The sequence below is a fragment of the Haemorhous mexicanus genome, chromosome 1 (genome assembly GCF_027477595.1).
Source record: "Haemorhous mexicanus isolate bHaeMex1 chromosome 1, bHaeMex1.pri, whole genome shotgun sequence".
Classification (NCBI taxonomy): domain Eukaryota; kingdom Metazoa; phylum Chordata; class Aves; order Passeriformes; family Fringillidae; genus Haemorhous; species Haemorhous mexicanus.
In genome coordinates this window covers 127,634,279-127,706,367 of record NC_082341.1, presented here as the reverse complement: position 1 = coordinate 127,706,367, position 72,089 = coordinate 127,634,279, and positions in this window count along the sequence as shown.

The following is a 72,089-nucleotide window of genomic DNA, read 5'->3' as shown; positions in this document are numbered from 1 at the left end:
TGACCAAAATAACAATAATAATAATAAAAAAAAACCAACAAAACCCCAACCACACAACCAAAAAAAAAAAAGAAAATAAAAAAGAAAACCTACCCAAAACCTATGTCTCCAGCACATGACCATTTGTTGCTACACTAGAGTGCTATTTTGAGTGAAGACTCTGGGGTTTGTCAAGTTATGGCAGCTGTAAGAACTTGAATATACCGATAAATCAACTCTTGGAAGATACACCAAGTTAAGAGAAATCAGCTGCAGCATTTTAAATTGCATGGGGAACAGTATCCAAGCCAGAACAAGTGATCATATTCAGTTAAAAATTTTCCCATAGGCTTCCTTATTTGGAAACGGTACAGGCCTGGAATGAGCATGTGGGGAGGCATGTACTTCCTGGGCTATCCATATTTCTTCTAGGTTTTCTTTCTTCTGGATACTACATTACATCTGAACCTTTTCTACTAGTTTGAGGAGTAGAGATCATAAGTCTTGAGGAAAAAGACAGTGAAGAACATTTAAATCCAGGGGTACTGCATTTTTCTTTGATACATTTGCTGATCACAAATTGAATACTTTTTAAGAGTATCAATAGCATGGGGATTTCCTTGTGGTTGATATTATGTGTTGTAAAGTGCTCCCATCTTATAGGAGCACTTCTGGTACTTAAAAGGGGTCTACAAAAAGGCATGGAAAGGAAGTTTTTACAATGGCATGTTATGAGAGGACAAAGGCCATGGTCATAAACTGAAGGAGAGTAGGTTTAGATTAGACATTAGGAAGAAATTATTTTCTGTGAGGGTGGAGAGACCCTGGAACAGGTTGCCCAGAGAAGTTGTGGATGCCCCATCCCTAGAAGTGCTCAGGAACAGGTTGGACAGGGCTCTGAGCAACCTGGTCTAGGAAAAGTATCTCTGCCCCCACTGAGTAGTTAGAACTAGATGATTTTTAAGGTCCCTTCCAAAACAACCAATTTTATGGTTTTTATGATTGAACATTGACAGCATTGATTTCCAGGGAAAATCTATCAGTAAAAGGTAAGGGACCATTCAAAGAGGCTGGCATAGAATTGATTAATCCACATGTAAGAAAAATATTGTAGGAATAGTTGTACTGTGGTTAACCATTCTTCTCCTCCAACTACAGCTATGGTAAACTTCACAGATGATCAACTCCTTGTACAAATGAATCAAAACTAAATATAGTTTTTGATTTACCTGTTTGAATAGGGCAGAAAATTGATGACAAGAACTGGATATATCAGCATAATTTTTGCTCTGCAGGAGATGGAAGCAAAAAGAGTGAGAATAATTATTATTATGCAAATAAGATAACTTTTCTGAAAGAGGAATTCAGACCAATTTTCTGCATGAGCAATGTTCCCCAAGATCCAGGCCATCTTGAATTTTGCATCAACTGGTTTATCCAAGGGCTTATTTCAGTGTCTCCTATGTTTTTACACTGTCCAAATTGTGAGGGTGAAAATCTTTCTAAATAAGATTTAGTTCTTGGTCTGTCTATGAGAAAATTCTACCTTTTATTTTTAGGACTCTTTAATCCTAAACATGTGGTCTTAGAATTCCCAAAATTATTTGGTTTAAGGACAAGTTTAATTAACAGATTAGGGCGAAAAATGGTTTGGAATAAATGAGAAGTGATGAAAAGTGACTTCAAGCATTTCTTGAAGAAAACACAAGGTTCTTTAGATAAAACTGACAAGTAAACTACCCATTTTCCACTTGGGAAAAAGAGAATAGATCACAGAAATTAGGCTTTTTGCTTCAAGTAAAATAAAACCAAGTGGTGTTAAATTGTATTCTTTTTCTGATCTTCCTGAAGAAAAAATTTGTAAATCTTTACACCAGAAGCAGCATTCTTAGTAAAAATTGCAAGTATTTAAGGTAAAAAAATGAGTCCTCTTTTTGCTTTATTACAAGCTTCTAGGACGCACAAAACCTCAGTGAACAAATCCTTATGGAAATATTACTGCACTTCTTAGCTAATGAAACAGTAGGTTCTACGGCCCTCTAGCAGCTGTAGAATGATCTTGGCTGGAAAAGACCCCTAAGAAAACTGAGTCTGACAGTTGCCCTGACACTGCCAAGTCTAGCACCAAACTGTGCCCCAAGTGCCTCGTCTACATGTCTTTTAAATATCTCCAGGGTTGGAGACTCACACCTCTTATGACTGGATACCAGCTGGATGTAACTCCATTCACCACCACTCTCTGGCCCTGGCCACCCAGTCAGGTTTTTACCCAGCAAAGGGTGCACACATCCAAGCCACAAGCAGCCAGTTCCTACAGGAGAGTGCTGTGGGACACAGTGTTAAAGGCTTTATTGAAGTCCAGGTAGACAAAGGCAAGCAGGACCTGCCTTTTACAAACTCAGGCTGGCTGGACATGATCACCCCATTTTCAGTCCACCCCAGGCTCCTCTGTCCTTGTCTGCACCCACAGGGCAATTGCAAATGTCAGGGACTCCCTTGGACTCCAGGTTTGTCCCTCTCTTGGACTATGAAGGCCCTAATAGGGGGGTGGTAGGCCTGGGTGTGATGGGCACCTTTCTGGGGACTGGGACAGCCAAGGCTGCCAGCCTGGACATGGGAGTTGGGACCCGTTCCAGCAAGGGGAACCAGGGTCAGACATATACCCAGGATGGCCAGAAAAGACTAAAAAACCTCATGGAAGATAGTCATGTAGGTTCTCTGTGATTAACAGGCCTCTAATTTCTTAGGCATCACAGTAAAATTACAATATTTAAGACTTTTGCTGAGCTTGGGAAAAACCCTGCTGAAAGACTTTCACCTGAATAAGATTCCACATTTTGCTGGAACATGAAAGGTAGTTACTAATAACTACAAAACACTTCATTTTGCTATGTATGAAATTAACAAGACTTTCAAGTACAGGAGCAGTGCTGGATCATCATTACTAGAGCTAATTAATGCAGAAGAGGCATCAGTGATGATTCAGCTGGACTGAATTTCCTTCCCAAGGAGCTAGCAGTCTATGCTGCTGCCTTTCACAGGCATTCCCTCCCTTGATCATCACAGAGCTGCTCACAAGACAAGTGGCAGTAGAAGACTATCCACCCTTCAAGCACTCATTAAATGAACCTGAAATATGTCCTGCAGCCTAGGAAAGACAAACTCCATTTTGCTCCATTTTCTGAATCTATCTACCCATGGGAGTACTTTGGATGAGCCTATGCCTCTCAGTCTTGATTATGCACCTTTCTCTTTGTTTTTTAGGACTTTCTTCACCTTCAGCTCCCTTGCCATGAATGAACAGATTGTGTGGTAAAAGAGTAGTTGTATCCTGGTAGAGTATATGAATGTCTTCAAATAAGTTACTAGGAAATGTGATCCACGATGAGGCTTAATACTTTACTACATTCAGTATCAAAAATTTAATATACGTATTTAAATTTACATTTTTCATTTGATCAGGTCTAGCATCCTTATGTTTGTATTTTAACACAGTGATGATGTTAGCCACTGGCTTTAATTTCTATTTGTTCATGATAGACCAGTCTCTATCATGTGGTAAGAAATATACATTTCTCTAGAACTCTTGCTTTTTCTTGAATGAAATGCAAAACCTGGAATAAATATCCTTTTTTTGCAGCTGATTTGTCTCTCTAACCATTACTTTATATGTATGCTGGTTTTGGTTTTTGTGTTGGGCTTTTGAGTTGGTTTTCAAAGGGGTTTTTTTTTGTGATGTCTCCAAGCTTTTTCACCAGCTTTCCATTAAAGAAGGAAGTTGAAAACTGTTGAAGTCTTTAGATCTATGATGTTGTACAGGCTCCATTTCAAAATGCCTAATTTATTTTCTTTGTGTTTGGCTATTTTTATTTCTCCTGACTAGTGACTTTAGAACACTTAAGTGTGCTAAATAAAGAATTTACCTTACAGAGCATGGGATCTAGACACCTTGTGTGAATCAATGCAGGCAGGTGACCAGAACTACAAAACTATGGCTGAAACTCAAAGAGTAAATTTATTTAATTTCCTCGCTGACTGGAGGATCCTGAAGCACCACCTGGGCAGCAGAGAGACACAACATGAGGGAGCAGGCACCGTCAGTCCTGGTCCAGTCCCAGTGGGTGGCAGGGCTGCTGCTTGCACCCCTTCATCAAGGGCCCACGCACGTGGAGGTTGCCACCATGCTGTGATCGCCCCCGAGCTTTTTATGATCTCTGGGCTTTGATCTCTCTCCCAACAGAGAGCTCAAGCATGTCCGTGAGAGTGCCTCCAAGTTTCTGTAAACACTTGTGTTATCTCTGCACAGAAATTCTACTTCTCAAAACACACAGAGGATAAACAACAGTAGGCATAATATATGGTTCCCCACACTGATATTCTCCAGGCCTTGGTATTCCCAGCTGCCAGGTCATTTGAGTGGATCTCCCCCTCCTCACCAGTCTTCACTTTTAACCCTTTCCTCCCAACAGACACGATGTGCTGAAGTGGATAATACACTGAATATTGTATTATACTACTTGTACAAACTTTAGGTAAAGTTTTTTTGTGGGGTTCGTTTATGTGGTATCAAATACTACCAGTGTATATGCATACTACTTTTTAAAAGTAGGAAAGAGAAGAATGAACATTCTCTGAAAGAGCACAGAGCATCAGAAGGTTTATGTTTATCTTCTTATGATACAGGAAACTCATTCTGCATCATCCAACAGTGAATTGTCTGTCATATTAAATTGTGACACCGGATATGCTTTCTAGAGATAATTTTAGCTTGAATTGAAATTATTCTACTAATTCAAGAATTTCTGTGTGAAAAATGTTATGCTGTTATGTACAATAATACTTTATTATTGTTCCATAGGTACAAAACCCTGTGGGACAAAAGATGTTTCTACTTCATCCAGTTTCACTAAAGATTAAATCTTAGACAGTACTTTCCAGAACTGATGCTTTTTCTGCAGGAAAATGGTGTCATTAGTATCTTCAGGTTTTACCCTGACTTGATTTTTTCTGCATTTTAATTTTGCCTCTCTCTATTTCAAATATCTATCTAAAAATAATGAGACAATTTTATCCAAAGATAGCTAAGAGATATTGAGGACCATTCTTCACTAGTATAATAGAGATGGATTTGGCATGACCACATCTTCATTAAACATCTCACTGCTGCTGGTCGCACTGATGGGAATGGAACAGAGGATGTGATACTGTTTCATCCTCAAAAAAAAAGGTTTCAATGAAATCTTTATACCTACCTTATTTAATATAAGATAGAATTATTTCTTTGTAACTTGTAATACAGGAAATTTCAAGAGACTAGGAGGTCACATGAAGCTTTGAAAGACTGCCTTCACTGCATCCACAGGTCAGGTGTAGCTGAGTATCTGACCCATTTACCTTTTTCCCCCAAGTACTTCATGCACTTTTTTTGTTGGTTTCCTACTAAAAGAGCTGGCTTTATGACATCACTGATTATGGACAGAAAGATACTTCACACAAATGCCTTAAGAAGTAGACTTCCTATTTTCATCACAACGATACTATCAATAGAAACAAGCAAACAAACCCAGAAAATACATTTTGAACATCTTTGTGTTTTACAAAGAGTTTACGACTGGACTGCATTGTTTCCAAATGTCATAATAGCAGTTCTTCCTTAGTGGACCAGAGTGATCCTTGTGGATCCCTTCAAATTCAGAATATACTGTGATTCAGTGACTATTTATAACAACATTGCTCTGATTAGAAATCTCTTCCTGAATGAAAACTACAGCATCTAATGCAAAACTACTCAAAGCTAAAACCACTTAAAGAAATATTTTTCTCTTGAAAAGAGTTCATCATGCTTCTCCTAGTTCTAAGCACTCATGCATTCATGAAAATATCCCAGCAGAGAACTTGAGAGTTCTAGGTATGAAGAAAGCTAAATATGAAGAATCTAAGCCTAAGTAGGGGAAAGATTAAAAAAAAAATGCCTTTGTGATACTGTTATAACTGCCTCAGAAGACCATGACTTTTGATACAAAATAGCTGTAATTATTTGCCTAAGAAAATAAAATCAAATGCCATGGAATAGAATTTCCAAGAAAGGCGTATAATGGCAATAATTGAAGATATCTTACTATCTTTAGCCAAAGTCTTTACTTTGTTGAAAATTGAAAGGAAAAACAGTATTAAAAAATTTGAAGGTATTAAAACGGTATTAAAAAAATCCAAGATTGCTTAGAAACAAATGATCAGGAAATAAAATTCCATTTTACTCAGCTTTTGTATAGCTAAATTCACACAAAAAAAGAAAAAAATTAGCAAAATTTGGATGGGAGTCTTGATTTGTTCATACAAAAAGAATGCATAGTAATTTTCCCTTCTAGCTTTCAGATGACCGTAATGAAAAAAATGTTCACAATATTTGTTATTATTAAAAGATATAGTTTTCTTTAATCCTTGCTGAATCTATTTTTTAAAACTTTTCAGTTTTTTATTTTTTAAAATAGCTGTTAAACATTTACTAAAAGGAGAACAAATTTGGCAGTTTTATATTGTCATAAATTATTTAATCAGCTACAATTTTCTTAATTTGCAGTCAAGATAATGAAAGTGAGTTACTCTCAAACACAATGACATGTCATCCATCTGTTTCAGAAGTATGAGCAAGACAATACAACTTGCATCACCACAGACATTTACCAGCCATCTCCTGGCTTTCGACATTATAATTTTCTATAAACGTGTAAAAGAATAAATATAAATATAAAGATAAACAATTCTTAATTTTTTAATTTATTCTTCTAATGTTTCTATTTAAAATGAACAAAATATATGAGAATTTATTGTTTTGTGGATTCACTCCTAAATCCCCTATATGTTGAAATTCAGTTCTTGATAGATGCTTTCACATTAGCATTTTATGACATTCTTTTGAACCAAATTTCCTAATTGTTCCTACTTACTACACATGTATTCATATCACAGACAGTTCTCATGTACCATAAACTGGAATTGTTTTGGATAAAATCCAGCTGTAAGAGAGTCCATAAAGCACCTGGCAGACTCCAACAGCAGTCCCTGGAACCAATAGGAATAATTTGAAATCAAATTCCCAAAAATCTTGAACACTATGAAAATTAGGTCCTTCACACCACTGTTAATCTGTTCATACTAGAGGTTTTCTGCAAACCTTAAGAACAAAAGAGCACCCAAAAAAAGCGACCCCAAAGAAGGCTTCCCCTTTTTGATGGTATGTCTGGGGTTTAATTAATTTCAGGAAAAAAAAAAAATGGAATTATCTAGTATAAAATTTTCACTTGGTTGCAAGGCAAAAATGTGGAATTTCTTAACTCATTTGAACTCATGTTCTGCATTGTAATGAACTTTACATTTAACTTTCACATTTAGCTACATTCCAGAGGGAGAAAAGCACTCTGTTCCTCCTGACACTATTACTCAAGCTCAAACTAGACAGCCTATGTTGTGGAATCTGGATGACTCCTTAGGGTGATAATGAAAGCAACACCTAAGACAGAGACATCAGACATTCTTCAGTACTGTTAACATTCTTTGTACTGTGAACAAATGATTTTTTTTTTGAAAAAACTTGACAGAAAATCCCAAAGTACTTCATATTAATGAAGTAATAAACATAAAAAATATTTAAAAAAAAAGAAACAAAAAAGAGAATGACAGATTGTTCTCTTTAAGATAACAAGAGGCAGTATTTTCAGAAATCTGAATAAAAAGTTCCAAGATATATATAAAATGACCTCAAAATGATGAACTTCAAGTCACAAAAGGCAAGTTTTCAACAAATCCTGTACATCAACTATAAACTTCTACGGGTGATGTTACAGATAACACTTATTTCAATACCTTGGATCATTTCAAGTTAGGCCATATATATATATATATATATATATAGATAGATAGATAGATAGATAAATATATAGATATAGATAGATAGATATATTGATATAGATACACACACACACACACACACACACACACATATATATATACACATATATATATATACACAAACATATATACATACATATATATATATATATATATGTGTATATATATATGTGTGTGTGTGTGTATATATATATATATATATATATATATATATATATATATGTGTATATATACAACAATCTCTCCACTGTACCATGCAAGCTTACCTTCAATGATAAAGGGCAATATTTGCATAGAATTTCTCTTCACTGCTTCACTTGACTTAGTGTGCTTGAATTACTCAGGCTAAACTTCCCTTGAGTAAAACTACAAAAAGAGGAAAAACCCAACACTTTTAGTTGTACAGAGTGACCTCAGGAGAAACACAAGTATGTCAACAGCTAGGAACACAATGGCAGGTTATTTACACTGATGCATCCAAGGAGGACAAGGAAAAATCAGGGTAAACAGAAAGAAGAGGTGCTCATATTCAGCGTAAGGAAAAATTATTCTTTGTGAGTACAGCCAAGCACTGCAACTGACTTGAGCAGTCTGCTTCCTTGGGGGTTTAGACCTGACTAGATAAAGACATGAACAACTTGATCTGATCTCACAACTGACCCTGCTTTGACAAAAAAGGGTGGACTAGGTACTTCTTGAGGTCCCTTCAAAGCTAAAATATCCTATGAACCTATGATTCCTTACAATATTGTTTTATCTCAAATGGCTAAATCCCTACTGAATTACAAGTTCCATGTTACAGCAGTGCTGCTTGTTCCATCTGGCTACCCTACTGCAATAATCTAAATAGATCAAATTAAATAAGCAATTATGCTAAATAACATGCTATTTATAACTGGAAATTTATAAACTTATACAAGATATGTTTGTGGGTGCACTGAATCATCCATCACAAGCAGTCATTCTGATTCATCAGTCAGGGCTATCAGCTGCATGCTTATTTTTATGAATACTCTTATATGTAAAGAGAAGGCCCATTCATACAAGTTTAAATACTAGATTCTACAGATTCATAGCCAAAAACAAAGAGCTGACAAAGAATGAAACAATGAAAATTATCTCTGGAGATTTTATTTGATTTCTAAAATGTAAGTATTTTCTGTTAGCTCATTAATGTCAGTCTTCTTTCAGTATCTTAACTCGTCAGAATATTTTTGTGAATCACTTAAAATATTATAAAGGTTACTTATTTATCTATTTTTAATATTTACCATTTTGTTCTTCAAGGTGTCAGAAATTAAGATCTTGGGTATTTTTTCACAGTTCAGGTTTTTTCCACACACAAAGAGGAATCTTACTTATGATAATTGCCCCACTATGATCTCTCTTGTATTTCTGCTTACTAGGTCAAAACTTGCACTTTTACTATGGTTAGAGAGGTACAAAAGAACCCTAGCTCTTATCACAACAGAAATGACTGTTTCTGTTCACAGTGCAGCTGTATGTGCTAGGCATACATATGTACAAGTATATGTGTATATATGTATACATAACCATGCAGTTTGCAGTATTGATCCATTTCTGTAATGGTCTAATGCTGTTTTCTGCTCAAATGATGAGCATGATAATTTAGTATGCCACACATACTCTCCCTCCTACCTTTGCTAAGTTTTAGAGGACACTGACTTTGTGCAATTTTCTTTGACACTAATTCAAAGGATTCTACAGTAAAAGGCATCAGGAAAATCAGGTACAGAAACATTAGACAATAATGTATTAAGTCTGGTTTCTTCCTAAAAGTAAGCACACAGTCTGTTTTTCAAATGAAGATGCTTAAAAGGAAATAGAAGGGCATATAAAAGAACAAAAACTCTATAATATCATGTATATAACTGTCCAATTAAAAATTTATCATAGAATTGACTATTTGCGAATATTTTAATTTTATTGCAAATATAAATAAAAGAGATTGGGAAAAAAATGTTTTCAGACAGACCAATGGTGTGACTTCTAAGGTTGAATTTTTCTCCCCTGATTTTAGGGAAATTAGATGTATTCAGAGTATCTGAAGATTTGGTTCTTGATCTAAAATAGTAAGACTTCAATTCAGAAAAAAAATGTTGTTTAAAAAGGACACTTAGACATAGCATATAATTAAGGTAAAAAATACAGACATAAAATTAAATGTATATTCTCTTCCAAAATTATCCTAACAAATACAGCTATCACAGCTCTTATTCTTAATTACAATGCATCTCACTCTGTACCTTATAATGGCAAGATTGACATGGATGTCTTTGCTACTAATACCCCAAAATGGATCATTCAGCCATGGCAAACAGCTTTTCCCAAATGGAGGGTTTGCTTTTCCAGTCTGACGGGATTTTAGGAATATTTACTTTATTTCATACTTTTAAGAATTTTCCTCCTGCTTTCTGCCAGGCTGATTGTATACAAGCAGTAGTGACAGTTGTTACTGTGTTACACAATTTTCCCATAAATCAGACTTCCTCAGTACCTTTTTAAAGAGTACATTAAAAATTAATATGAGATCTTCAGAAATAATCAAACAATTTCTATGTCAGTTTTCATTACTTGACCCATAACAATGACAGTTCTAAAGGTTTATATATTAACTATTAGCAGTATGCTTTATATTAATTATAAACTTTTTTCATAAATTTCTTGTTATAATTTATTTGGAATGTGCCATACTTCTGAAATGATTCTGGTGGCTAAACAGACAAGCTCACTGTGGGAGCTTGTTTGGTCTGAGAGCATGCACACTACATAGTAGATTTGACATGAAACCTGTGGACATCTGCACTTTTCAGAACAGCTGCTAGAGGCAAGCCAGAATTCACTAGTGAGTGTAAAATGCCATGAGGCATCTATGCTCTGGCACCTGAATCACTCTCCTCACTTCCAGAATCATGAGAAAACAAACAAACCAACAAACTTTTCTATGTAGCTTTTCTTTTGATTAAAGAATGCTTCACTAAGCATGAGTTAGCACTTCAAAATAGGGAAAATACATAACCAGGTTAACTACGAGCAATTATATTCTTTATTTTGAGATCTTTATATGCCCAAGTAAGAAGCCTCCCATTAACACAATAAAAAAAATTTATTTCAAGTTCACATATATTTGTCTTTTTATGTTAGCTTAAAGGCTTTCTATTTCTTCAGTAAATTAGTATCAAATGCAAATCATGAATCACAAAAGCAATGTGTCATATTCAAAAGATATTTTTTATAGTCAAAGAAATGTACCATATGCTTACACTGTTAGTGGATTTATTCTTTGGTGTACTTCAAGGTGTAAGACAGTTCACTATGAAACTAATTGAAGTGCACATCATGTCCAATGTAACTTTCTATTAATAACTAGGAAAGGAAGTAGATTGGAAAATAGGATAAAATGCATCTTGGGTTCATCAAAGACAGATCATGCCAGACTAATCCAATAGCTTTTTTGATAAGATAGCTGATTCTCCAGACAAGGGAAAATCAGTAGATCTAATCTGGCATGACTTCAGAACCACTTTTGGTACAGTGCCACTTCCAAAATTATTTGTTAAGATGGTAAGGATCGGAGTTAGCTGAGGAATTGTAAAGTGGATATGGGTAGGTAGGAAATAAGAAAATAAGAGATGAACTGTTCTGAAAGGAAGGCTGTTGTGCTGAAAGGAGTTCTTCTGAAAATAGTACTGGGTTCAATCTTCCCATAGCTGATCTCGATGCAAAAAGCTTTGCAAGCACTTGTGTACATTATCAATAATCATCATCATCATAGAAAAAAAAAAGGAAAAAAAGGAAAGAGAGAGAGATAGGACTTCTAAGGTAAAGATGGAGAGCTGAACAGCATTTGTCATTGAATTTCACAACCGAGGACTCAAGGCTCAGGAAAGGTTCAAAAGATCCAGAAGAGGAGGCCAAAGGCCAAGATCCATAAGAGTTTAAAATCCAGTTAGAGACAAGAATGACAAGTTGTTTACTTTAAAACTGTGCAAGGACAGACTTGCCTATCAGTAAGTTCCCGGTATTGATTCCCTGCAAGAAGTTCCCTGTATTAATTTCACCTGATTTAATTAGTATTAATTTTCAGCAGTGGGAATACAAGAACATGTATAAGTAGAGAGCACAAACCTTGTGGCTCTGCAGTGCATTTCCCCACTTTCCAACCCCAGCAAATTGCTCATTTGCTATTTTGTATGCCTAGCCAGTCTCTTACTACCTTCTCACAGATGTGTTGTCCATGCATTTTTTTAATCTCTTTTTTTTTTTTTTAATCTGCTGGATCCCTGCCACCACAGTCACCTGTTGCAGGAGGTTCTGAAGCTTACCACTTGGTTCGGAAAAACCCCACTCTTTTCTACTTGTTTGGAGCTATCTCCCACTCTTCATTAAATGCTACCTATTTGCAGTGTGCTGAGATTTTGTGAACAGCATTTATGAATTCAGACTTTGTAATTTCATAAAATAGAACTAGATACATTCAGAGCCTTTGTGAAGTTTTAAGATCATTCCCTTGGAAGAAAAGAAATTCTGTTTTTTAATTATTATTATTTTAATAAATGACAAGAAAAAAAAGTAACTGTTGAAATTTATGAGTCAGATAAGTATGAAATATTCCTGTGTTGCAGTTTAATATTGTGGTTTAATCCCAGCTGGCAACTAAGCACCACACAGCCTCTTACTCAGTTCACTGTCACTCAGATTGGGAAGAAAATGAGAAGAGTTAAAGTGAAAAGTCTCATGGGTTGAGATGAAGTCAGCTTAACAGGGAAAGTAGAATTCACAGAATTCACAGAATGGCTAGGTTGGAAGAGATTTTCAAGATCATCAAGTCCAAGCCATGCCCCAACATCTCAACTAAACCACGGCACTGAGGGCTTGATCCAGTCTTTAAACACATCTAGGCAGACCATTCCAGTACTTTATCACTCTTTCCATAAAAAAGTTTCCTAATATCCAACCTATATTTCTCTTGATGCAGCTTGAGGCTGTGTCCTCTGGTTCTGTCAGTTGTTGTCTGGAGGAAGAGACCAACCCCACCTGACTACAGCCATCTTTCAGGGAGTTGCAGAGAGTGATAAGGTCACCCCTGAGTCTCCTTTTCTCCAGGCTAAACACCCCCAGCTCCCTCAGTCATTCCTCACAGGGGCTGTGCTCCCAGCCCCTTACCAGCCTCGTTGCCCTCCTCTGGATGTGCTCAAGCATCTCAATGTCCTTCCCAAACTGAGGGGCCAGAACTGGACACAGCACTCAAGGTGTGGCCTCACCATTTTCATTTACCACTTCCCATGGGCAGGCCAGTGTTCAGCCATCTCCAAGGAAGCAGGACTGCACCACACATAACAGTGGCTTGGGGAGACAAACACCACCTCTGCGAGCATCCCCTCCTTCATCCTTCACCCGGCATCGTTCGTACGTGCAGCGTGCTGGCTGGGGCTCATGGGTGCTGTGACAGGCTCATAAGGCCTTGACTCTGGGTGAGAATGGCTCAGCAGAAAGGAAATCACCCTTGAATTACCCACAGTGTTTCCAGCACAAATTCAAAACACAGCCACATATCAGCTACTGGGGAGAAGATTAACTCTTTCCCAGCCAAAACTAGCATGAACATATTTCAGGAGTACAGAGCTTGCTTCATGTTCCCATACCACTTCTGTAATGCTACATTATACAGTTTCATTTCTTATGTGACAAGAGAAAAAGACACATCAGTGTTGTATATAAAACTATTTTTAACTGTGCAAAGAAACAGATTGATTCTTTTTACCTTTATTGAATCTTTATGGAATAGTAAGTTATTATTAGATAGTAATTGCCAGCTTCCATCTCTATGACTAAATTCCCTATGTAATCACAGATAAATACTAGCTTAATAGACCCAAACAAGTCATGGCTGTACCCATGCATAATGCCACAACTGCCATTCCACAGTGTCCCACTTCTTGTTATCATAACAATTGCTATTGATTTATTGAACTTTTTCATAGCCAAGTGCTAGTCTTTTAAACCATGCTAACAAAAATTGTGCTCACATGCACTACAGCAAAAAGAAAGGTCACTGAAACAAAAATTTAGTAATGAAACATACAGTTTTGTAGCTTTTCCTCTCTATGAATACGTTTTTCTAAGGCTCACACTAATCCAGTATGGTACTTATTGCTGCTTAAAATGTATCCTCGGCAGTTCTCAAATGTTTGTTATAACTGAATTTCTGTTATTTCTTCTAAAATTATTCAATAATTATTTACTATTATCATTAGCCAGGACAACTCAATAAAGAAATGTGATATTTGTTTTTAGTATTCAAACATAGTTAGAATCTTTCATTCCAATTATTCCACTTTTTTTTTTTTTTTAATTTGAGGGATGAACAAATCTTCAATTTCTTGATATATGTTTTAGAGATTACACAGTGTAACACCTGAGTAATTTTTTACCAATCTGGGGCAAAACTCAGCAACTCTTCCATTTCTGAATCCTCAAAAATCTCAGAAGTCCATTTAGAGCATTACTGCATTTTTCAAATATTTTAAAATTTCTGCCCCAGATATCTAAAGGCCTAACACTTTATTTCATAAAAGATTGAATAGAAAAGAAAGAAAAAAACCAGAAAGGGATCAGTCACCATACTGCTCCTACAATCAACAAATCTACAACTCAGATAATTTTGTTCCTATTAAAGAAAGAAAACTAACTTAAAAGCCCATGAGCTCTTTGAAATAACTAGCTATTGAAGAAAATAATAATTTAAATCACACACACATTGTTCTAATTCTTACTTTTCCTGGAAAATGCATATTGAGCATATTCTTATGATATTATATAGAAATATATACATGTATCCTACTCAACATGGCTAACTTAGAGCAGCCATAACAACTTGATTTATTTTTTAAATAGGCATATACCATTGTCTTGGGCTTATATGGCAAGGTGTTGGCAGAAAGAAACTGTCATGAACTGACCACAACCCTGGTTTCCCATCCTAACTTCACCACTTGGAGTAGACAGAGGGGAAGGAGGTGGAATAGTTGGAATAAAGGAGTGAATTTGAGCCAGGGATGATGGGAGTAGCTTTTATTTTGAGCCATGAGCTTTCCCCCCCATCCTGTTGAGGAGGGGAAGTGAGTGTGCAGCTCTGTGGGCATTTGGCAGCCACTTGAGATTAATCCACCACAATCTCTCAGATTAATTCCATTGGATGAGATATTATGGCTTCCAAATACAACAGTGAAACAACCTCATAAGGGGATGAGCTCTGTGAGGAGCTCTGTAGCTGTAACTCCTGCTACTTAAGTTACTTCTCTTTATGAATTTAATTCTAGAGTCTTGGATAAAATGCATAAAAATTAGTGGGGCTCTATAAAGTTGTCTTGACCATTTTCATTGCCTTTTCTCAAGTTAACAACTTGCATTTTCTATTTTGTATTAAAATGGTAGAGTTTTTACTTGATTTATTTTAACATTTTAATGCAGGTTCTTGAAATTTTATGTTTCTGATTTCTACAATTACATCACACAATCTGAGTTGATGTCAGTTCATTAAACTGCTTGAATTTTCTTTAGTGTTTACTTAATTCACTAGTGAACCTGTAACATTTTTCACATGCAGAATTGATAGGGTCATTAAAAGATGCAGCAAAATTATAATTTAGTTTGCTGGACAGATTTAGCTTCTTTTTTCCAATACCAATTCTGTAACATTACTCTCTTTTGTTCTCTTTTCATTCAAGTAACTAAATAACTGGCGTTTTTTGTCGTATTTGCTTGATTTCCTGTGCCAGATCCTCTGTGTATATTGGACAAGTTTTATTTTAAGTTTTTGTATCCTGATGCTTAAACTCCCTCTTATTCCTTGTTCACTGCCTTTCTTTTAATAACAATCTTGATACAACTGGTCTTCATTTAGCTCCAGACTTACCTCTCTTCTTTTTACTCCCTTGCTTATGACTCAGACCAAGCAGAGGATGCATATTCTGAGTCTGTCACACAATCCTCCTCCTGAAAGTCCCTATTTCTCTTCGTGAGGCAGCTTTGACACAGGACATGAAATCTGCCACTTGCTTGAATGTTTCCATTGGCTGAAATCTCCCACTCAGAAAAAAATCAACTGGGCCCAAATATAGAAGCACAGAAGAACAACCTTTAACTGCAATGAAAAGCTGTTACTATTAATAGTAACAGAAGCTCAGGGCTTCTCTATATCCTAAAGAACTGAAAATAAACCTACTTATTTGCGCTGCAAATTGAAAAAAAATTGCTTAGAACACTCACAATGTTAATGTTAAATCATGGATGCCTCAGGAGCTGACAGACAGGTAACAATTCATAATATAATTCCTGAACTGATTTGCAAAATGATGAACAGTATGTTAAATGCATCTGAAATTTTGCTACTCTGTCACTTGAAAAATTTTGCTCGGAACTTGAGCCCTCATACATAAATAGATTGCTGAGCATTTTATATCATATTTAGTTTGGAATATGAGGAGATTAGAGCTCTTATGCATTATAGAACTGCCTTTTTATAACTGCATCATTATATATTCCACAGTATGGTGGCACGTCTACAAATCAAAATGCAGTCTCCAGACTGAAGAAGTAAGAGAATTTAAGAAAAATTAAGTAGTATTAGAATTTTTATGTAGATTAGCAACTAAAATATTAAAGGCAAAAAGCCTTTCAAATTTAGGTACAAGGGTCTGGGAGGGATTGCTGAGATCATCAATTTCAGGCCTCTAGTATTCCAGGAAGTCACATCATATAATCTTTTTCATAACCTTATTAAATTCCATTTAAAATGCAGTTCATTATTTTTGTCAGCATTACTGTTCCAGGACCTCACTGAACTGATAGCAGGGATCTTCACTGATTGCAGCTAGAGTGTAGCTGAATGCTGGACACAGAAACACAGACAAAACCCTTCTTTCTATATCTCTCCAAATCCCTAAATAATTGTCAGAGCTCTGTGGAACTGGGTATGAAGACTGTTAAGCATGTAGTGCCCAAAAGTCATATATGGCACAGCATATTCTCTTTGTTAGGAGAAAATTCACAAAAAAATTACACAAGAACTTACCACTTTCAGAACTGCATAAATGCATTCTTAATTAATCTAAATCCGATTATAGGACTTTCATTGCTTTGAGTTTTAAACTTTCAGACTTGGACAACATTGGAGATGAAGCGAAAATGACCACAAAAGTTCTTTCCTGATCTGAATAATTATAATGCACAAAGCTTCTCATGCATGACTTAATCTGATTACTAAAGAGGAAGGGTCTGTCAGAAAAGAAAATCTGAGTTTTTCTTGATACTGATAGAATAAGTGAAGGACCTTATCTCCAAGTTTTCTCCAGGCTTCCTCTTCTATGGACGGGTTCAAGGGTGTAGTATTAGAAATTATATCCTATCAACTGGTCAAACAGATAAGACAACATTTTTATCAGCAAAACCCTTATTGCTCATGAAAGAGTATATCTTTCAGCACAGTTCTTCTACCACACTATTGTTCAGATTACTAAGCTCTTTGTATATTCCTTGTCTATTTGCCCCCCCAGGACATCCTTGAAAATGAGACATGTTGTTTTAAGGCCGCAAGGGTTTTATCCGTGTGTAAAAAATTAAATAAAATAAATTCAGAACAAATACAGCATTAATATTTTATACATATATTGCTTTAATATTGCATCAGTAGCAAATTAGAATCCGGGCCTAGATTTTCATGTTTTGAATATTAACTGCTGAAGTTTCCTCAGTAGCCTTAGGAGGGTTTGCTGGATCTTAACGAATCATGACAGAAATTACGGTTGGTGTTCACACGAAGTGTGAAGTGTCTGTTTGAAAAACTGCAGTAAAGTGATGTCAGAGAAGGAAACTGTCTGCCTGATCCTTAATCAACAACAGCAAAAGCAGGCCTGCTACTACACACTTACTAAACATCCCTGTACTTTCACAGAGTGAAAAAATAGAAGTATTGGGATGCATTAGACACTCCCTTGAATGATCATTACCCTGAAGGTAACAGAGACAGGACTATCTCACATACAATCTCCACTGCTTGATATAATATTGCCTCATGTATATTGGCCAGATCTTGCAATATGTTTATCATACAAGTAATCTACAGTCCTTCAAGCATTCTCATTTAATGCACCAGGGTAAGTTTAGAGGATAATAATTTGCATTCAGGAGGAGATATCCAAATCTATAAATTGAGATTTGTAGCTCTTGTCCAAGCTATCGCTCCAGCAAAACTTTTCAGGGACCATCCGTGGTCTTAGGACATGGGAAAAAAAAAAGAATTTGCTCGTACATACTTATTGATGGCTGAAAACCAGCATTTGCAAGAGTTTTGTTATACAACTTGAAATCAAATAGCTAATAAACAAATACATTTTTATAGAGATAAAAACCTGGAAAATCATATTATTTATATTTTTAAAGAACATCTGAAATCCAGTCTTAGAATTATTCATAAACAGAGCCATACTAGAAAAGTCTACAGCTCTAACTGAAAGCTGATGGCTAAATCTTTCCAGTAGAGGAACTCTTTATCTTGTTAGGAATAAGATCATAGACATGTATTTAAAATGCTTAAACCTGGGCCCATTTTTTAATTTCTGTGGAAAAATGTAAAAACTCCTTAATTTGAAAAATAATTGCTGAAAGTTACAAGCAGTGCAATTTTAGAAATGATCAGTGTGTCTGTGATAATAGTCTGGTACCATGCAGGAACACGAGCAGAGTAGTGGCAAAAAGGGCAAAGTCACCCAAAAGAAAAAGGACCACACCATTTAATACGTGTCTTCTGAACATTTTTTGGTAGTTTCCCCAGTCCTTACAATGTAACATTCTGTTGTGGATTTAACATCTTGTTTTCATGGGGCAGACTGCTGAATTATCCCTAGCAGTTGTACTCTGTCCGTCTCTGGAGATCAGAGACTGAACCATGACTCAGAGAGCCACAATATAGTCCCTGATTACCCCTTGCTCCAGGAAGAAAATAAACTGCATTAGCCTTTTACCTGGTACAGATGATTTCTCCTCTCTGCACCAGACAGGCTGTGCTGGTCAGTGTGTCGGGGCAAGGGTCATAGCCAGACATTACTCACTCCCCATGCATCTGCAAAGGAGTGGGAATAGCTGCCTTGTAGAGGCCATTCACCCTTTTGTAATGCAATCTCCACTCAGGGTAAATTGCACTGTGTGAGAGGGCACTTTAAGCTTCTCTCTAGGAGAGAGGTGTATATGACAAACTCCTTTCTTGTCCTGTATAGTACATGTTTAGGCAAATGACTGTGAAGCATCAAAGCTGCTTATATTGATCTTTAATCCCTGATCTACTGCAGTAGAACTTGATATAACTTCCCACATTTCCTAGACAGCTCTCTTTGCAAAGTGAGGCCAATAGAGATATTCTATTTATCACCTCACGAGGTTTAGTCCATGTATGAACAATCATGACATTTCTAGGGATGGCCAACAATGATCTGAGTGTCCATTTTCTCTATACATATATTTTAAGCAAACTATTTCTTGTGGTCAGCATATTCTTGTTTGTTAATTAGAAAAAGAAAATGAGGGCCACTAAGAAAATAAAAAAAAAAAAATTATTGATCATCATGGTAAGGAAAATGGTCTCTCACCTATCAGCAGGCTAGCAAGGCATGTGAGAAAGATACTCTGTATTTGCCCCTTGTACCTCAGCATGCACAAATCAAGAGTAGTTTGAAAGGGAGAGAGAACATAATATCTATAGCTTTCAGTTCTGCAACATGAAAGGGAAACAGAGACCCAGTTCTTGACCAGTTCAAGTTGTGCCCTTTTGGTAGATTGCTTCTGGGTCCAGGAAATTGTAAATCTGGAGAGTGAAAAATCAAGGAAAATGAAAAAAAAATCATGCACTGTGTCAGCATCCGTTATTTCTTTGAAGTTCAGTTTGTTGTCTGCTGTCATGGGACTACCTTCAAAGAGCGCATGGAATATTTAAAAAACAAAGTGAAAAAGCAGGCAGCACTTTCCTGTTACAGTCTGTAGATATTTTGACACTCCAAACAATAATCATGGGTTTCCCAGGCGCTTGATGTTACATAATTTGTCATGATGTCTTCTGTGAGTGCCCCTGGACTTCATGTCTTACTATCCTCTCTCTCTTTTTGTGTCACTTCAGTGGGAGTAGGTGTCATCAAGGAGGTATATGGTGGTTAGAATTCAGTATTTTCACAAAGAGGGATTTTATCTAGAAAAACTGGCATTCATTCAACTAATAAATGAATGAAGGCAAGTTTTTCTGAGTAGACTATTACTGAATAAGCAAAATCATCTTGGAAAGAGGACTTCAAGAAAAATGATAAAATTGGCCTTTGACACAAGACTGATACTGTGCAATGCAAAGGATTTTTAAAATGCTTTCAGATTATTGAGTTAATAGGAATACACTGAGGTCTTTTTTACATATACAAAAAGGAATAATATATTGATACAGAAAGGAAAAATACAGTGTGCTAGATATACGTAAGAGACATGAAAAGAAGAACCTCAAAAAAAAAAAAAAGGAAAATATTTGCTATATAGGTAAATATATTAGATACACCAGGTTAGATCATTACTCATGCAAGTGTCTATTATTGCCTTCCAAGAAAGATTTTGGAGTCAGTAACTAACAGAAAGATAAAGTATTCAAAACCAACTCTCCCTGAAGTGCCATATATATTCTGTTTTCTACTCCTGCTTTGAGAATTAGAGAATGTGGAAGATCTCACTCTAAAATAAAAAGTGATAGACCCCTGCCTGCAGGAAATTATAATTTGAATTAGTCATAGTAAGAAAGTAAATGTCATGGAAAGACTAGTTTTTCTGACTCTAGAAAAATCTAAAACTGTGTCTTTGCTCAGCCTGCGTCTCCCTTGGTGCTGACATTAGGTGTGTTGCATGATGAGGAAGCACAACTGAAGCTTCTCACACATCCAGGACACCCCAGAAAGGACTTAGTAATTGTGAAGCTAAGTCTTCACTCAAGGGAATGCTTCATATTACCCAAACAAGGATACACGCCACAAAAGTAGCGGTCCTGAATTTTAGAGCCATCCTTACCCTAATAAGAGTTTGAGACATCATATTTCTTGTTAATTTTTGTATTTCAATAAACAAGAGTCTAATTCAAAATATTATTCATGTGCACACAAGCCCTGAGGGTGCAGAAGACAATGCAGGACTTCTAAGTAAGCACATCGTAAGGGGACAAAATTGTGAAGTGCTCCTCTTACACAGATGTAGTGTGAGACCAGCTGTGTTGTGCTTTGTGCTTACAATTGCCTGGCTACAGACATTTTCTGAAGTGGCCTCCTGTTGGCAGCAAATGGAGTGATCTCCACTCCTGTGTTCAAGCTTCTGTATTTTAGGCCTTATTCTCGACAAACTAAATAGTCAAAATAAGAAGTTTGTATTTAGCTTTCTGTGTTTGCCAAGTTCTAGGGTTCCCCTTAGTAACTCTCTACTAACTCACCTCACAGCAGAGAAGTCTTTGAATTTTGAATAAAAGGAAAAAGTCACTGACATTCATTTCCAACTAAATAGAACTGGGTTTCTGTTGGTATGGGATTTGGACTAAAAAGCAATGAATCCATTGAAGGACTTTGGAATAGTGTTTGTCCTGGAGTCAGTGTTGCAAGTTTGACTGTATTTATGCTAAACCCCTTGACTTTAAGAGGAGAAATTACTGGTTCATGAACACATTATAAATCCCAGAAGGGTTACATATTTACTTAATGCCCATTTATTCTGCTGTTTGTTCCACCAGTAAAATCATAACCTTACTTATAACCTCAGTAATTTCTATAATAACCACTCATGATGTAATAAACAGAGGATTAGGACTTTGGGCTGGAAGTAATCAGTAGGAAACTACAAAAGAGTCTGTGGTTTTGCTGATGTTTCTTTTAACAGTGGCAGGAAAAGAAAAAATAAAAAGATAAGGAGATTTATCTGTAAATAAAACGTTTTCCTAAAATTTTCCCTGAGGTTCTAATCTTCTTTAGTGTGACCCAGACAACATCAGTAGAGCTTCAGCATATTGTGGGAAGAAACCTATTTCACACCTCCCCTAATCTTGGAGAGCTTCCTCAAAGTCCCCATACAAAATTTACATAACCCTTTGGGCCTGAATTCTGCATCTTGCAAATTTAATTAAATCAACGGGACACGTGTGAATGGATCTGTTTGCAAGGTCCTGGCTTTAAATTAACATTGAGACACCATTTTTTGCCTAATGGCTTCTTAAGGAACCCCACAGGCTGGGAACGCAAGCATAGGAATGCAAGTCCTAGGAACTTACCACTGTGGGATGGCTTGGCCAGTGAGATCAATCCCCCTCAAGTACCTTAGAAGTGTGAAGCAACTGTGTATAATACTATGATATATTTCCCAATTTCTGGGGGGAGGAGAAAAATCAAACTTATTGTAAAAGGACATTAATTATTAGAGTCCTAGACCTAATCAATTGCATCAATTGCATGCCAGTGTTTCACTTTGGCATGAAGAGATTCTACCCAGGTGCCATGTACCTGCTGCTGTAAATTTCCACTTTGCTACCATACAAAACCCATTCCTTTATTTGTGGGACACATGAAGCAAAAGAGAGACTGCTATCCCAATTTATTGTTTTCCTCTCTTTACAGATGAGAGGAAAACCTACCAGATCAAAATAGAAAAATATAAGTATTTCCTTTCCATTAATTCATTTTCCCTTTTATATGAAATTACCTTTTAGAAGAGGTTCTGTGTTTTCACTAATGTTTGGAACTGCCAGCTCAAAAGAAATAAAATATAATGGTGATAACTGAAATATACTACCTTCCGAATTATCAAGAAACATTCCTAGTAATTTGCTGCAAAGTACACATAATGAAATCAGACAGCAAGAACAGAATATTTAAAATGTGTGACTAATCGAATTCATTAAGGGATGCACATTTGATATGTTCAGTTGGCTAGCAATAAACTAAACAGCTCTGCAAAACTCTGCAACTGTCTATTCTGAATTATGTGCACGTGCACATTTATATTAAAGCAAATAAACAATCCAATAGGAATATTCCCAGTCAGTATGACATACCTTTTTTGAACTTGCTAGTTTCAAAATGATAGAACTAATGACAGAACAAGTGCAGAAGCTCAGTAAATCACTTAGCTTGCCCTATAGTTGCCATAGTCCCTCTTTTCTTACTTTAATGGAGGCACACTGTCTGAGAAAACATGTAGCAGAAGGACATTTTCAATGTACTGTCAGTCCTAAATTACATCTCTGTGAAAGTAGCACTAGTCATGTCATGCCATTTTACTAAGACAAGGACTCATGAGTGCACTGCCCACAGCAGAGTCACATTTCACCTGTCCTTCTGTGGCCTGCACTATATTGACAGGATCTGTGACAAGAAGCTGAACAGATTTGTTGTTCTCAGGTTGATGGGCTTATATTTGTAGCAGTCTCATCTTCTGTTGGCAGCAGTCTCTGCCATAGATGTGGCTCTGGGAGAACACTATTATTCTCTGGTACCCCTAAGATCATGTTACCCAGGTAATCTTCTTGTCTTTCTTCTCCTGAACTGCTGGGACTGTTCCAGGAAAAGTAAGAGGTGCTGAATTACTATTTTTATTATTGTGCAGAATTGAAACCCAACTCCAAACCTCCTTCATTATCTCCTCAAACCTTCAAGCCTAATTGACAGCAAGTCTTTATATCTTGATTTGTTCCCATTAGAAGTCCTTGTGCCCTTGAATAAACAGGTAAGGTAATAACTTTAATTACTGCTATAATTAGGTGTATCTGAAGCACCTGTGCTTTGGCATGAGAAAAAAGGCCTAAAGCTGAACTTCCCTTTCTGCAACATTGATAGGTATTTTTTCTTAATGCCATTCATTTGGCAGGTAAAAGCACCCAAAGCAGACAGCTTAAGTTTAAAAAACAGAAAAAACTTTTTTGTTGATGTGGTTTGAATAGCTGCTCAATGAACTTATTTATTACTATAAAGTAATACTTCAAGCAAAAGGCAATAAATTTATGGAACTGGTTTAAAAAGCTGGAGCATCTTTGTGATACAGTCATTAAAGAAATCAAACAAAAATAACTGAATCATCAATAGAATAACACAGCAGAGCAGGCCTTTTGCATTTGCTTTCTTTGCATTAGCAAGACCCTCTACTGTGTTAAGTATATGTCAAAAAAAAAGGCATAAAGAATATATATGTTTATGTGTAAAGTTATGTGTGTAAACTATATGTATATGGTTACAACTATTCTTGCAATCAGTAAGTTTGTCTCTTATTTTCCATTTTGACTATAATAAATAGCAAAATAAAACCATTTTTATAGATTATGAATATGTGTGTATGAATATACTTAGATTTTACTAAGGTACAAAGGGATTCTAGCAAACCTGAGTAAATATATCACTTTTGAATGAAATTTTAGATACCTTTAAAATAATTTTCAAATGCTAATTGAAGTAGAAAAGCTGAGAATGCATGGTTGCCATTCATGCCATCTCCATGACAGAAAACACAAATAGTAGGTGATAACTCATAGTCACAGACAGAAAGCTTCACTTCAATAATGTTAGAAAATTCTTCTATTCGGAAAAGCAATGAAATTCAAAGTTAATTGTCTGAATTAATGGATCTCAGTATTTGACACCCAAGGAAAATCAGGCTGATTTTTGGAACTGTAAGTGGACTTAACATCCAGGAGATTATATATGCTCTATATGCACCTATCTCTACTCTAGAAGTCTATTTGGTAGTCCAGCTTTGAAAATTTCGATTTTGTTTTTATTCAAATCTAACTTGTATAGTTAATTACAGCAACTTGGTCACAACATGTCTGACAATCATATCTGTACACTGAGAGGCCTGGAAACGCTGAAAACAGAGACATTTCCCATGAAAATTGCTTTAAATAACAGTATACTCATGTTCACTGCTTCATTGTAGCATGGGTTTTGAAAACAAAATTAAGTACTTTAAAAACTGAAGTGAAAATTGGTGAAATTGTGCAGTTGTTTTTCAATTCTGGAACTGAAACAAATTTCTCAAGAGGTTTAGAAATACCTTACATTCACCTGATAATCTGTAAAAGATGTGATGATTTTTAGAAAATCGTGACCTTTCTTCTAAAACAGGACATCACTTCTGTCTGTCAAGGTAGGAATTCCAAACCAATATTTGCATTTGAAAATTCTGAACTACAAAGTTCTCTAAAATAAATTTTCATTGGGAGTGGTTAGTCTAGTTACCAAAGAATTGTTAGGCAGTCAAAAAGAAGGGAAGTGGACTATGTGACTGTGATTTGGGAGAGGTAGGACAGACGCTAAATAATCCCTCTATTAAAATATGTTCCACACTATAAAAGATTGAAAACCTACATAAAGCAAGGCACAATAGGGGGATAATATGGGATAACTGACTTCTGACTAACCACATGGTTGTTTTTCTTTAAATAAATAGAAGACTTCTGACTCCAGTGCTGTCCAATATATACTTTCCTTGAGCATAGAATTTCCATAAAATCAACCACCATGACCTGAAAAATAGCTGATCTGTGGGTGAGGAATATTTTCTAAAGAAATTCCTTATGAATTTTTATTAGATGTGTAGATATATGTAACTATAAGAGATAGAGAAAAAACAGTTAAATATCTGAACTTCAGAAAAAAGTTCCAGTGTTTGAAAAAGATTTAAAATATTTTGAGGATTGAGCAATTATTTTCAATTAGTTTCATTCCCTCTCACTCATACATCTTCCTGACTGTTGGAGAGATGTGCTTAGTTCAGTTTTTACCATTTTAAACTTGTATTTCTACTTTCAGCTGGTCATATGAGTTCCATCCATATAAGCACTTCCACAAGATATTCATGGTCCCAGCTGTAGCTTGAGATTAAGCACCTTCCAAAGATGCTCATCTTTCTCCATTGACTGCAGAAGTAGCTTGGATGCCTAAATTCTGCCCAATGACTCATTTTTAGCTCAAGTTGAGTGAAATAAGTTTCAGTGTGTCTAAGGAAATCTGTGAAAATAGATGAAGCGTAGGTTGGGATTTCGAAAGAAAAATATTTGGAAGCTGCAAACAAGACCTCGGAGGAGCTTTTTCCCTTACTCCACTGAGTGAGAAAAGCAAGACTGTAAAGCATAATACAACTTAAAGTTTTTGTCTATTTGTAGAACTCCTACTCCAAACATTTCAGCGTTGTTGGGAGATAACAAGGATGTAGAGTACACATGATATTAGTCTGAAGCAGATGACAGCGTTTTCCAGATTTGTGCTGATGTTCGTGGCAAACTCACATTCTGAAGGAAGAAGAGAAAAAAAATCAAAAAAAGTAATTTTGTTACTATTTCTTCATTCTTTCCTTCCAAAAGAAAATATTTGTTGATCAAAATTCCTATTGCTTTAATAGGTGTCCATTATTCCCTTTTAATTTTATTCTATACGCATTTTTGCCTCTAAGTGATTTTCTAAACCAGTCCAGAACTACAATATAAGTGGTGGTCATCTATTAAATAATACTGAACCACTTTTTTGTTATATAAATGCTGTAAAAGGGACTGAAAGTAACAACAGGTGCATTTCTGCAAATAGTCTGGTGTGACACTAATAGCAATAAAACAATGTATTAAATAGCTTTAATGTATTAAATATTTTTCTCATGTGGGAGATAATATGCACCTTTGCAGCAGCATCAGCTAGCATGACAGTTGCTGTCCATGTAAATTTGTTGCTTAGAAAACAAACAAATAAGTTATTTTGATTGTGGTACGAAAGAATCACTTGGCTTGAGACATACAGGCAAAACACGTTCTGGTCTATCATTAATCCAAGACTGGGATACCCAATTATTTGGGATCCAATCTAGGCATTCCTGTTACTTTTCCAGGGCAGGAATAGACTGCCACAATATTTCAGTTCTCAAAGCTAGTGCTCTTCTGACTACTGCACGGCAGACTAGGGATCTGAGTGAAATAAGCAGTCTTGAACCACTCTTATTTTTCCCATAGACATTCACAAGAATAAAACAAAAGAAAATATAATCTCAACAAAATTGAGATATTAGCAAATAGTATTCTGAAGTGATGAAAAGATTGACACACAGGATTTTGAATACAATACCTCCATTGATTTATTCTGGTTTTTTAGAGGTGTTAAAATATGCTAGTTTAAATAATGCGTGGTCAAAAATGTATTTCAAAGGCTGGTATCTGCTGTATCTTTTTAATAGCATAAGATGCAAAAGATAAGTATCGCCCTCAGCTTGAAAGATACTATTTTTCATCATTTGGGTCACCAATTTAATGTGATTTAACATTAAGCTTTCTGAATTTTGTGATCCATTGTAACAGTCTCCTTTTACAAAGAAAGGTAACTCTATCTGGCATTCACAACCCAGCATGACTCCAGCATTTTAGAAAGCAATGACTCCTAATAGCTTTTCAACTGCAAGTAGAATACAGGCTAATTGCAACAAAGCCCCTCAGTTTAGTAAAACTTGAATCTCCTGACCGGTCAGACAAATCCATTAGGATTTTATTGGGTCCTAAAAAGAGTTATGTGATTCCCTAGGATCCAATCCTTGTCAATCAGGCATGGTAAATTGGATTCTTGAATAGGGAAATCCCTAAGGGAGAGAAGATGTTATCTAGATCAGATGCAGTGATTTTTTGACTCTGTGCTCACTAGGTTCTGTTCTCTCTTTAGTGAACCAATAAAACCATAATAAGTATTGATTAACCCATTACTGAGCATTATCCACTGGCTTCTGCCTGACTGTATTTAAACACAACACAGTGCCTCTCTGCTGCCATTGTACAGCTGTTTGCCTTTACATTGGCAGCCTTGTCAAGCTCATGACAGGTTTACTTAGTTTTCAAAACATCTTCAGTCACTTCATGTTCATTTCAGATGCACTATTTAAAAAAAAAAAAAAGTATTGAAAACAGCTATATTTCCTCTGAAAGAGCAGGGAAAGTAAATAATGATCAACATTTTTATTTCCTGCTGTGTATTTGGAAGTGATTGTTTTAGCCCTTAAAACTATCAGATACTTCAAAATTAAATTGTTATACAGCAATCAGTCCTGCAGAAGGAATATTTATCCTTAGGAATGGCACAAATTGTGGCTTTTTGATGACTTATGTAATTGTGAGCAATATATGACAGCTGTGTAGATTATCTTTCATTTACACCCACCTGCATTCATTAGCTGTTGAATGTGTCATAACATTCCAGACAGTGGACTACAGAATGTCTGAAGCTATGAAATTTTACTGGTGGGTGGATATGTAAGACTTGCCTCAAAATGGACTGCTCATGCATGAACTTAAGTTTGTGTGGGAGCTGATCCACAGTACTTTTGAAACTTCTTACTAATCATTATCTTTTGGAGGAGCTTTCTGAATTTCTTTCTGAGTGCTACTCAATACTTGAGAGTACAGAGATCACCTAGATAAATTAACTTTGATTACAAGGGACAAGGTCAGGACCTGAATGGAAGCAGGTTGAACTGAGGCATCACAGAAAGCTCTTTTTTTAAACAATTATATGAATCACTGAGCTTTTAGAAACTATTTTATTTTATCATATGTTCAACACATGCAAGATTTACAAGAGGAGAGGAATAAATGCTTTGAAATATTGATGTGCTTTTATGTCTTTTTTTAGGTGTAGTTTTCAAGGCTATATGGTGTTTTGTGTTCATTACAGAATAGTCATTTGATCAAGTGATTTTCAATACATTGTCAAAATAAATTACATTCACTTCATTAGATGTACAGGAAGTATAGCTGAAACAGGGACAAGTATTAATTTAGGACTCTGCAGAAACTGACACTCCATCTTATGACCCTGAGGCTGTATTATTCAAGATACCCCGTGATGGAAGGAAGTCTGTCTCCATAGCAATTACCTAAATCTTTTATCAGTCATTTCTGGAAAGAAAATTAGAGCAATTGTGTCAGGATGGTCATATGGGCAGAAATTGCACACTCATTCAAACCACTTATGTCTCTGACTTTGTCCCTGCTTGATGGCTGCTTTTGTTTACTCCTATGCTTTTGAAAGTTTGATTGGACATGAGCAGATGTGCCGTACTGTAACCACAAAAGGTTGTCCTTTGTTTCCTTTCCATTTCTTTTATTTTTTTATTCCTAGAACTGTCGCTGAATTACGCTGTGTTTCTGTTTATTAAGCAAATTACTCTCTCACATCGAAAAGAGCCAGAGAAGAATCAACTGACATTAGTTAAAATTAACAGCAGCAAAGTTCTCATTGACATAACTTTAATTATTACAGAATGTGATAGTATTTAATGGCACAGGTTAATTTGATTGAACTCTTTAAAAGTGCTTTTAAGAGCAGTACTTATTTTTATCACATTATATCAATCATATCCCACTTGTAGAATTTTATTGACTAGATAATTAGTGCAGTAATACAGGGCTGGCTACTTTCTGGAAATGAAATCTGGCAAAATTTCAGTGTCCCATTCTTTTAAAAATTGTTAAACCAAAATAAAAGGGGAGGCCTAGTGTTGAATGTGTAGGGCTGTCTCTTTAAGAAATAGAACAAAACAAAAGATGCACCCTCTTCCTTCACATTTAGATTTTTTTTTTCACTGTTGGTTTTTGAAATAAGAATAAAAAGCTTAACTGTTGATCAATAATAGTTGCAGCCTACACTGAGTGGTATGAACAACAGCCTAAGCTCTCCCTTCAAGTTCCTTGTTCGGGAAAATTTACAATTAATGGCTTTCTTACAACAGCAGAGATATCCCCTTCTTCATGGCTCAGCTAGGGACCTGCCAGACTAATCTATTCCCAGTTTGCTGGCCATGGTCCTTTACTCTATCTGTCTTAGCATATTGATTTCTGAGCTGTCTTATTGGTTCCTAACATAATTATACCAGGAGTGGGTCTCTTAGTACAGCTAATACATTTACACCATGGCATCTAGGGAAGCTTATTACAGCAGCATCCGGTAGCACCGCTACAGTTAAGGGTCAGTTGCCATTTCCATTATAAACCCCATTTTTCAGGGGTTTATACCTTAGCTGTTTTAATCTGTATCAGGCTATAACTTGGCATAGGCATTGTCAGTCTGCATAAAAATTACGTTATTGAAAACATGCCCGGTTAAAGCTGTTAAAAAATACTTCTGTTGTTCATATAGATATGAAGATATTGTTAGATAGAATATTGAAAGATTTTATTTCTCTCCTTTGATTATCTAAAGCTGACAGTGTGAAAGCTGAAATATTTTGTTAGAAATGTAAACATTTACTTTTTAAAATGGATCTTTAAGCTTTTCAAAGATAAAAATATCTCCATTGCGTGAGGCATTGATAAGAAATGATAGAAGTGTAATGATTCTTTTGACACAGCATCATTTCCAAAGGACAAGTGGCTCTGATGCAATGCCAATGGAAATGCTGCATACAATGTATGAATAATTGTTTTTAGAATTTTAAATCAATTTAATGCTGTGAAAGGTGTCAGATTAACAACCCTGGAAACTTAAGCCTTCTATTTATCCTCAGAGTGGGTATTCTTGGGTGTGTGGAGGCAGGGCAAAGTGTGACTTAACTGGAAGTGAAGGACTAAATGTAGGGGTAAGAGGATATTTCAGACTCTCTTCTAATTCATCTCACTGCTGACACAATAAACAACCAATAAATGTACCCATTTGTGCTATTTCAGATTACACCTTTTTTTTTTTTTTTTTTGTCTGTAAAATGGTGACCAGTCCACACTCCGCCTGAATGAGACCACTGATCCCTTCCATAAATTCTCACCTCCCCGGTACAAGAAAGATATGGACTTACTGGAGCGAGTCCAGCACAGGACCACGAAGATGATAAGGGACAGTAGCATTTTTCATGTGAGGAGATGCTGGGAGAGATGGGACTATTCAGCCTTAAAGAGAGAAGGCTCAGGAAGATCCCATCAATATGTATAAGAACTTGATGGGAGGGAAAGAAGAAAAGGGAGTCAAACTCTTCTCAGCAGAGTCCAGTGACAAGACAAGAAGCAATGAGAACAACTTTAAAAATTAAATTCTGGCTGACCACAGAACACTATTTTTACAGGGGGTGGTCATATAATGGAACAGGGTTTCCACAGACATTGTGAAGCCAGAGAAATTTGCAGAGGTATTTAAAATGCAACCAGACATGTTCCTGATCACCCTGCTTTACAGGATCCTGAGAAGAGAGGTTGAATCAAATGACCTGTGGAGAGGTTTCTTCCAACAACAACCATTCCGTGGTCTTGTGATTCTGTGTTTCCTAAAACCATCCAATTGAACACAGAGAGTGAGGTAAATTAGATGCTCTATAAACATGATGCTTTTAGGAAGTTTACTGTAACATGTGAAATGATCAGCCAGGTGGGACTGTAGCTGTCAGAGCTAAAGAAAATTCTCCAGAAGCACTGGACAACTCTCTCTTTATGCTATGTTTAATAATCTTTGCCTAACCTCTGTCTTATTGAACCTCTTTACTGCTATCAAAAGAACTGATGAAATTCCAGATTTAATATTTGATCAAGGGAATAAGCTACTGAAGAATTCACTATCCTGTTTTGGATGGATACTAAATTGTGGAAAAAGTTTGTTCAGCTGTCATAAAATGGTACAAAACCACTGCCTCAGTATCTGAAGCCATGGCAGAAAACTCATGGTAGTTCAGGAGGCCTAAAGGATGAGGAAAAGTTACCCCAAATCGGAAGGAACACAACAACCACTGTTATTGCTGTCTACAGGATTGTAAAGCAATCCTGGGCTAGGGGCTATAGCCCAGGACCATTACCACAGTCACTAGAGATTTGCAGGTGAAAAGATGTTTACGTAATAAGCTGAGGGAACCAAGAATAGATGTACTAAGAGTAGTAGTAGTAGTAACACAGATATGAGCAGCTGAGTTTAAAGAAACTGACTCTAGAGTGTCTAAAAAGTGATGACATAAAAGTTTAATTCACTAGTCACTGTTAAATGAGAGTTTGGTTTGGTATGAAGGGGGTTTGGAACACTTTGCATTTGTTTTCCTTTCTTACCTTTCTGAGTCTGTTTCCCTCACTTTCTCCTAGTGAACTAAGCAACAGTTGTGGGAGTGAAGCTGACTGCATCAGGTCTGGGAACAAAACTGTAAGATTATAGAAAGAAGAGCTGCTGATTCCAGCTGTGCCTTTCTCTCACTTGAAATGGAGGGCAAGGTACAGATGGAGAGAGAATGAAGGCATTTGGATGTCTCCTAATGAAGTATTTTACAGTTACAGAACACAGACTGAATTCCCAACGCCTTTTCCAGCAGTAAAGCTTACAAGATTAATTTCTGCCTGTGCATTTTGAAAATTCTTTCTTCCAAGTTTTTTCACTTCCACTGAATATGTGTTTTGGATTCCTTCCCAACCCCCCCCAACCCCCAGCTGCTTTTATACTTCCAGTTCCAGTTTTGGTTCTCCTTCCAATACTCCAAAATTTTACAGGTAAGGACTTTTTTTTAGGGTTTAGACTACTTGGTGCAACTTACATGCAACTGCCAGTCTGAGTTTAGAGGTTTTTTATGAGTATGTAAACAATACTTCAAATGGATGGATATCTACCAGAAGGCTATAGGGCTGTCTCTGGAGCTTCAAATGTCAATATAAATGCTTGTATTTACATGTGTATTTTGGATGAAGAACTTAAGAGACTTTTCTATCCCTTTTCCCTGTTCCACACGCACACATTCATGTTATGCTGTGCTTGTGTTCATGCACATCTATTTATATCAAATGCTTGCCATATTTTATAACTATTGAACTGTTAAAGCACAAGACCCCCACACCTAAAATCTGCAATTTTAAGGGTTTAGGCATTTCAAATTTTAATCCATTATCAATTGGATAAAGAAAACCTATACACCAAACTCATATTTTTCCTAAGTCTACAACATGCATGATACATTATTTCTCTTTTTTAATTCCCTGATGCTTAATAAAGCTACATTCAATCTGTGTTAGCATTAATGCTGATTTATCCAAAACCTTTACATAGTCCACAGAAGTTTATATTTTACCATATGTGGTATAGTATATGTGTGTCTGTATGCATACTTAAAAAAAATTAGAAAGTATGCAGAGTTATCAAGCATAATAAATCTCAAATAGTCAGATTTTTAAGTCTTAAGTAAACACCCAAAAAACCATTATTTTCTCTTCAAAGAGAGGTTGAAAGTGCTGTGTTAACAGGTTCCATAATGAGATAACTTTTCCAAACACATTCAGGAAGTAGAAGGCAAGAACTGTAGAAAATTCAATGAAACAACTAATTATTATTTTTTAACTTACAAAATCATACAATATAAATCTTGATTAAATTTTGATGAAAACAGTACAATTGTCAGCAATGAGCTATTCACATGTAAGTTTCAAGGATGCAGCCCTTGGACATAGAAAATACCTATTAGGTTATCAATCCATTCCCTTGTCATGGCTCTTGCATTTTTAGTGATTTATCTGGTCTAGTTTAAGTATCTTAATTGATGAGACATTCAAAGCTTCATTAGAAAGACTGAAGGAAAAATGTTCAGACCCAGTTTTGAATAAGTGATTAAGTTCAACAATGGAAACAACTCCAGCAAAACTTAAGGATATATTTTCATCCATCTGTGTAAGATTTCATCAAGTCTCAGCTGAATGATATTTGAAACAAAAAGTCATGCTGTGAAGGGGGCATAACAGTACAGACACATACAAACTAGCAGACACACTGTAATAACATAATTCATAGTCACAGACTGCTGTATTATTTGGGAAAAAAACTCCAGCTTTGCATAGCCTGTCATAAAAATGAATTGCCAACTATTTATTTTAGTGTTCCTAATTGTTGTCAGAATATGACCAAGGTCTGTGACACAGAATTTTTCAAAGTCAGCCTGGGAAAAGGGGTGTACATTTATCAATGTTTTTATTTTATTCACCAATGCAGCAGCACTTGTGAAGGTCTGTTTTTATTTAATTCTCAGGATTTTGTTGTTAATGGAAAAGCTGTCTCATAAATTAGGGAAGTGCTCAATTACAGACCTGACAAAGATTGATTTAGTTCTGTGCTTGGTCACTACTGGCAAGTGAGGGTCAGTAAACACCCAGTCAAAAGTAATGGTACATCACCTTAAAGGTGATCAAGGAATAAGCAGATTTAAGAAGAAAAAATGGCTATATAAAACCATATCTTGTGAAGGCTTGGTGAGAAGATATCTGAAGTCAATCTGAAAGCTTTCATTGACTTTATTGTGTTTTGTCTCAGACACCACTTACAAAATTTCTGCTGTGTGGGGGCACAGAATGCTGTGTTCCTCTCTGGGAGGTACAGGTAGCTTGTGTCTTGCTAAAGAGGTACTTCTGGAATGGGATCTCACATGCTCGTGAAAAAGAAGGGGAATAACTTTTAAAAATCTTTTACTGAATGTGCATTGCCATTGGTAAGTCCAGTACTCTTACATTGTTTTTATAGTAGCGGTTTCATCGTCAAATTCAGGATGACTATTATTGGTAGAAATCTAACACTCAAATGTCAATGCTGATAATACCTGTGTGAAAAGAAAGCAAAATAATTTGAAGTAGTCATGCCTCATTGAAGGAGAATTATCTTACAACAGCTAGAGCTAAGATATTAAGAACAAGTAAGGATGAAAATCACATCAGATAAGAAACTAAGATGTGAAAAAAAGGTCAACAAATGTTAGCAAAACACAGTGACAAAAAACCCAAGATGTCACCTCCTTTTCTGTGGCAGAGCAGGTAATACTTCTAGTCTTCTACTTCAAGTGTGTAGGTCTGGTGAATGATTGTGTGAGCCATGAGTTCACGATAAACTAAAAGATATGTGTGTATAGATACTGATGTAGGTTAGGTGACTCAGTATGTTAAGAAAATATGTAATTAATGCTGCCCATACCAACAATACGATACTGTCTTTGTTTTTATAACCATGCAATATTTTTCTCATAGAAATGCAGCCTGATGAATTTAAAATGTAACATTAATACATTTTAATTTATATAGAAACTGTGTTTGTCCAAGATATTTTTTTAAATATGCTGCAGAAAATGGAAGATGCATATATAAGATGTGGGTAAGGAAACTACTGGATTTATCCTCCTCTCTAGTTTGGGTAAATATAGTCCTGAGGAACTGGGTTGCTGTGAAACAACAAGCTCTACAGCCTGCTGTGCCAAAAAGTCTTTGGGTGACAGCTGGCAGGTTACTCAAATGAGTGTTTTTATAGGTAATAATGTATTGCCATTTCATAGGGCACTTAATTTAAGAATATATATTTCATTCCATGGATGTACTGAACCACCTGATTTTATCAGAATGAAATGTGCAGATGGAGAGCTAGCCAAAAAGCCAAAATATTGTGAGAGAATCAGACAGATGATGCTTGATGATGAACCTCTGAAAAGAATAATTCTGACTTTAATTTCTTTGTCTTTCAATCCTTCTGATCTCTACAATACTTCTTTGTCACTTCAGAAAAGTCTTCTCTAATGTATATGATGCACTTAAATACAAAAATGATGACAGATAATTAGAAGTCTGGCTTAATTAAAAGATTATTCTCTTTCTGTCCAGACAAGAATATATAAATGGGAAAAAGAGTTTGTGGCTTGTGCCAAACAGAGAACCTAAAGTAAATTCTCATTGGTTAAATCCTGTTTAAGACAGACAAAAAAGACATTAAAAAAAAAAAAAAAAAGAAATCAGACCAGATGTTTTTAGACATTTAAATTATTTAGGTTCACCCATTTAAAGTGTACATAAAATTTATGTGTAACTCTAACCTTGAAAGAAACCATTGCTGTTCTCAGCCTTCATCCCCTCAGTCAAACAATTAACTGTGCTGTTGTATCATTAGAGGTGTATGGATCATTTTGCAGAAGAAATAAGTCTGTCAACCTCCTTCCCTACTGAAGTCAATATAGTTAGTCTTGATTTGCAATGATATAATGGAGAAGACAAATTGGCTTTCTTACTGTAGCAACCAACCTTACTTTCAGCCTGAGTTTCCCAACTGACACTGTTAATATTTTGTGTCCCACAGAGAATTAAAGAAAATTAAGCACAAAATGTGCATTGCAACTCATGTTGCAATAATAGTGAAAGCCTTATGTGCTGCAGTAAATGCAGAAAACAAGACTTTTGAGTGTTTTCTTGCTAGGAGAATTTGTATGATAGGCTGGTGATCTTCCTGTCTAGAAAGGTGAAAATTTTAACATTCATATGAGAACAAAAGGCAAGTACAATTTTGAAAACGCACCGATATTAAGGGGAAAATAGGTCAACTTTCTTATGAAACATAAGAGAACAGATTTGTAATTGCAGTGAAAGTAGCTACTTGGCTTAATTTCAATCACGTGGCTACAAGAAAATTGTAGCTTTGTTCCACTGACACTTGCTGCCACAAAGATGTCTCCAGCACAAAACTCATTTTATATCATCTTGTAGAAGGGACACAGAAATATTGGACTGTCAAAACACAAAATTTAGGTTATCATATATTAACTCCATTTATCAATTTATTTGTATGTGAAAAATGTCTGAAAAGGTTGGGATTGGGTTTTGGATGGCTTGAATCTGGGCTCTGTAGGGAGCATTCAGTCCTACTCACTGGCACAATTAAAAAACAGATCTTCATTTGCTAAGTCTGTGGTGTAAAGAGGGAGAAAATATGTTAAGTTCTTGATACTTCTGCATTTCACAAAAATAACTGTAAGGACCTGTTGATATGAAAATTAAATTTTTTTGGAGTTTGCAATTTGAGCTCAAATTGCAAACTATTAATAGTTTTGCAGTCACTCAAAATTTAGGTACAAGAAAATATCCTGGAGTTTTTAAGTCAAATCAAGCAGGTTTACGAGATGTTTTCTTTCTTGGCCCTAATATTTCAAATTTATCAAGCTTATTCAAAACAAAAAGTACAGTTACTTAAAAAAGTAAAATTTTCTATAGTTTGTGAAAACTGGTCAACGAAGAATAAAATATCCTCCTTTGCAGATCATGGATACAAGGCTTATTCATAACTGAGGACTTGGCCATGGTCTCTCTATGGGTCAGATACAGACAGGTTTTCAGGGATAGGTTTTATGCAGAATATAGAGGAGACAAGACCATGTCATTTCAGATCATAACTTTCCAAAATGCTGATTTGTTAAATGGAGAAATTATTTTCTCATACTTCACTTAAAATATTCCCTTTTTAATCACAATATTTTATTTTCATGCTTTCTCTTTATGGCTACAAAGAAATAACACTATTATGATCTCCTACCACAATTAACAATAACAAAAATAATCATTACCACCTTTCCTTCACTTGTGTAAAAGAGAGAGCACAGGATTTTGAATAAGCAAATAGAGGCCAGATGGTCAGATAGAAACATCTGCTTGTGCTTAAACCAAACTGGTCATTCCCTACACCAAGCAAAGAACTGACTTTACATGCAGTGACATCTACATTGTATACTTAGATGTATTTCCTGCTAGTTTTCCATAAGAGGAAAACAGAAAGGCACAAAAAAATAGCCATCAGTTTCCTCTTGTCACCAAAACCTACATTTTCTCTCAGTATCAAATACAGCTTTCAAAGTTTGAAAACAACAAATAAACAACAATAATTGGCAAATTGAAAAAGCATGTGGTTTCGTTATTACACATGTTCTGTGAAATCACTCCTAAAAAAAATTAAAGTTTTATATGCTAAATTAGTGTGTGGTTGTGTGGCTTTAAGGACTTCTGTAGCTTATAGATAACATATGTATTATATAATATGGTAGTTATTAAATAAACAGTAGGTATTCTCATGAATGGTAAAGGAATAGGCTTATAAAATATGTGCAGTGTAAATAACCAATGCATAAATATAACAGTTTTGTATAGAGTATTTAAAGAAATTGTACAACTACTTTATAGGTTTAATTAAAAGTACAGAGTCGAGTAAGAAACAAATACCAATGACAAAGAGGAATTAAGGTAAGGCAGAAAGGATATGTACTCAGCTGACACTTAAAACATGTAGTGTGTAGAGAGGCATAAATATTGAAGATTATTCCAGGTGCTTGCAGCTGTGGAGGGAGTTCTGGCCCCAGAGGTAAAATCACCAACCGTATGAAGTTCCAGCAAGGGAAAGTGCCAGAATCTGCACCTGGGATGGGGAAGCCCTGGATGTACTGGGGAGTGAGGTGCTGGAAAGCAGAGCTGAACAAGGTGAATCTGTGCCAGCAGTGCCCGGTAGCCCGGAGGGCCAACCCTGTCCTAGGATGCATCAGGCACAGCGTGGCCAGCTGGGCAGGGGAGGGGATTGCTCTGCTCTGCTCTGCTCTGGGGCAGCCTCACCTCGAGTGCTGGGGGCAGTTTTGGGCACTGAAATATGAGAAAGATACTAAGCTATTAGAGAGCATCCAAAGGAGGGTTCCAAAGATGGTGAAGGGCCTTGACCAAAAGAGGTCTCCCGGCCAGGATAGGTGTTGGGTTGGGAGTATCAGCTCCGACAGAGAGAAGAACTCTGCAGAGAGAAAGAGAGCTGCTCTATGGAAGATTTTCAGATCCTGGAACTGTGGCCATAACATAGTTTCATGTCAAGATTAAAGTGATAGAGAAAAATGAGAAGCACAGTCCTAGAAGATACATGAGAAATCATTTCATGGTTTAGGAATGCCAGTCTCACTCCCCTCTACCCACCCCTCCTGTATGAGCAATAAAAGGCAAAGATTACAGGCTGAGATTAAATAAAAATACTAGAAATGGCAATTAGATAAGCAAATGAACAGTAACAGCAACAATATTAATAACAACAGTGTACCAAAGAGGGGGTGTTTTAACTGCAAATTGCTCACCAACCAACCCTGACCAACCAACATGGTGCAACCCTGAGACAATGAACAAAGTGGTGTCCAAAGTGGTGTCTGTTCACACTGCTGCCTCAAGTGCAACCCATACCCTTCTTCCCATACCTGAGAATCCCTCCCTTCCTCCCTTTCTTCCTCCCTCCTTTGACAATGACACAATCTGCTATGGTATAACAACCAGGACACACCCACATGGCTCCAGGCTCCCCCCTGTCACAACTGCTGCAAAAAATTCCCTCCCTTCCTGGCCAAAACCAGGACCAGCAGACAGATTTAAACTTCATGGTGCTCATTTGAGTAAAATCAGAAAAGAAAACACCTTTGTTGCTGTCTTGTCAAAATTTGATCAAAGTTTATAAGATACAAACATTCGCAGATTGTTTCCATGTGTAAATATAACAATATTTATACTGCCGGTATTCAGGAAGAAGTGTGACAACTTATTCACAGTTACGAAGGTAGTGACAATTTAGTTCATCCTTTAATGCACACCTTTTCTAAAGTTTAAGATTGAATATCTATATAAGACTTGGATATACTTATTTTACTCTAACATTTATAACATTGCATCCCATAATGATATGCAAATGGCAGTCAGTACACGAGTCTATCATGCAGAATATTAGAGAGACTAAATTTGCTTTTAATGGAAAGGCAATTAAAATCAGACTGTTTTCCAGAAAATGCAGTACTTAAAGAATTCACTTCATGGTTAAAAATGTACAAAGACACATAGTGAATCCTTTCACATCAATGGCAGAGTGCAAATGTTTAATATAGGGCATGGAGCTTCCACAGGTAAAGAAAGCTTTAGTAATCCCAAGTCATCTTTTCGATCCCTCTGTGCAATTTTTCCATTGAATCTTCCCTGATTTCATCACAAAACCCCCATAAACACCATATTACATATTCATAACTTTAACTATTATTAAAGTTATGAACTTTAATAAACACTAAGAATATACATTGACTCTGTCATTACATCAAACCCCTTGGAGCCCAAAAAGGGGCACAAAAAAGGACTGCCACTGTTTAACCTCAGCAGGCAACTAAGCCCCACCCAGCCACTTGCTCGCTGCCTCCAGTAAGATGGTGGAAAGAATCAGAAGAGTAAAACTGAAAAGAACTTGCAGGTAGAGATAAAGACACTTTAATAAGTAATGCAAAAGCTGCATGTTCAAGACCCAAAATATAAAGTATCCTAAATATTTTGGAATGTAGAATGATAGAGAGCAAATTAATTCTAGTAATTGAAAGAGACAGAAAAGTATTCTACTCAGCAGAAAGATTTTAAGGATCACACGGCTTTCTTGCATCCTTTTGTGTCATTCATGTGGAACTTATTTCTGTTTTGATTGATGCCAGTCTACCTACTCAGTGCAATTATTTACAGGCATGGTTCAAATAAATTATAAACTTGGTCAAAATATTCTAAACATGATAATTAACATAATGTAGATAGACAATAACTGTAAGCAGAGTAGATCTTTAGGATGTGCCAAATTACCCTCCATTGGTTCAGTTATTGAACTACAGATACCTGCTGTCTCATTTTCTGGCAGTTTTGTTATTTTGCCTTTTGTATTGGCTGCTATCTATTGGTTAGTTCATTCTGAATTTAAGAAATCATTATTCCCTCCAGGCATCAGTCTATATTTTGTACATGATTCTTCAAAGTAGATACTCTGCTACTCAGCTGCTACTGACAAGTCAAAGTGGATAGCTGGTATTTTTCTAATGTTTTAAAGCTCTACTAATGCACAAGTAACCCCATTTATTTAATTTAAAACTCTCAGGTTTAATGTTGAGTTGAATAGAATGGTGTGATTCAGAAAAAAGAGGTGGGTAATTATAAAAAAAACTTTGGTCTTTCTACGTTAGTCCTGAGCAGCTCTGAACTGCAGGCAATTGCAAAACATGAGTTACCAGCCAATAGCAACCAAGAACAGCATGCTGTCCTCATCAACTGACTCTAAGGGTTGCGTCTCTTCCACACGTATTAATACTTTATCTGCTTTAATTGCAATTAAAATAATTAATTCAATAAAACACATCTTTCCTAACATATTTCCAGTGTAGTTGAGAACGGCACATGAAGTTTGATCCATAAAAACTGAGCTATGATTTATATATTTTGTTCACTGAAATTAATTTGTATTTTACAAGTGTTAATCACTTCAGGTTTTGCACAGTTTATACAATCAGAAAATGCATAGACATGCAAGACTTGTATTGTTTTCCCAATAATGTGTTAACACAGCCTTCACAAACTTTGAAGCCAATAAAACACGCTTATGAAATTATTCTCCATGCTAGTGCAATCAAAGTTACAAGATAATACAGTGTTCATTATTTAGATTTAAGTTTCATCTGACAACAGATTATGCTGGAATAAATTCCAGTTACATCAAAGAAATACTGAACAAGAGTGAGAGAAGAATAAGATCTTTTTAACCTCATTTTGTTTTCTGATTGATCAATATGTTAAATTTCATGCCTAAAAGGAAACTTTTTTTTGTCTCCTTGATGTTTGTTCATTCTTTTGCAATAGTATTTTGTGTCATCATTGTGTGCATGCACCAGAATAGTGTAATTTGCTTTCATTAGTTTTCAGAAACCATTGTAATTTAAATTCTAAAGGGAAAAAATTCCTTATCTATTCACTAAAATCCCGAAGTCCGTTCATGACAACAAAAGTTCAGAATGACTTGATATATTGGCCTGAAAAATTAACCATATTTTATATGGGAACTCAGCAAAGATTTAGATAGTTTCAATCTTCTCATTTTTCCCCTCAATAGACTTCTTCTTAGAAAATATGCATCAGGTAATTCCAGGAAAATGCCTTACTTTCTGATCTATATCACCAAAACTTCCAGGGATGAACTTTCATACTCTGAAAAGCCACAAGAATTATTTTCATGTTACTCAAGCAATTTTCTTCAACCTTGAGGTCTGAAAGGCATTTTTTTTTCTTCTAAGTTTCATTTTTGTTCTAATTTCACACATTTCATTATATTAACATATTCTTTTTTCTTTTCCTTTTATCCCTCCTGACTTTTATCCTTTACTGGTGAGTTACTGATTAATTTTATTCCCAATTGTCGGCTCTCCTCCCAGCATCCTGCCTTGACTCACAGGTTTTACTTTATAATGTACTGTATTTACTTTATGCCACTCTAACAACTTCCTGCATTGTATGTTTGCATTCCTGGTAGAAACGTTAATGCATTACCTGAAGCTTTGGCATCATTCAAGATTTCTTAACTTACTCTGAGCTAATTCTCCTTCCAAGAATAATAAAAATAAATTAAAATAAAAATTAAAAAAAAAAAAAAGAAAGGTTTTCCTCCTTGCAATCCATGAGTTTATTATGTTAAATCCTGATAAGTATGGGAAGGTGAGGTTTTGAATGGGATGAAGTTAGTTTTCTTTGTGGCAGCCAATATAATGCTGTTTTAGTTCAGTTCAGTGACCAATATAGTGGATAGGTTGGTTATTAGGAAAAAGTTGTTACAGAGTGATAAAGTACTGACTGCCCAGGGAGAGGAGTGAATCACCATCCCTGGATGTGTTCAAAAAAAAGACTGGATGTGGCACTCGGTGCCATGGATTAGTTGAGGTGTTAGGGCTGGGTTGGACTTGATGATCTTGTAGATTTTTCTAACCTAGTGGTTCTGTGATAACATAGGGCTGGAGCAGTACTCCTCTCTTTTTCATGGTGCCCCGACAGCAAGTAGGCTGAGGGCACCCAAGGTTTTGGGGGGCACAGCTGTGACAGCTTAGCCCAACTGACCAAAAGGATGTCCCACACCATATGGGATCCCATCTGCATGAACCTACCCAAACTGGAAAACAAGGCAACCATGAAACCACAGCAGAAATGCAAAGAGTAGATTTATTTCACTCCCTCACTTACAACACCGGGCGGCACAGCCACATGGGAACACAGGCTCCGTTTGGTTCAGCTCATCCTGGCCGGCAGCAGGATGGGGGCTCCCCACCTGCTATAACAAAAGGCTTTGGGCATGTCTGTGAGAGTGTGCTACTTCTCAAAACAGGAAGAAGATGAGCAACACTACACATAATAAATGGAGTTTTACCACAACAACCTTGTTAGCATTCCCAGCTGCAAGATCATTTGGAACCAAACGATTACTTCTTCCTTGCCAAATTTCTGGTTTTAACTCTTTCCTCCCTACACCATCCTATGTAACAGGAGGAAGGAAAAAGGAGGGAGGGGGATGTTGCAAGCTAAGACCTCTGTCTTCCTAATTAACCATTGCATATGATAATCTCTGTTTTCCAAAAATGGCTAAATATTTGCCCACCAATGGGAAGTAGTGAATGAATTCCTGATTTTGTTTCGCTTGAGTGTACAGGTTTGTTTCATCTATTAAAGTGCCTTTTTCTCAATCCATAGCTTTTCTGCTTGTAGACTTCCAATTGTCTCCCTCACCCCACTGGGGGAGAGTGACTGCCAGGATAGCTGTCTACTGGGGTTAAGTCACAACAGGGAATTGAAGGAGAGGCAGTCCACCTTTACCTCCTTGATTAATGTGCTCATAAAATAATTTTTATCACAAATATGGATTTTCTATGTGAATTGGAAAGCACAAATATATTTAAGACAAGAGATTGGTGACTTATTTTAAAATTTATTTTAAGGTATAGGCAAAATGAACACTTAAGAAAGAAACTAAGAATCTGTAGGAACTTGGAATTAGGAATCATTGCTTGCTTTTTGGTGACCAGAAGAACACCGGAACAGTTCAAGGCGCTACAGAGACTGGTGTCCTGCACAATCAGTACAAAAGTTTACAAAAACCTAAGTAAAAAGTCACATCATTTTGTACACAGTAGTTCTGCTGATTCTCTAGAAGTTCTTCAGTGAAAGGCTAAATAAAATAGAATTTAAGGTAGGGGAAGAAAAGAAAAAGATAAATGTAGTCTCAAAGGAAAAACTAATACATTTCAATCCTTTATGAGAGATCAGTGGTGTTAAATTATTAATATGATGAAAGGTTAAAGAGCATCTGTTTCTGCTTATGGTCCGTGGTCCAATAGACCCTGATTCAAGGGTGATCTTCCAGTTTACTTCACTTGCCTTAGACCTGCATTGTGCACTGTAGCTACATCATTCACAATAGTCTCCAATGAAAAAAATAAAGTAGTTTCTCACAATGCACTTTAGATTAAGGCTCAAGTCTCTTTCCACTACAGTGAACAAGTGTTAGATGCACAGTTTCTATTAACAACTGAGAGAAATCTGTGCCTAATTCCCACATGCATCCTTAAGTGCTTGCCTGTTTGCGGTGGTTTTTAAACTCAGGTATTTCTTGAGATAGGTACACAAAGGAGGAAATAAACCAAACACAAAACCCCCCTCCTAAACATTATTTTTTTTTCCCTATCACTAAGCATAAAAATTATATCAATCAACATTGCCCAGACTTTATACAAACTGACACTGGTTTCAGGAATAAGAACTGTGTTTTCTCCCATTTCATGTTTTAAAAAATGCAAAAATAAGGGTTCTATTGAAGACAAAATTATTTGTCAATTGCACAACTTTTTTCTCACAATTTTCTGAGCAGTATTGAAGTGATAGACTAATTTATGATTACTGAACTACTTACCACAATTTTTAAATTAACTGCAGAAGCCACCACTCTCAATGCTTGTCTCTTGAAAAAATATTCTAGATGGATACAAATCCTCCCATGGTAGTTTAGACAAGTAAAAATGAAATAATCAAATATCTTCATCTAACAAATTTTCCATTAGTTCAACAACCAACCTACACAGAATTTAACAAAATGCTCATGTCCATTTAACAAACCACTTACACACTGGTCTAGTTTTAAACTAATGGCTATATCTACCCTATCTGAAAAGATGATCTTTAGGCAACCGAATACTGCCAAAAGCATAGAAACATTTTCTTCAACTTGCGTCTTCTCTGTTTCTCTTCTGTGCTTGGACATTCCTGTATGCTGAGAGACTCGGGACTTCCTAGCTGCACGGGTTACTGACCACTCTCCTTGGTACTTAGAGGAGGTTGGTGGGCAGATGAGCATTGTTTGGAGGACATACAAACATGCCTGTGCTGGTGAACTGAACAGGGTTACGCTGTGGATCCAAGCAGTAGTAAATGAGTGTCCTTATTTTTTAACACTGGGATGCTCCCTGGAATGATTTTATTCTGCTACAAGTAGCTCTCTCACAGGAATTGCCCGACCATAGTTTGTCTAGTTTGGATATTCCCAATTGTTTCCCACAGGCAGTATGGATAAATCCATCAGGCTTATGGAAGGGAAGAGAGTTCAAACATACAAATGTTTGTGGTGACTAGGTCTTGTTCTATTTTATTGAGAAGTATAGGGGACATTTTCAGAACAAGTGTGCAGCAGAAAATAGTACAGTAGAAAGACCTTAAAAATCATGAAAGCTCCCTGCTTAGAGAGAGTCACGCTAATAAACATGGTCATCTGGGAACTAATACCAGAGTAGTCATATTAAACATAATAAATGCTTATAAAAACCAAACCAAATGTCTACCAAATAGTTTTTTTTGAAAGGGAAGAATTCCTGTCTGAACATGGGTTTCTCTTGTAATTTTGTTTGAAATAATAGGTCTCACAGTATTTGCACAAGTGTAAGAACCTTCTACAGCTACTTTCTTTGCAGCTGCTATCCTCTGCTTTCAACTGCTATGCTTTGTTTAGGGTGAGGTGACTTGTTCAATTAATTCTTTCAGCAGATATTTTCTAAGCTTGGACTCTCTTTCCTCCGCCTTCTTTCACGTAATCTTCTGCTTCCAAGCACTTCTGGGGCTGCATGAACTTGACTTAAGCTGTTTGCCTGTCCTGCTGGTGCCATTTGCCATTTCCTTTTCAAAGGGCTATTGCTACTACAGCTCTATTCTACGCAGGGAGTGTGAAACCTTTTAAACTGATGCAGCTTCATTGCAGAGACTATCAGAAGGAAGAAACATTAAAAGAAAATCTCTTCATACCTGTTTAACTGCTATAGGATTTAACAAATTTTAAACAAATGAGAAGTAGATAGATGTTTCTAAATGCTTACTACTTGGCTGCAGAACCATGTTGATTTCAAAGGCATTTCCTCCCTGCACAGAATAGAGGGGCAGCAAAAACTGTTCTTTGAAGAGAAAATGCCACCATCAGGAAAGGAAGACGGTTCAGGCAGCTCAAAGAGTCCCAAAAGTGTTAGGGAGCCACAGAGGACATCTAAAGGGGAAAGTCCAGGCTGTGAGCAGCCTGAGGAATTAGTTTAAAAGAACCCCTTTTCCCCACAGAAATCCTTCAGATGAAGCGGCAACTGTTGGATTCTTTCACGGCTAACATAGAGGGATCAAGCTCAAACAGTTCTGTAAGTCCTACAAAACAGCAGAGGATAACTGAAAGGTCTAAGTAAAGAGCAGATCGTACATTAAGGCATTTTCCTCTCCTGGCATGTAAAGTGGGGGGGGGAGGGAGAGCAGAAAAATTAATAATAAGTCATAAGTAAGACTCGAGTTTGAACAACCACATTCTAACTATGCGTAGCTTGTAGCTTTAATTAGATAATAGTGTTTTTCTTTTACTATTAAAAAGCTGCTACCTTTTACTTCAGAGGTGACTACATTTCAGTGGGGGTGAAGGATAAGCTATTTGTACTTTGTTGTGTAATGCCCCCGAGCACCATATAAAGAAAATGACTATTGTACATGCTTTGTAGCTTGTAAAATCCTTTGAAATAAAATGTGGACTATAAACATTATATAAAAAAGGATGACTGATGAAGAACTATATATTCTTGATAAGTATGTGTTTAATGGCAGGTAATTAAAAGGAGTCATCAGATCAGGGAAAAGCTTTTATCCCAAGAATTTTATAACCACATTTAGGTCATTAGTTTTTGAGGTATTTGGATGATTAAAGATTGAGAGATACTAATGAAAATAAAGGCTTTACTTGATTTCTGCATTAACGGTATGCAAAAGGTGTATAAACAAAGATAATAACAAGGAAGTAGTTTGTCAATATAACCTTTTTCATCTAAAAAAAATGCTTAATTGAAGTGTCTCAGCAGGAAAACAAGGGTTATTTAGCTATAACTTGTCTTTGAAATGTATTTTCAACAGCTATATTCACATTGTATGTGTGGAGGAGATACTTTGGGGGCAGGTAGCTGGTCTGATGAGGCCTGTTAGAAGGACTTGCATGTACATCCAGCCGCACAGCTTCTTTATTAAAGTAGTGTGAATATATATATGAGAGCACTTTGATTGCCCTTCATGCAATTTCTGTCAGTTACACTCACCTGTTCATAGCTCTAACCAGAGCATCAGCCAATTGTCTTTTGAACACAGTCTTACAGTGCAAATCCTTTTTTCTTGTCAGCTGCTAAAAACAGTCAGAAATTAGAAGGCAGGAATAATGGCTTGTGAGTGGAGTTTTAGGCAAACAAGTTAGAAGTAAACCTTTTTGACCCCTTAAGCAGTTGCCTGTTTACTCCTTCCAACTCTACATGACCCAAGCAATACTCCTTACAGAACACCATCCAGTTAGAGTCACTGACTGATGACTCAAACCTGAGGGACAATGCCCCTTTCCCCATTTGAACAGGCATCCCATTTGTTAGCTCGATATCCCTGGCATTTTAAATCATAACACTGCAGCAACAGCAAGTATGAACTGAGTTCTATATAAAAGCTTGAAGGGCTCAAGCACAAAGATGCTTGTTGGTTAGATCCCTGGCTTCTTAGGTAAAGTGGCCTGAAATCAAAGCAGTAATTTTTCCGAGGTAACCTTAAAGAGCTGGCTACTCAATGACAAGTACTCTAAGTTTACATCACTAGGCATACAACCTAACTGCAGATGCAGGATGATGAAAAGCCAATGGCTTCTTTTAATCCATACACAAAAATGATGCATGCTGAAAATTAAAGGTGGAGAAAATAGTTTCAAATTTGAGGACATGAGACTGAGCTATTTCAGGGCACATTGGTCTGGATTCAAGATAAATTCTGATACTACTTAAGGTGAATTACATGCTTCCAAAAGTTGGAATGCAAACAGAATCAACTACATAAACTAAATTCTCCCTTATATTCTTCTAGCTATCAATATCACCATTTTAATGAATCTGAACAACAGAGAAATTAATGCACATTTTTTTTCAAAAGGCCTGCTCACCAGGTATTAGTCCATTTATAATTAAAATTTCTGATGTAGATAATTGTTGTCTTAGATAATACAAGTTCTAGCATTATCATAGCACAAGGTTTTTGTATTTTCAGAGCTTCATACCTTTTTTATGTTCCTCACAGGCACCTCCTCTACACACTGACTCTTCAGTTCCTTGCAGTAGTAACCTGACTCCCCTCACTCCTCTTTCCTTACTCCTGTATATCACTAGCTCTTGCTGGTTACAGGTGTGGCCTGTCAAGATCAGGCCCACCTCCAATCTTCAGCAACTGGTCCAGCTGCAACTCATTGGGGGACAAGATTACCCTCTACAGATAATGACCAAAATATTTCATCAACTGCATGAAAGAAAATCAGCAAGGCTTACTCAGAGGAAAGACACCAGGTAAATTTAAACAGAACCCATGGAATCATAGAGTCATAGACTCATCTAATGGCCCAGGTTGGAAGGGGCCTTAAAAATCACCTCATTCCTGCCCTCCTGCTATGGGCAGGGACACCTTCCACTAGAACACATTTCTCAGTGCTCCATCCAGCCTGGCCTTGAATGCCTCCAGGGATGGTGCATCCACAGCTTCTCTAGGCAACCTGTGACAGTGCCTCACTACCTCACAGTAAGAAAATTCTTCCTGATACTGAATGTAAACCTGCTCTTTCAGTTTAAAGCCACTAGGGCCATTATTCTGTCACTAGCTTCTTTTGTAAATAGTCTCTATCCATCTGTCTTGTAGATTCCCTTCAGGTACTGCAAGGGTCACCCTGAAGCCTTCTCTTCCCCAGACTGAATAATCCCAATTGTCTTAACTTTTTGTCACAGGAAAACTATAGCTGTAGGAAGTGTAGGAACTTAAATAGACAAAACAATTGATTTTCTCATTTACTGGAAAATATAATCCATTTGACTGAATCTTTTATGATGTTAGACTGAAATTATTTGGCCCAATTTAGGATCCCTCCACAGGAGGAAGTGGAAAAAATTGACAGGTGATGTATCTGACCCAAAAAAGTCTAGAAATAGTGATGTAGTTACCGTGTCTTGTACTGCAAGACTCTCAAGATTTTAAACATAACTCTCTCATTCATTTTGGAGACAGGACCTAGAGTTGCCACATACCAGCCTTTCCATTACCTGGATGACTTCAGAACCAGAAGAAACTTGAAACTGGAACTTATCAATTGCTCTGACAAAAAAACCCCAAAAAACACAACCCAATAATACATGTTTCTTTTTGAATTCTGTGGAAAAAAATTATCACCCATGGCGTACTCCCATTCCTTGATTGTATCTTTTAAGACATTATCCCATGTTTTATTTTGTTAAAATGTCTAAACTTAATACATTTTGGGGTATGGGCAGACAAACTGTGAGAAGTTGTTTCAATGAAGTCTATCAATAGAGTGACCATGTCCTTGAAATGTGGATGAGTTTCCATTCCATTCTATGCTTCCATATAGAATGTGTTCATGTTATCGTCTGCTGTTGTCTGCATATGATGGTGCCAATGCAAACATAAATGCGGACTGATGAATTTCTGGCTGAGGGAGGGAAATGGTTTTCTATTCAAGATTCAACATCATGTCTCAGAATATTGTTGCATGTGTGTTTTAAAAGGATGATGTACTCTGGATCAGATTTTAAACTAGTGGGATTCAGTAAAGGTAAATCATGTTTGCCTAAACTGATTGCCTTCCATGACGAACCAACTAGCTGGCTGGGTGAGGGGAGAGCAGTGAATATTTCTACCTTAACTTGAGCAAGGCTCTTTACACTGTCTCACAAAGCATCCTCACAGGCAAACTCAGAAACTGCGGACTTGAGTGAACAGTGAGGGGGGTTGGGAGCTGCCTGAACAGCAGATCTCCAAGGGTTGTAATCAGTGGCACAGGGTCTAGTTAGAGGCCTTCACAAATTGTGTCTTACAAAGTTTAATAATGGGCCCAGTATTTTTTAACTTTGGTGACTTGGATGAAGGGGCAGATGTCTCCTCAGGAGCTTCATTGTTGACACAGAGCTGGGAGCAGTAAGCAATAACCCAGAGAGCTGTGCAGCCCTTCAGAAGGACCTGGACAAGTTGGAGAGATGGGCAGAGAAGAACCATCTGAAATTCATCAAAGACAAATGCAGGGTCCTGCACCTGGAAAGGAAAAACCCCAGGCACCAGGACAGGCTGGAGACTGATGTGCTGGAAAGAAACTCTGCAGAGTGGGACCAAGAATCCTGGTGGAAAACAAGCTGTTCATGGGCCAGCAGAATGTCCTTGTGGCCAGGAAGGCCAGTGGTATCCTGGTGTGCATTAGGTAAAGCATTGCCAGGAGATCAAGGGAGATGATCCTGCCCCTCTACTCAGTCCTGGTGACATCACACTGGGAGTGCTGGGAGCCCAGCTGTGGGCTCCGAGAGAGACATGGAGCTCCTTGAGTGTGTGCAGCAGACAGTGAGTGACAAAGGTGATTAAGGGACTGGAGCATGTCTCTTAGTGAGGACAGGCTGAGGGAGCTGGGCCTGTTCTAGCTGCAGAAGAGATGGCTGAGAGGGAACCTCATCAATGTCTGTCAGTGTCTGAAGGGAGGGAGCCAGGCTCTGCTCAATGGTGCCAAGCCGTAGGATAAAAGGCAATGGGCAGATACTGATGCCCAGGAAGTTGCACCTGAATATGAGAAAGGACGTTTTTATTGTGCAGATCACCAAGCAGTAGAACAGGTTGCCCAGAGAAATTATGGAGTCTCCCACACTGAAGACATTCAAGAACCATCTGGACACAATCCTGCGCTGTGTGCCCTAGGATGACCCTGCCTGAGCAGGGACCAGATAGCCCACTGTGGTTCTTTCCAACTTTACCCATTCTATGATTTTGTGAACACAAATTATCCAGATTATTGGTTAAGCCCTCAAAGCTTCTTAGATCTTCAGATCTTGTGGGGCTTTGGTTCCTTTAATTTTTTTTCCTTTAAAATATCATGAAACAATTGATGCAGAATGTTGTTGCTTGAGATGAACAGAGATGCATATCCAAATGCTTTTTCAGCATGGCTTTATAGAAAGCATAGCTAAAGAAACACCAGAAAAATTTGGTGATTGTAACTAAAATTTTGGTTAGTGTAGCTATATTATAATTGCATTTATTCACAATTTGTCAAAGTGCTATTTCATGTGGAAACGTACCTATTTGCTCAGTAAAAGATACAGAGCAGGAAAAGATGCTGGTATGGAATGAAAGGCAATACCTCTTACTGCCTTTTCAATGGACCTTTCATGTAGACCTATTTCAGTCCTGACAAAAAGGGTGACAATGACCCTGAACCAGAAGGGTTTTTTAGTACAGAATATTTTTCCTTTAATTAGTATGAAAAGGTAGGAAAGCTGAAGGAAATTAGTCCACACAGAGCTGATCATACTTTTGCCTTCTTTTGTTCGCCCAGTGAAAGATTTACATTGATTGCAAAGTTGCAGTTTAATGACTGCAACACTTCATCACTGAATAGATTATTTTATCTTCAGATAGAACATTTTCAGTTGTGGATTGGTCCTCCTTTGGGAAACTAAAGCATTGAAACCCTGATTACCTCTGTAACACAACAACGGTGAATAAAATTCTAGCATCCATTCTGCAGTATCAAATGGGGTTCAGAACACAATTCTTGTATTCTGAAATACTTTTTCAGCTATTAATACCTCAAAATATTTGCAAAACTCTCAAGATAAATTAGAAGATGAGAAGAATTGGTCGAGTATATCTTGACAAATGAACAAGATATGTGAGATTGGGATATAATTACTTTCTGAAAGGGCTATTGTGCCTGTAGTTTCCAAGGACTAGCAGAGGACTTTCTGTGTATTCCTTGCTATCTATTTCTATAGCTAGAGCTGTCACAAGTTATGACAGATCTGAGTATCCAGATATAAATTATTATTTCTTTCATGACCTGGAATTTCCTTCAAACATGCCTGAATGATGATCCAGAGGAAGAGAACTTGGGAAAAAAACATGACTGTCAAGGTCTACTTAAGTTAATGAATATGAGAAAAGGATGACAAGAACTCAAAAGCCAGTAGGGCAGGAAGAAAATCCTGAACACATGCTCTAGTCAGCCTATTCTATGAAGAAGACTTGAACAGCCTAATGCCAAAATCTAATATCTTGTCTGCACCTCCCAAGGATTCAAAGTGGTTATTTTCAGGGAATTTCCAGGAATACCATGGTGTGAAAATAATTATCACATTTCAGAGGACTTGCTTTTTCCTACAGTGGGGATGTACAGATTTTTCAGGGTAAAAGCTGGAAGCAAGCCCTCTGTTGTGCCTCTCCATTTGCTGTGAGACACTAAGAAGTCTTGGAATAAAAGGAGTGGAAAAGGTATGGAAGTTTACTTTTAGTACTTTGTAACACCACTAGCAACCCCTTGAAATTTCACATAAGTTGCTCACATGAGTAAATACCAGCAATTTGTTTGTTTGTTTGTTTGTTTGTTATGGTCAGGAAAGCTAATCAGCATTTATTCCTTCTCACTCAAATGATTGATAACAACAGAGATGTAGGTCTATTTGTAAGCCCAGCCACCTCCACATGATGCACAGAACCTTTGTTTTGCTTTTTTGTTTGTTTGTTTTGCTTTGTTTGCTTGTTTGTTTGGTTTGGATTGTTTTGTTTTGTTTATTTGAATTTTTCACTTTGGGAAAACCACATAAGACAGGAGAGCCCATAGCTTTGTGCCAACCACAGGAGGTCAGTCTGCAAAGGAAAAGAAACAATGTGTGAGAAAATGTTCACTGGAGAAAAGGCAGAATTTCCCTGAAAACTTGTATAAAGGAATTTCATTTGAAAAAATGCCTTATGCAAAGTAAAATGAGGCAGTCAAAAACATATTCTCAACTTTGTAAACTGGAATGTGAACAATTGCTCTCGGAAAGAAAATTGAAATAAGCAGGAAAGACTTTAAAAGAGCTCAAAATGCTGCTCATAGAATGAGGCCTGAAAGAAGCTGTTGAGGCAAAGTTACCCTCAGGCAATCAGCCCCAACCTGACATAGACAGAGGCAAATTAGTTGCACAAGTGCTGTTAGCTGAGCTCATTCTGCAGCAGAAACAGATGTATTCCAAGATGGAAAAACACAAGCTAGAAACAGCAAAGAGGAGGTAGGACACAGACTGGGTGGCAGGGAGAGCTGCTGATCCTGTTCATAAAGCTTCAACAGCAAAATCTCGGGGCAGTTTGTACAGGTGGGGCAGCCACAGGCAGACAAAAGCCTGAGACAAACAAGGCAAGAGTTCAAGTCTTTTATTTCTCAGTCCCCTCTCCATGGAGACCTGTCTCAGTACGACAGGTCTGTGCTGTGAAGAAGGAGGCTCTTATAGCAAAGAACTTGGGTTAATATGCCAGATTGTGACAGAGTGCATATGGTCATGTACATGGGTAACTAAAAGGGTGTATAGGTTACTAAGCTTTTATGAAATGCCTGAGATTAAATTTTTCTTATCTTTAGCTTTAATGTTAAGTATCAGGTTTACAAAACATATTTTGAAAACTTTAACATTATTTTCTATATATCTTTAGGGAAAAAAAATTAAAATGGAGCTCCTGATATAACAACAAAAAAAATCAAAAAGATCAAAATATTTTAATAATTTTATTTGTGAAAACAAAAATCTTTAATTTTTTGATTTAATCCTTTTTATCACACAAATAGGGATGAGGAGAACAAAGTAAAAATATGAAGATACGTTGCAAACAGTAAGGTAATACACAATACAACTTTTTTGAAACAAGAAATAAGTAACTTAACACTTACGTTGAAAAATATGCTTCAAAAATATTTGCAGTTTTTGCTTTGCATCTCATGCTACAAAACAGACTCATCTGTAATTAGCTTGCATTTTTGTGATGCTATATTTTAGCATGCAAAAAATAATTTTCAAATAAAACCACTGTCTTAAGTGACATACAGTAAAATTCTCCTTAAGCTTGCTTAACTTATGAACTCTACATATGTGTGGTTTGTCATTTGCTTTATGTATGGCTAGGGGGCTTTCAGTGCTATGAACATACAGTAACTTCTTGTATTTTACTGCATTTAATGTAGCACTGCTCTTGTACCAAAGCTATTAAGCCTCTTGATCTTACAATCTCCTGCTGCTGCAACAACTTAGCAGTACCTTTCGATACTGAGGAGGCATATCGCTCATCTCCTTCGGGGACTCCAGAACTCCTGCTACGGTGATGAGCACAGAGACTTAACGCTGTCATAAGTATCCAGTATGGATAAATGCCACCATTTAATTAGCTGTGCAGTCCAGAATGTATTGCAGACAGATATCTAGGGTTTTAAGGGTTCCATGTTACCTTCGTGGTTTAATGGAAATGCTCTCAATACAGAATGTCAGGTGCCATATAACTATTTGTCTTCTGTAACCAGTAACATGTTTTCTCCTAACGTTCAGTTTAAGAGATTTGCTTTGATCCTTTTTGGTTTCTCTGATGTTATTTGCACATATCTGTAGGGATGCCACTGCCATTGTTCCAAACTTACTTCGTAGATATAACTAGTAAAAGTCAGGGTCCACTTACGGGCTCATGTGCTTTCTTCTGTGCTTTCTTCATGGTTGATATATGCTCCCAAAGAATTCACGCTGCTGGGAAACACTAAAAGAAGAAAGTATTCCTTGGAGCATTTATATATTCAATCTTTCACTCATGCCTGAGTGAGATTCACTAGACCACCTAAAGCTAACCTATAGATGTGCACAGCTCATTTAGCTGGTTTGCTTATGTAATTTCTAGAGAGGACATACACTTCTGCAGTGTGATTCACCAAATCATTCCCTAAAAGTCCATTTTCTCCTCCATTGGTGACACAGGGAGGCTGGGGAGATTAGCTCAGATGCAGACACTGGCTATCTACAGACAAGGTGTTCCAGCAGCCACAGGGATGACTGCAACCCACATGAAGTACAACACACCATTACAAGGCAAGGACAATCTGAGACTGGGCTCCCCCGTACTGCATCAGCCCTCACTATTTGAGACATCAGGGCTAAGGAAAGGAGCCTCAAGGTTTCTTGTGACTATCTACACCCAGTGCTTGCAAGCCCAATTCACTCCTGCTGGGCAGGAGGAGAGTATGCATCATTTAGGCTGAGTGTCAGACACCCAGCCTGTGCATATCAGATCCAACAAAAAGAATAAAATAGTTTAAAAAAACCCTCTGAATTTTGCTTCAGAATTTTCCTCAACTCCCTGGTGGGGGACTCACATCAGAAAAGACCAGATGTGAGATGAGTTTGGACATGAAACACCAGGGGAAAAAAAGGCAAAATATCCTTTTCAAAGATACAGCAAAATCAGTTGAGACTAGGGATTTGAAAATAATAGAAGGTGGATCCTCCCTCACTTTTAACACTTTGTTCAGCCAAAATCATGACCTATTATATGTGGAGAGAGACAATCATATTTAGTGCTGCTTAGGAAACATTTTTGTATAAGAATATATCTGCAGACTATGCAATGCACCATGCATAATGATGTCCTCTAACTAGTGTAATGTCAAGTATTCTTATGCATATCTCTTCCTAGTGGGTATCCAGCGTGGATAAAAACTTTTAATGTTATAATAGAGATCTTGGAGATTCTCCAGTTAAATGACAGAGTAGTTTGGGTTTGGAGCAAAAATCTTGCAGTATACTTCCTACTTGGGATTTGTGAATTCCATATGGTCACATTATGCATAACTGTGCAGTGGCAGGAAGTGGAACATTTCACCTCCAAGTCCTTTGCAGGCACAGAATGATTCCTTTTTTGAAGCAATTAATGCAATTTTCCCTGCTAAGGAGGGCATAATCCATAGTAAAATGTGGAATACCAGTTTTATGATATTATTAATTCATTTAATTTTGCCTTAATTGGAATTTTTCAGTACACAGAAGGAAGTCATCCACCAGCCATCTGTTCTTATATATAGCAGTCATTGCTAAATTATCCTGTATTTAACTCCCGTTAATAAGGTTAACATGGGAGCTTTAGCTTAACACCATTGCTTCTCGCTGTACTATGTCCATTTAAGAATGAATGTAGCTCATTTCTACCCAAGATGACTTTATAGGCAGTGTCAATTTCCCTTAAAGGGTAAAAACCTGACACTGTTTCTTACTAAAACTTTTTCTCAATGCTTAGTTAAAATACCTTGGCAAGGAAGCAAGAGCTCTGATAGTTGACAATTTGGAGAGTACATTAAGTAACAAGTTTATAAAGCTGACATTCCATATCAGTGAATTTTGAATACTGTCAATCTCTACTTTTACACCCCTAGGGTATTTTGACAATTAATGAATATATGGCTAAGGTTCTCACATGGACTACAGAAGTTTTAAACTACTGTGCTCGCATAAAATCACAACCAGAGCTTGGGACCTGGTACTGGAGAATTTTTCCTCTCATAGGTTTTTTGCAGAGGGTCTTCTATCATCTTGAAGGAACAAACATTCCCCAAAGTCTCAACATTGTCTTGAAGAAATCTTGGATCATTCTTCTGAAGTGGCAAACCACCATTCACAAAAAAAGCCCCAACAACAACAACAACAACAACAACAAAACCCCCTCAAAACCTACAAAACCCAATAAAAACCACAGCCCCTCCCCCCAGATTCCAAACCTAAACTCCTGTCATTTGTTGTTGTGACAGAGGCGGCTAAAATTACAGAATGGCTCAATTTCACACACTATCCTGCACTCAGATTGGAAACTGATATAAAAGAGAGGTGGCTGAAATCTACCTTAACTCTTCCTTCCCAGACAGTTGAAAAGTATGACGTGTCCAAAGTTGCTGTTGCTATATCTATAAAATGCATTTGCTTGTAGCTATTTGCTTGCATACCACGTATGTAACTATATATGTTACTGCTTGTATAAGCTTTGTAACTACCTTAGTTACAAAAGTTGTTTCCAGGGTAGATGAATGATAAGTATTGAGGAATGAGTTTTTTTATAAAGAAACTGTTGAGATGTCTAGGACATTGAAGTCACCCTGCAGCTTGACTGAGGAGAGCTAACTTTAGCATCTGAAAGTTCTTGGGAAAATCTCATGGGAACAGATCCTGCAAGGAAGAGGGGTCCAAGAGATCTAGTTGATATTCAAGGATCACTTCCCCCAAGGTCAAGACCAATGCATCTTGATGAGCAAGATTTAGGCACAAAGGTCAGGAGACCTACATGGATGAATAAGGAAATCCTATTGTTATCAAGCATAGCCAGGAAATACACAGGAGATGGAAGTAGGGCCAGGCCACTTGGAAAGAATATAGAGAGGTTGTAAGAGTAAGCAAAAATGAGAGAAGGAAGGCCAAAACCCACCAAGAATTAGATACGGCCAAGTACGACAGGGACAAAATGAAGGATTTGATCAAACACAACAATACCAAAAGGAAAACGAACGATAGTGTGGGCCTGTTACTAAATGGAGGGGGGCCCTGGTAGCAGGATACAGAGAAAGCAGTTACTGAGCAACTTCTTTGCTTTGGGTTTCACTGACAAGACCAGCCCTCAGGGATCTCTGATCTAGGAGAGCAGGGCATAGGAATCTCAGAAGGACCACCTTCCTTTGGTCAAAGAGCTTTGGGTGAGAGAGCACCTGGTCAAATTTGACATCCACAAGTCTATGGGCCCTGAGGGATTACCTACACTAGTGCTGAAAAAACATGTGAACACCAAATCAAGGCTTCTCACCATCATTTCTGAAAGGTTGTGGCAATCAAGAAAGGTGCCAAAGAACTGTGAAAGGAAATGTCACCCAAGTCTTCAAAAAGGGCAAGAATGATGACCCAGGGAAGTACAGGACAGTCATCCTCAACTGTGTCCCTGCAAAGGTGATGGCATGTCTGATTCTGAGGGCATTACTATCCACATACTGACAAATTGATCAAAAGTAGCCATCAAGGATTCAGTAAAGGTAAATCATGCTTGCCTAAACTGATTGCCTTCTGTGATGAACCAACTAGCTGGCTGGGTGAGGGGAGAGCAGTGAGTATTTTCTACCTTGACTTAGGCAAGACTCACACCTTGTTTCCTCATAGGCAAACTCAGAAACTGCAGACTTGAGTGAACAGTGAGGGGGGTTGAGAGCTGGCTGAGCAGCAGATCTCCAAGGGTTGTAATCAGTGGCACAGGGTCAAGTTAAAGGCCTTCACAAATTGTGTCTTACAAAGTTTAATAATGGGCCCAATATTTTTTAACTTTGGTGACTTGGATGAAGGGGCAGATATCTCCTCAGGAGACATTGTTGACACAATGACTACTCTTCATTGTTGACACCAAGCTGGGAGCAGTAAGCAATAGCCCAGAGAGCTGTGCAGCCCTTCAGAAGGACCTGGACAAGTTGCAGAGACGGGTAGAGAAGAACCATCTGAAATTCATCAAAGACAAATGCAGGGTGCTGCACCTGGAAAGGAAAAACCCCAGGCACCAGGACAAGCTGGAGACTGATGTGCTGGAAAGAAACTCTGCAGAGCGGAACCAAGAATCCTGGTGGAAAACAAGCTGTTCATGGGCCAGCAGAATGTCCTTGTGGCCAGGAAGGCCAGTGGTATCCTGGTGTGCATTAGGTAAAGCATTGCCAGGAGATCAAGGGAGATGTTCCTGCCCCTCTACTCAGTCCTGGTGAGATCACACTGGGAGTGCTGGGAGCCCAGCTGTGGGCTCCGAGAGAGACATGGAGCTCCTTGAGTGTGTGCAGCAGACAGTGAGTGACAAAGGTGATTAAGGGACTGGAGCATGTCTCTTAGTGAGGACAGGCTGAGGGAGCTGGGCCTGTTCCAGCTGGAGAAGAGCTGTCTGAGAGGGAACCTCATCAATGTCTGTCAGTGTCTGAAGGGAGGGAGCCAGGCTCTGCCCAATGGTGCCAAGCCGTAGGATAAAAGGCAATGGGCAGATACTGATGCCCAGGAAGTTGCACCTGAATATGAGGAAGGATGTTTTTATTGTGCGGATCACCAAGCAGTAGAACAGGTTGCCCAGAGAAATTATGGAGTCTCCCATACTGAAAACATTCGAGAACCATCTGGACACAATCCTGCACTGTGTGCCCTAGGATGACCCTGCTTGAGCAGGGACCAGATAGCCCACTGTGGTTCTTTCCAACTTTACCCATTCTATGATTTTGTGAACACAAATTATCCAGATTATTGGTTAAGCCCTCAAAGCTTCTTAGATCTTCAGATCTTGTGGGGCTTTGGTTCCTTTAATTTTTTTTCCTTTAAAATATCATGAAATAATTGATGCAGAATGTTGTTCCTTGAGATGAGCAGAGATGCATATCCAAATGCTTTTTCAGCATGGCTTTATAGAAAGCACAGCTAAAGAAACACCAGAAGAATTTGGTGTTTATTACAATTCCATTTATTCACCACTTGTCTAAGTGCTATTCCATGTGGAAGCATGAGAACTTATTCATTAAAAGATAGAGCAAAAAAATAAGTTGCGGATTCTCAAGATCCATCTGGACATAATCCTATTTAAACTACTCTGGGACAAAACTGCTTGAGCAGGGAGGGTGTACCAGACGACCCACTGTTGTCCCTTCCAACCTGACCCATGCTGTGAATCTGTCATTTTGTGTTTTTGTGATTTTGTGGTTTATTTATGTAGTTATTGTATCAAAATTTGGGGTTTTTTTCAAATGTTTCGGAAAACATGCCAGTTTTCAAACTCGAGCGTTCAAGTGGGAAAGGATTTGGCATGTCTTAATTGATGACTTGAATTTTGCCTGAGTTTTTTTGGGTGGGGAAGAGGTGAGATAGAGGTCTCAAAGAAACACATGTTGTTTCTATTGCTATAATATACCCTAAATTTCCTTCTACTCTACATTTTATTGGCATTGAAGCCAAACCACTCTACATGGAAAAGTCATTAAAAAATCAAACCCTTCTGATTTCACTTCCAATTTAAAAAGCTTTTAAACTACAAAATTGTTCCTCAGAACCTCCATTATTGCTAAGACAGTTTCATTAAATAAATATGTATCACTGTAAGAAATAAATGAGAAGCAATAACTGCCTTGAAAGCCTAGATTCAGTATAGACCAAAACACATTATAGGTGTTCTGGGTCTTCTATTTTTACTTGTAACCAACAAAAAATTCCCTAAGTAATATGAGCATGTACATCAAAGGGATCTTTCAGGAAATTAGTAAGTAAAGAAATAGATAAATAGAAAGGGAATGTCTGTTCCATCCCCCGCCCCCCCAAAACACACCACTACCCCCCAACAATAAGCAAAAAAAAATCCCTCAACAAACAAATCAAAACACAAAACCATCCAAGCCAGAAAAAAACACCATTCTTCTCATAGCAAATTTGCTTCTAATACGAGATGGCATGTTCAAGTATCCTTATAAAAGGGGCTGGTAGAAGTGGGGCTTAAGTATTCTATTTATTAACTCCTTTTCAATTTCCATGTCATGTTTGTTCAGGTTACTTAGCTGAAGATACTGCTTCTGTTACTATCATCTCTGCAAAGTCAATCCAAGAGATTAAATTAAACCTTCTTTCTTTCTGCCTCACACATCATAAAACAACGAGAAGAAAAAACTATTTCAGGAGGTACATGCTGTTTCTGCTATCAGCTGGTAGTGATGGATGAAACAGAAAGAATGGAGTTTGATTTAATCAGATAGCTTAACCTTGCAGGGAGAAGAAAGTCACCTATATAAAGTATTCCTGTGTATATTTTATTTTCAGACATATGTGTCCATGCATAAATATATATTCTAGACATACAAGTCTATCATGTCTCACTTTTCATATTACAGTGAATGAATATATAGAAAAGGTAAGGTTTACTGTATGTCATGTATAAGCCTATCAATGTTTTATTCAGATGACATTTTGTTAATCTTACATTACACAAAGTAACTTCCCTGCCCAAAGAAATCTGCAGAGGAAAATCTGGTCAACACATTACAGAGGGGGAAGGAGAAGGAGAGCTAAACATTCTGCTTTTCAAACGAGGCACAGGTCACAAACATTTAACAAAAGGGATTTCTCATCTCTTCACTATATTATTTTCTGCATCCTTTAGTAAGATAATGGTTTCATTTTAACAAGACTTGTCTTTTCACAATTTCCCCCTCACCCTCTCATTCCATTATATATAATGGACCATATCCCTCAAAAATACACATAGAAAAATGAATCTCATAATGAAGTATTAGAATCAAACACATATAGATTTATTTTTAGTTAAAAAAAATTCAGTAAAACAATCAAAGCAATCACAGTATTTGTTTTCTATTTTTCTTTTGTGAAAAGTTGCTTGACTCTCTGACTCGATAGAAATATTGTGTAGAGGTAAGCCCTGAGATTCACAGAAAAATGCATACTGTGTGCTTCCTTCATTTGTTTGAAAATGGAAAGGGGATTGCATCATGAGCAGGCTGTTTCAATTATATTTTGATATTTTTTGCCATTTGAAAGATAGCATGTTACAAATCATGTCAGAATATTTTTCCTACTGGACTTCTATATCTATCCAGCAGTCAAAATATTATTTGTGAAGCATGAACATTTTAATAACTATTCTTCTGGTTTTGTGAGCTAGTTGACACTGTATAATAGCAGAAAAATGAAACCATGTTGAAGATTTATCAGAACAAAACACTGGAAATGATGAATCACAAGTAATGAAGCAGGAGCTAAAGAGAAAAAATGTGTAAGTTTTTACTTGATTGAAGAAATGCTAATACATATTGGTATGTAAGTTGTGACACCCTGATACAGATGTACAGATACAGCAGTATTTTATAATCAAAATAATGTGTTAGGGAACAATCCCTGGAAATAAAATTTGAAGACCTCATTATCTGTGTGGTGTTAACCAGATCAACATAGGCACAGAGTGAGTGCCTGAGGTCACAGCAGTGTCAGTTTAGGAATAAGAATTGCAGACTAGGTCTGGGCAGTGCAACACATGGCTTGGAAGTGTGGCTGTTGGAGAAAAGGAGGAGAAGGCAGCATATAATTTACTGAGAAACTTCAGGATTCGGTGGAAATTCATAAACGGCAGTTGCAGTTGCTATAAGCTGATTGCCTAACTCTAAAGCACTGTGCAGCAATGAAATGGGCAGGTTTCTGCTCCCCTGCTACCAAATATCCTTTGAAATTGAAGATTGGGGTCAGAGCTGCAGAGGACAGACCGGAGGCATAAGTGGCTAACCCTGGGTAGGAGAATTTATTAGGGTCAGATATTCAAAGGGAATTAAATCCATCCATCCTCTTATGCACTCAGAAGAGAAGTAGTCGGATTCTCCACCATTTTATATAATATTTACCATGTGCTTAGAAGGTGTGAATGATCTAAGGGGAAAGAACTTCATTTATTTGCATTTTAAATCCACTTTTATGTGACATAGCAAATGTTACTATCTTCTCAGCATGAACCCATACTCTGAACCAAAAAATTATGAGAATGTCCTAATGGGTTTTATGTCCCTCTTCTATTTTGAGACCTTATTTTGAACTGGACATACAGAAAAGGGACTGACAGCTTAAAACATGAAACAAAATACATAATATGGAAGGTATTTGTCTCACGCCTGAGATATAGGACCACAAAAAAGATCAGAGAACAGATGGAACACCTCTCCTAGGAAGAAAGTCTGAGACTTTTGGATTGTTCATCCTGAAGAAGACTTTGGGGAGACAACATTGTAGTGCTCCAATGCTCAAAGGGGGTTTATAAGACACAGGAGGACACAGCTTTTAGCAGAGCCTGTTGCGATTGGATGAGGGGTAATGTTTTAAAGTGAAAAAGGGTAGGTTTAGACTAGATCTAAGGTACAAGAATTTTATAATGAGTGTGGTAAAACATTCATTATAAACTGGTTGCCCAGAGAGGTGGTGGATGCTCCCTCTATGAAAATCTTCAAGGCCAGGTTGGACAGGGGTCTGAGCAACCTGATCTAACTGAAAATGTTCTAACTGAAATGCATTGCAGGGGCATGGGACTAGATGACTTTTAAACCCCCAGCCCAAACCATTCAATGATTCTATGATGCTATGAAATATGAAGACTCCATATATTTCCTTTCCAAATAAAATGCTTTCTACAACCTAATCCTTAGGACTACTGCATGTGTCAGGTTTGTTATGGTCTATTTGTTACTCTCAGGCGTGTTTTTTTCATCTTCTGAATAACATCTGTTCACCTTTCCCCAGATAGAAAATTGTACCAAACTTCTCTTCCATACTAAAGCAAAGACAAATGCAGTTTAGAAGGATGGCTCAAGTGAACCCAGTAAAGCAATGTAGCAGTGTCAGTCATTACTGCAGCTGCTACTAGATCTTACCTCCAAGAAGTACAATTGTTCAGAAGTGGCTTGTATCTGCTGAATCTAAAACTTCATTGCTGGTTGCAGGTACTAACTGGAATAATCATCTGAATGAAATTATAAGGATAGATTTCTGAAAAATTTGAAATTCATCAAAACGTCATTAGACAGATTAAATAAAACCCTGATTAGTATGGGATAGAGTTAGAAGGGAAAAAGTATTATGGTAACTAAAAGCCATGACAAAGAGTCTGAACTCAAATTGTTTACCTGTAACTGAAGACCATGTCTCTCATCTTTATTACGAGACTAAGGCATATAGACATCATATGCTTCAATACAACAATGTAGGCAAGACAAAGCTAACCTGAGGTCCAAGCACAGTTTTTCCCTATTAAGGAAATTGATCATACAATCACCCAGGCTGGAAAAGACCTTTAAGGTCCTGGAGTCCAACTGCTGACCTAACGCAAGTCCAATATTAAACCATGTCCCTAAGTGCCACATCTGCATCTCTTTTAAATCCTTGCATGGATGGTGACTCAACCACTTTCTCTGGCTCCTGTTTCCAATGTTTGACAACCTTGTTCTGTGAAGAATTTTTTCCTTAATATCCTGTCTAAACCTCTACTGGCATAACTTGAGGCCAATTCCTCTTCTGTTGTTTGTTACTTAGGAAAAGAGATTGATGCCCGCTTTTCTATGCTTTGCTTTCAGGCAGTTGTAGAGAGTGACAAGGTCCCCTTGAGTCTCCTTTTCTCCAGGCAAAACACTCCCAGCTCCCTCAGCTGCTCTTCATTAGACTTGTGCTCCAGATCCTTCACCATCTCCGTTGCCCTTCTCCGAACATGCTGTAGCATCTCAATGTCTTTCTTGTAGTGAGGGGCCAAAAACTCAATAGAAGATTTGAGGTGCAGTCACTAGTGGTGAGTACAGAGGGAGGATCACTTCCCTTATCCTGCTGGCCATACTATTTTTGATAGAGTATCACATAGTTTCCACAAATTAACATCTCAGGATAAGATGGAACAAAAGGTTAAAAAAAACTCAGAGGGTTTGATTTTTGACTCAATAATTTAACCTGTAATTTTCCATGAAAATTGCCAAATATAAAGTTGCAATAGCATATTATTATTACATGTGAACAGATATATTCTTTTGTATCTGCTTGAGTGGGCTAGGTTTAAAGGATTACTGTAATCAGAACATAGTACACACAAATTTCATAATGCTAATCAATGCTTAATCAATGTCTAATATCCATTGTGCCATATACTGGTGATATCTAAAAGTTATTTTATTACCAGGGACTAGGCACAAAATAACACTACCGCTGCGAAGTGAGAAAACATTTCCTATTATACCAGTGGAAATGCTAGAATGACTAAGCAACACATTTTTCAAAATGACTCTTGGATTAATGTTTATGATTTTCACATGTCTGACACTAAAATATGCCTGGGAAAATATCAGAAAAGTAGCAAATCTGATAGAAGTTTCAGGTTCTGAAAAACTTGTGCAGGAAGTGGTCATGATATCAGATGAGACAAGCTTTTCTGCATCAAAACTATAAATCTGTGTTTTGATCCTCTGTTGACTTCACTATATGGAAACAACCTTTTTGATGAACATATTTACCCATTTAAATGTTACATGCTTCCAGTTGATTCTCTCTTACACATTTAATGTATTAGCATTTTTGCTTGGCCTTACTAATGCCTACATAAGCCAGATGAAACTGGACCTTCAGTGCGCTATACACTTTTTGAATTTATACTAGAGACAACTCAGCTCTACATACTCATTTATAGCCTGAATATACCCAAGAGATATGAACTGAGAAAGAATCACAGGGACACAACAAAGAAGTAAGCCATTCCCAAACCTTTTAGAAAGATAGTGATAGACCTGCAAAGAAAATTTGCCTTGCATGTCCCCGGTACAGGAATCTGGTCTCTTAACTATTTGTCTTTTCATTCCACAGAATCATAGAATTGTTAAAGTTGGAAAAAGCCTTAAAGATCATCAAACCTAGCCATCAACCTAGAACCAGCACCTTGTTCACCATTAAGCCATGCCCTCAAGTACCACATCCATGAATTTTTTTAACACTTTCAGTGTTTCATTTGTTTTTCTAGAGAGCTTATTTAAGGAAAGGTTATTGAAAAGAGATTGTTTTACTTTCCAATACATTAAAAGAGCAAAGAATCAAAGTATGGAAAGCCATATTAGAATATGAGAGGTCTGCAAGCAAAAGATGAAAAAGTCATGATATGACCCAGAGTGATTTGTGTGATAATTGAATTTCATTCTTATGTGAACTGGTTTTGCCTTCACTCTTGAAAGAAGAGTATTCAGCACTATGTTTTATGTCAGCTGTGACTCCTGTACTTCATCTGGCCAAGCACTGCATTGAAAAAAAAATTTTGTATCTTAGATTTTCATTTGATGCTCCGCTAGATCTTAGCATGTTTCATGAAGCTTTATATGCTACCTATTAAGAAAACCTGTTTAACCAAGGAGGATTATGATCCCCCTACTTAACTAATGAGCAACTGAAATTGAGAAATCCTTCAGTCTTCCAATAAGCCACTCGCAAAGTTGCTGGCAAATAAAAGGATAAAACCAGACGTCTATGAAACATCTTTACCTTGCAGCTGATCCTACATCCATTCACTGCACACTACATACCTATTCCAGTACAAAGAGCAGTAGACGTCAACCTGTTTCACAAGATATCATTCAGACATTACAAAGTCCAAAACACAACACTTTATATCATGGTAATTCACTGTGCAGCTTAGACACAGGCACCAAGTGTGTTCAGTGAATGAGGCAGTGATCCCACAAAAATAATACACAGTTGCTGCGCAATTAAGAATGCTACTGCAATGCACATACCACAGGTGACTGTATAAAATAACTAAAAGAACTTCAGTTTTGATATTTTCTGGCTTTTTGATGATTCATTTGAGTTATGTCTAAATATTACAATGAAGCAATATGTTAGCCATCCCTGAGCAGGTAAGTTTACAATTACTTGGAGCAGTGTAACCTCTGAAGCATAGCACTGCACCTGGGCAATTAGCTCAGGCGTAACTTCAGTCTGAAGCAGCTTTATTACTTCCAGTTCCAGAGTTAGCTCATTTAGTGCCTGTTTAGGAATTGCTCTGACAGGTACATGCTTACATTTTGTTTTCTGTGGAAGGGAGGAAAGAAGAAAATACTCCTGTGTGCCAAGCCTGATGTAGGTAGCAGGCTACTCTCACTTCCTTCTACAGAATTTGTAGGGAATCAGGACATCCCCAAAGCCCTGTCTCCTCAGAACTTCATATTCCATCGTTTCCTGTTAAAGCTAAAATTCCACTGAACCTTCCTGTATGTGCATATGCACATCTAGCAGAATCCTGAAACACCATGGATTCAGTGGAAATTTCCCGTCAGTTTATACATGCTGTCAGAGCCAGCTATAATAAAGAAACCACAAGTTACTTGCTTTAATCTTCAACAGAACGCCCGGGTTTTGGCAGGAGACACTTTCATCAGAAAGTTTATAACTAACAGTTGGGGATGTTTTCCACTAACAGGCATATGTCAAAGGTAAGTACAGTTTAATTATGGCTTGTGTGTTTATTCTTTAATAATGAATTTGATTTTCACTCAACATATTTAGTAATCAGGGAAAAAATATATTCCCCCAATTTTCATCATCAACTTACAATTAATTCAGTTAGCTCTCAGCCTTCTTCCTTGGAAAATATTTTCCCAAGCTACTCACATCCATAACTTACTTTTTCAGAATAAAACACTGGAGTAAGCAGCTGACACAGAATATGCTTATTAAGTAATATACTTTAAAAATATTTGGCAAGGATAGGTTGTCTTTTCAAGTACCAGAGCTCTAACTTCCTCAGCAGTTTTGATGCTGCTTCTCCATCTTTGGTTTCTACTGCTTCTACTGCTACAGTAAAACTCTTCTACCTTCACAACACTTAATTCTATTAAAAAGAATGTGCCCTAAAAGTGAGATGTGCCCTGAAAGTGGGAAAAGAAAATTACTTTAAAAATTCATATAAAACCCTGAAGCTTATATTGGAGATTCCTTCCTGACCATTTACTTTCTTCCTTATGTTTCCAAAAGAAATTAACTGCACCAGTGCCCTGGTAGAATGACAAAAACAATGCTACATTCTGTGTCTTCTAAATTATCCTTTTGTCCTTTTATAAAGAACAAGCCAAAGAAAATTGATCCATACAAAAATAAAGGAAACTTTCAATCAGCAAAATAATTTGCCAAAGACAACAGTGTAGTCAGATCAGTTACAGCTTTTCAGACAACTGAAGATTTCAGTAATGTTATTTAAGTTTTAACATTAATGAAAAAGCTTAATTCAACCTTTTTTTTTGGGTGGGCCAAGTGAGCTATTTTAACATATCTGAGTCATCTGCTTTGCGCCTTGATCTTGCTGCCTCAATCAAAATGTATATTTTTCTAGGAATTTTAAATTATAATAACTTGCATCAGTTTTATACAGGAAGGGACAATCTGGCTCATTAAATCAAGTCCCTGCTATCACAAACAGATATGACCTTTTATCCCATTAATCTACTGGTATTTAGATGCTTCAGATGCTTGTGAATATTAGAAATCATCAGAATTTTTCCAGACCGTTCTTGTTCAGGGTCAGTTGGCATTGTTGACACCAGTTATAACAGCTCCTCTGTCAGCCTGGTGTTTTAAACTTCTGATGTTTTTATGTCATGGTATCCTACAGTCAGCCTTCATTCTTCTAGGCTAAACAATATTCAAGCTCTTTCAGCACCTCCTCCTCCTTACCCTGATCATCCTAATAGTCTTCTTCTGTACCTGATCCACTCAGAATTCTTTCCTGAACAGAAATTGTTCCTCAGCAATTTCTAGTTTTATAGATCTTTTATGGTTTAGGTCCTCAGCAATTTCTAGTTTTATAGATCTTTTATGGTTTAGGTCCCTGTTTCAGAATGTAGAATCTTGGTTTTTTTATTGTTGTTTTTGTTTGGTTTTTTATTAAGAGACTTCCTTCTCTGATTTGTTATTAATTCCTTTGACGGTACTTGCAGTTCTAGGTGCTACCTTTTCCATTGACTACATGGTTCCCCAAATTTTCATTGTTTATGGACAAATGCAGTGTAAGACTCACACCTACCTTGGAAGGTACTTCCGACCTAGGCAGTAAAAAGACAGAAGCTGAGGAGAGGAAAATACGTATCATTGTAAGGGGATATTTAAGGGAAGTGAAATCTGCAAGATAAGGTAGCCATTGAACAATACATACAATTTCTAAAGGCTCTGAAATTGTGAAAATTCTGTCTATTTACATTCCTTTTAGAGATTTCTGCAATCTTTTCTCCAGGGCAGGAGTACAATACCTGCAGTACAGGTATTGTACAGTAGCAGGTAGTTTCTGGGAGGAGGGCCAGGCACAGAGACTTGGAAACAGGCTGGAAAAAGACCAAGTAGGAGGCAGACACTTCAGTGTAGCAAAGATACTCTCTCACATTTGTTTTTATAGGTTCAGGCATCTAACCTTTTTCGACTGGATCACAGCTGGCCTCTCTAAAACAACTTTAAATCAATGTATCGGTTAACAGGTTCAATGTCTTAGGGGGGTAGAAGTGCCTGAAGGTTTGGAAGGCAAGATCCACGCAGCAATCCCTAAGCCCTGCAATCAAAATTCTTGCAGCACCATACACTCTTACTGACACACCTTTCCCCCAATAACCTCTGCCTTTAAAACACTTATCCTTACATTTTCAAAGTCCAGCTAAGGATATTAGCCTCTCAGTAGACTGCCATTAAAATGTTGCATGCCTCTTTGAAGGCCTAAATGGTGGAGTTTAAGTGTCAAAAACCAATTTTTATTTCTGTTAAGATGTCATTGCACTCGTCTTTGGAATATAGCTGCACTATTTCCTACATCTTCATTAATTACTTATTATAAATTTACAATTTATATCGTCACATTGTATGAAATATAGTCTGTAAAACCCTGCTGTTTTTAAATCCAGCTTGTGTCAATTTGTACTGTCAAATGTTTGAGTCTCAGAATGAATATATGTTTTATTTATAGGAAAAATCAATACTTTTCTAACTTGCAAATGTTGAGAATCACACTTTTTGCACAGTTAGTATTTTGTTTCTTTTTGTACAGTTATTGTTCTTTGTTTCCTAAAATAGGATTGGCCCAAATCAAGGGAAAAAAAAAAAAGAATTCTATTTGTTCTTTTTATTTAATAAAAATTTAAAGCTAAAAGCTGCTTAGCCACAAGGGAAGCAATGCAGACCAGTGATAAAGCCAGTAGTCTCTATTTTTAAAACTGTCTTTTATTTCTGTAATGCTGATGGCCAAACTCAAGCTTTAAGTAACACTTCCCCTTGTGACCAGGCTGCTTTCAAGTTTTCCATTTTATTAAAAGAACTAAATTGAGGGTATTCCGTGAGACTAATTTGGAGTTCAGCTGTTGTTGTTGCTTTTAAATAAAAAATGAAAGCCAGAACTGGTCTAGTCATCAGGGAAACAGTACATGAAGTTAAGTTGGGAACAAACCATACCGTGCTGGGACTACAGAGTGTTTGTATAATGTTTGTGATGTGGGAAGTGTTTGATTATTGAAACCTGTCAGAAAGTGAGAATATGCACAACAGTAAATACTGGCTTTTATCTCTTTGCTTATTTAATTGTTATTGCAAAACACTTATTTTAAAAAGTCATTAAAAGTACAGTCTCAAAGTGTTGCTGAGATGTGTTCACTATCATCTGATTTGCCTTCTTCCTCCTCTTTGAAATACTGTAAAATATATTTTCATTGCAGCAATTTGGAACCAGCCATGAAAAACATGTTCTCAAAGCTTCATAGTCACTTGGATAATTCAGTATAAGAAGTCTTAGTTTAGGAGATAAAATGGAGTTGTAAGTAACAGTTTTTTCATCATCCTATAATTTCAAAACAGCAGACTTTGCAATGGTTTTAGGCTTTGGCTCACACATTGATTCCGAGCCAGAGAACACAGAAATGGATTTCAACCTCACCAAAGATGTATTGGAAGTAACTGTGCAGAGCAGTTCTACAGATCCCCCTGAAGTTCAGGAAAACACACACTTAAGAAGTAAGCAATAACTGTGATTTCTTTTACCTCAAATCATTTACCTATATTGTTTGCTTGCCTTGCTTGAAACATCTGTCATCAAATGTACAGTGAAGTCAGTGAAGACTTTGGTATAAACAATTGTCCCTAATAGGTGCATTTTCCCCATGTAACAATTCATTGGTATCTAAAACAGCAGACCAAGAAGAAGCTGCAAGCACATTCTGTTAGACACAGGGGTGACACGAGTTAATTTCATTGCTGTCAGGAGATATCTTGATGGGTATATATTGTGCGTTATCATGAGTTACCACAGCTGCAAGGGATTATGTCTTCTACTAATAATGGCATAATAGAATACCATAACTTGTCACAAGATTTCAAGTCAGCTATGAAATTAACCTATTTCATCACTGAAAAAAAAGTCTCTACTGATTCCACCCCCTCCCCCTGCCTTTTTTTTAATGGGACTTTGGTGCTTTTGTAAATAGGAAAGTTTCAAGGAACTGTGGAAAGGCTTCATTTATTGAATAAATTTTGCATGTAGATTCTAAAATTCATTTTTCCTATTCCATGTAGACAGATAACGTGAACCACAGCACAATTTTATAGAAAATTAACAATCAATATCTTAAACCAATGGCAATTAAAGAAGTAAAATCTACCCTCTGGCCTAAGTCACATTCCCCACATAGCAAAAGGTAATGTCAGTGTTTCCTGCAGCAAACTTTGGAGGCCATCAAACTTCACAACACTGAAGAATTACTTTATTAAAAAGTTCCTAAAACAGCATGTCAGACCCTTATTTATAGTTTTTAATTCCTTTTTAGGAAGAAACTTAAGAAGATAAAAATGCACCAACAAAGTAGCTCATTTTTAAGGAACATGATGTTTTTCACTCCTGGATGAATTTTGTACCGGTTTAGAGAACTGGTAATCAGCTCAACAAATAACCAGAGGTGTGCTGCAGTACACACAAGGGAGGCTCTAGAATGTACTGAGGGAAGGAGAGAGCACAACTACTTCCTCCAGTGGCAGTAAGCCATTAGACTGTGTCATCCCAGCTTGTCTAATCAGTGGCTGTTGAAAACAGAAGTGATTTTTGAAGTTGGATGGGTCCAAATTGCTACAGGCCACCAGGTGAGACATTGAAAGAGCTCTGTCTGTAGCCATAGCTAAAAGGTGCAACACTGAAATTCCAGCATTGAAGAGGCACACCAGGTATTACCACAGTGAAGTCCCTCACTCAAAATGGTATTTGAAAACCACTTAAGAAAAGAATAACTGCTGCTGGCCATTTAAAAGTGTCCAGACCTTTAAACAGTAGGTCTTACTGTGAAAAGCAAGTTAAAAATATTGACATTAACAGAGAAATAGCGTATTCATCTCCTTCTAAGGTTTTTCAAGTAATTTGGCAGCAACAGCTCTGTTTTATCTGATTTGAACTATAGTTCCACTTTCACCATGTCCGTGACCGTACATTTCAGATCAGATCCAAAAGCAGTGTTTACAACATACTGCTGAATCGCTCTAACAATGCAGCATGTATATCAAATAGAAGGAACAGAGTATCTTGCATAAGACTACATTGAGGGAAAAGAGCA